The 60,561-nt window shown below is 40.1% G+C and overlaps 3 protein-coding genes across 3 annotated transcripts; all 3 read left to right on the top strand.

Moving 5' to 3' along the window:
• The first annotated feature begins 20,944 nt into the window (after positions 1 to 20,944).
• On the top strand, positions 20,945 to 36,894 carry prpf6 (PRP6 pre-mRNA processing factor 6 homolog (S. cerevisiae)). The gene is made up of 21 exons (XM_084917464.1): positions 20,945 to 21,179; positions 21,648 to 21,810; positions 21,955 to 22,073; positions 22,194 to 22,272; positions 24,072 to 24,248; positions 24,786 to 24,914; positions 25,043 to 25,137; positions 25,237 to 25,393; positions 25,653 to 25,815; positions 26,551 to 26,669; positions 26,778 to 26,996; positions 28,363 to 28,485; positions 28,589 to 28,710; positions 28,878 to 29,016; positions 29,151 to 29,270; positions 30,095 to 30,271; positions 30,423 to 30,556; positions 30,868 to 30,959; positions 32,052 to 32,166; positions 32,318 to 32,444; positions 32,897 to 36,894. The coding sequence occupies exons 1-21, from the start codon at positions 20,992 to 20,994 to the stop codon at positions 33,047 to 33,049; spliced, it is 2,910 nt and encodes a 969-aa protein (XP_084773590.1). The 5' UTR covers positions 20,945 to 20,991; the 3' UTR covers positions 33,050 to 36,894.
• Positions 36,895 to 37,429: 535 nt separating this feature from the next.
• LOC146364472 (uncharacterized) lies at positions 37,430 to 40,181 on the top strand. The gene is made up of 5 exons (XM_084917699.1): positions 37,430 to 37,917; positions 38,169 to 38,303; positions 38,598 to 38,654; positions 38,840 to 38,980; positions 39,092 to 40,181. Exons 1-5 carry the CDS (start codon positions 37,915 to 37,917, stop codon positions 39,224 to 39,226), a joined length of 471 nt encoding a protein of 156 aa, XP_084773825.1. The 5' UTR covers positions 37,430 to 37,914; the 3' UTR covers positions 39,227 to 40,181.
• Positions 40,182 to 40,950: 769 nt separating this feature from the next.
• aar2 (AAR2 splicing factor) lies at positions 40,951 to 44,611 on the top strand. The gene is made up of 3 exons (XM_084918176.1): positions 40,951 to 42,018; positions 42,100 to 42,329; positions 43,546 to 44,611. The coding sequence occupies exons 1-3, from the start codon at positions 41,256 to 41,258 to the stop codon at positions 43,711 to 43,713; spliced, it is 1,161 nt and encodes a 386-aa protein (XP_084774302.1). The 5' UTR covers positions 40,951 to 41,255; the 3' UTR covers positions 43,714 to 44,611.
• The last annotated feature ends 15,950 nt before the right edge of the window (positions 44,612 to 60,561 follow it).

The following is a 60,561-nucleotide window of genomic DNA, read 5'->3' as shown; positions in this document are numbered from 1 at the left end:
ATTGTCACTGTAACTTTCTTTGCCTAAATTTAACCTGATTGTTTTGGGACTGCTCGAATATTGATATTACCTGTTATATTAAACATGTTTCCTCATACCAATTTTGTTAAACGTTTAAATGTAGTTCAAATATAGTGTGAAGAAGTGCTGAAAGACTTTACAATAGATATGTTATTTTTCATCCGTTCGTTCTTTCCCTGCCATTATCAGCACACTTCTTCTAACCATCAGTAAATCTGTCACTGTCCGCACTCCTCCCAAGGGATCTGTGTCTAAAACCAAACCAGATCTTTTGCTTGTTAGGCAAATGTGCAAATCACTACATTAGAGCCACTCAAATCAGAGAAGACATTATGGATCTTTATTTGCCTTCACAATAGTACGCTGATGAATGAAGTGTTTCATTTAGTTTATTTGTGTGTCTGTGTGTGTGCAAAAACTGGTCCTCTGCATTGAGTGGAAAGAACAGAAGAAATTTTAAGTACATGTTTTTGCTACCATCTATGTGAGCAGAAGGTCTCAAACCACAAATCAAGAAGCAGAAATGTGGAGAGATCCTCTGGCAGCAAAACCTAAAAACAGCCATCCCCCTGTAGACATCCACGTCAGCTGCTATTTGCCCGTCAAACAACCGAGCTTCACTTCAAAGCGGAGAATATGGGAGAAAGTTGTGAACGTGTCTTTGTCAATATAATCTCACAGCATATCCGACTAATTGATTCTGCCGGCATTCAGATACATGCAGATTGCTCTGCACCAGTGCTTTTTGTGTGTGTGTAGAACAGTCGAGAGATATGTCCCTGAAAGACTCCATCAGTCTGCGGAAGAAGATGGGGGCCCTCCCTAAAGCTCAAGCACTGCACTGGATCATCAAAGGGTGAACAACAAGGAACAAAGGACTAGCTGGTCCATCAGGGCTTCACCAAAATACATGCTGATTGGGAGTGAGCCTGCCAGACACGCCAACACACACATGCACAGATTTACTGTATACATAATGTTAATACACACATACACACACATGGACACACACACACATTTGCATTCACTCCCTCACACTCACAGAGTCAGAGCTTAATTTAGAAGTGTGTTCTCTATGCCTGTAAGGACATTTTGTCATGTAAAAAAATTGAGCGGTTGAACCCTTGCATCTTTAATTCAGAGGGTGGTCTGTGTGCTGAATAATGAATAGAACGGGTCCAACAGAGATCAAGAGAGAGACAAACTTGCTAAGAACCACAGGGTCTCAGGTGACAGCAACACAGCAGCTAAAGTATGAGCAACTCTTGCGGGGGAGGGAGGAGAGGTATGTCAGTGCAGATAAAGAACAGAAAAACAGCAAAGGGACATGAAAAGTGTTATTGTTTGTAGTCATTCATTACTTTTTATAATTCATTCTTCAGTCGGCAGCAGGAGCACAAGCTGAGAGTTTTGTTAAAGCATTTTTAGTGAGATAAGCAGTATCAGTGAAAGGTTAGAGTGATGGTGACTAAGAGAGTGTTTGCCTCCATGCATTTTATAATACAATATTCAGTATAACTGATATATGAAACCATTAATATTTCTCTGATAATGCTGTACCAGCATTATCAACCCTAACTCCATGCCATTTGTTTTCTTTGGGTTATTTTGCTTTGGACAGTGCAAAACTAGCAAAATCTAAACGTAAACACATCCACACATGCCATTTAAAAATGCACTTTTTGAAAAGTAGACAGAGCTTTCCAACAACATAAACAACAGCAGCAAGCAGTATGCTTGTACTGGTAACAACCAGATTGCAGCTGCTGATGAAAAAGGAGTGTCTTGGACTTGTGTTAGAGCTCCCTTCAAAAAGAGAGGGAGAAAGAGAGCCCTTCTTCGAGAAGCACAGAGAAGCTATTGATAGTGGAGTGTGGCATCAGCCTCACCAAAGCTGGTGTCATGGTGAGCGGCTGTCCCTGAGTTGGCAGTGAAGAATAATAGTGCCAAATACAACAGTAAAATGGATAGAGAAGGGCAGCCAAGGGAAGACCAGATAAACCTTGGGTGCATCTAAATGGCTCAGAAACAGAAAAGATTCAAAGAGGTTGGATATCAGTAAAACAGAAGAGTCATCTTCTCTCTACACTTAATGTGATCTGAAAGGGGGGATGCTTTTTTTTCTGGTGAAAGTGAAAGCAATCTAATGAATTCCCATAGGAAGCTATTTACTCCACTGAGATGAGTGCAGATGATAGAGAGGAATCCACTTTATAGTGTTAAGTTGTGGCCCTGAGCTGCTTTCCTAATCAAAGACTTGGGAGAGTATTTGACAATTCTGTGTGCATATTGAGGAGAGGCCTCCTTTGAAAGTGTTGCGTCCCCTTTCTAGATTTATTCCGGATGTGGACCAAAAGATGACAGACACATTTGAGAGATATATTCCCTTTACCACTCCCTGATCACTACCTCTTTTCGCCTGCTCCACACCCAATACATGTATGCACGTATACATTTGCTCATATGCAGAAGGAGGAAGGGATGGAACACAATTCAGATGCCACAAACTCCTTCACAGTAGCCACACCCATGCAAATGTGCACAGTGTAACCATGTTGCTGTCTCTTTAATGACCTTCTTGAACTCTGCTGTTTGAATTGACTCTGCTGACCACGTGGGGGTCATGACCTCATTCCACACCACTGCAAAGGTCTTTGAAGTCTTACAGAGGAGCTTTATTCTTGTTTGTCTTATGTTTACGTTAAATACTGTATATGAAGCAAATCAAGAATGTCATCCTTGTGGCTGAATGTCAATGATGCCATTAATGTGTCCATGGGTTAAATACGATGATTTTTAAGGTACTGTGTACAGATTTTTACTAATTACAGTTTTTCTCCATCGCTTTGGTGCAGTTCTCACATCAGGAACTTCATTCTCACTAACTCTTAATTAACACATTTCCCCACTCACATTAGCCTTTCTATTTGGTCTGTCTACACTGTACACTGCTATTGTGTCTCTCACTTTCCTTAACACTCTGCAGCATTGCTGGAGAGTATTTTCAAATTACTTCAAATTACTTACTTCAAACATTTTACTTTTTTCACTGACAGTGACAGACCTACAAGAACCTCATCTTCAGCTGAAAGCTAATATAAACACATGTTCTCAGAAAAGGTTAATTGGAAACAAATAGAAATACATACTCTTGTGTCACAGGTTGATGTCATAGCACTGTTAATTACACACAAGCATATACTATACATATATACTCACTTGCTACTTTATTAGTTACACCTTGCAAGCCTCAAGGTGGAGCGTCATTTGCCTTCAGAAATACTTCAAGTCTTTGTGACATAGATTCATCAATGTGCTTAGAAATTTTGCTCCATGTTTAGATGATAGCATTGCACAGCTGCAGAAGATTTGCCAGCTGCTCATCCAAATTTCTCCTTCCTCTAAACTGTTTTACTGGACTAAGATCTGATGACTGTGGAGGCCACTGGAGTTCAGTGTTTTTCAATCTTTTATTGTCTAATTTTGGGGAATCGGTGCAAAATGTAGCCTCAGTTTCCCGTTCTTAGCTGACAGGTGTTGCACCTAGCACAGTCTTCTGTTGCTGTTGTGCTTTCAGAGATGCTCTTCTACATAACTTGTTTGTAATGAGTGGTTATGTAAGTTACTTCTCCTTTTCTATCAGCTCAAAGTAATCTGCCCATTCTCTTCTGACATCAACAAGGTATTTTCACCCTAAGAACTGCTGGTCACTGAATGTTTTCTCATTTTAGATAATTCCATGTAAACCCTGGAGATGGTTGTGGAGGAAAATCCCAGTACATCAACAATGTCTGAAATACCCACACCAGCCCGTCTGACATCAACAACCATGCCACATTCAATCATCTTTCTGTGCTTAAATAATGAATTGTAGAATAAATTCTGCATTTGTAAATTCATTTTTGAATTCCAATTTAATAAACTGCATTTCAAAATCCATTTCCCTTTCCTGTTCGCTCAGGGATTAGCTGCTGGATTAGCTCTTCGATTAACAACTTCCTTGCGGCTATTCAAATTAGCCACACCAAGGAGCTCTCTGATTGGTTGGACAGATACAGGCTGTCTGCCTGGATTTTTCTAGCTCATAGCTTCGCCCTGCCAAGAAGCGTGTGTGCTTGTACATAGGCCGTTCAGCCTCAGGATTTACACTCGGCTCGACGCAGATATGTGAAGAATGAAGGGACCCTGCAGCGAAACGGAGAGGCCAACCTCTGACTGAGTGCCTGTTTTCGCAGTCTGACCACCTGTTGAAGGTAACGTGCTAACATGGCTAACGCTAGCATCACCGCACGTAGCCCCGTTATTTTAAGGTGATCTTAGTTTATGAAAACTTTACGTCGCAGCTGTACGAGCTAGCTACGTGTTTTGTAAGCTGCTGTGCTCTTCACACATAAAGCTGGAAGCAGCTCAGACTATTAGAACCAGCACTGAGGCCATACAGTGTTAGAGCAATGGCTGCAACCTACAGCCTTTAAACTAGCGATTAAAATGCTGACAGTAAACTCGTCAGTCTAGATGTTACCACATTACTCTGTGGTACTTAGACTTAAAACAACTGAGACAGGCTGATTAAAATAACAGCTATCAGTCCTCTCATTCCTTATATCAAGACTGGAGATCGCACTACTGATTTCAGTTCATTTAATATGTGAGTGCACAGATTCATTCTCAACTGGACATAAACGATGATCAAAGGTTGTATATATGATGAAGTCAAATCCCAGCCTCTAACACAGTGCGCTGAATCTTAGCTTTGAATGTCCAGTATATTCTAATCAGTGCAATTTAAGCATTCACTGAACCTACAGTATCTACACCTGTGTGGTAAAGACACAGATAATGAAATTTAATTATTAATACAATATACATCATGAGAAACAAAAGCTGAAATTGATTCAGTTTAGTACTTTTCTCTGTATGCTCTGTGATTATAAAGGCCTTAAATTCTGTGATATATATACTGTAAATGATTTTCACAGAGGTCTTAAAGTAGTTAAATCTCTGCTGATAGTCTGGTTGTTTATATTTTCACGTTTTTGTGTCTGTAGGGCTGTTTGATGACGATTTGGACTCCTCTGGGAGATGAGGACACACCCACATCTGTTCCATACTGCAGCCGTTGATGGTGTTACAGCTCTGAGGCAGCTTTGGGGCCTCAGACACACACACTGGAAAACCAGCACCTGGACTCCATGCAGGAGAGACGGCCTCATCCTCTACTTTACTTCCTAATCTCTTTCTCCTTTAACACACAATTAAAATCACTCCAAAAGAGTGTAAACTTACTGAGGAAGTCTCTAACTTGTACGCATTTGTACTTTTACTTGTTTTCTGAGTTATATTTAAGAAGAGTAAAGTTATTCACATAAAGTTTTTATTCTTCTGTATTTATTCTTTTGTATCATGTGCCACAGTCATACTGAACTTGTCTAATGTCAATTCACTGTTTGAGTTTGGTCTTAAACTCCAGAGAATACCACCTGGTTCAACAATCTTTTTATCTTATTATTTGCAAAACGGTTTTCTTCCGAGAGATGCTCCTGAGGCTGAAATTGAGCCCAGAGAAACAACAACAAAGTTTAGTTCCTCTGGATCAAAACACTTAACTGAGAAGAATTAAGTCAAAATGTAATATCCTCATATGATGACACATCACACATGACCCAGCATTGTTCTAAGAATGCAAACTCTCTTATTGGAAGTTTCCACAGCTGCCAGAAAGGGACAGATTTCTGGCTGGTCTTAATGAGAGGATGTAACACCCATGATAAGTGCTGAGGTGTGTCCTTGTCAGGAATTAGCCATCCTCAGCTTTCAGGTAAGGAAAAGTGGAACCAGAAGATATTCAAATGCATTTCTCCACAGCTGCTGATTCTACAAAAAAACAAAGTTTGTTAAAAACATTTGCAGGTGAATCACCACTGATTTATCACTGACATCCATTTACTCAAAAATTACTGGCAAGTGGATAACTAGAATATATAGTTTATAATTTCAACAATGTACTGTAAAAAATGGAACTTTATATGACAAATGTGGTGTGGTGCTTGTGAAATTTTTAACAAGGACCCTACAAAACTTTACAGTACTCATGCTGCCAAACTTCTGATGGCTAGGTGTGCAGTTCCTGCTTTAAATGCATTCACTTTTAAGACTAAGAAATCTAAGTGATAAGAGGCCAGAAATGTTTGAACTCGCTTATGAACCTAAATCACTGAGGCCATCTCTCCTACATGGAGTCCAGGTGCTGGTTTTCCAGTGTGTGTGTCTGAGGCCCCAAAGCTGCCTCAGAGCTGTAACACCATCAACGGCTGCAGTATGGAACAGATGTGGGTGTGTCCTCATCTCCCAGAGGAGTCCAAATCGTCATCAAACAGCCCTACAGACACAAAAACGTGAAAATATAAACAACCAGACTATCAGCAGAGGTTTAACTACTTTAAGACCTCTGTGAAAATCATTTACAGTATATATATCACAGAATTTAAGGCCTTTATAATCACAGAGCATACAGAGAAAAGTACTAAACTGAATCAATTTCAGCTTTTGTTTCTCATGATGTATATTGTATTAATAACTAGAAAGTGAATTTTCTGAAGAAACTGCAGTGTGAATGCTTGAATCTGAATGTATGCACTGAAATGAATTAATTGCTGAATTTTAAGTTAAAAATATTGAATGAGATAAAAAGAAACAGAATTTAATCTGAAAACAAAAGTGCTGAACTGCTAAAAGCTGACATCCACACAGAAGAAGTTGGAAAATAGCTGAAAATGTTTTAATTGTAAATTAGAAAAACCTAAGACATGAGAAAAGAAAATTTAGAGTCAGAAAACATCTTAATGAATATTAAAAGTTAATATTCTTTGAATCACTGAATGACTAAACTGTGATCCCTCCACTTGGATCCACACAGTTTAAAAAGTTTGCATTTCTGAGCTTTCAAAGACACGGTGTTGGAAAGAGAACAACGATGGCGACGTTTTGAGGGTAAAATGATGGCTGTAGAGCAAACACTGTGGACACAGCAGCAGTTGAAAGAGAAGTGTTTAAGATGAATCTTGGCAGAGTGAGAGAGAGCTCCTTAAGCAGGCAGGTGTGAGCCTGGTTGCTATAGTGACTGCACCCAATGGCTCCATACACGCACACAGACATGCGCCTCACTTCTGCTGCTTAAAATGAACAGAAACGTCAGCCTGAAACAAATCATTCCCAAATGAAAAGTACAAGTCGTATTGACAAAATTCTTTCACCGTGAGCGGCAGCAATGTCCAGTCTACTGAATTCTCAGTTTTCATGCCTGTGGAGTTTATTATATGGACGTGGTGACAGTGTAAAGACAGCCTGTACTTCTGATTTTCAAACGAGCTTTCTGAGCCATTTTAACATTAGAGTCTATGGAAGAGTTGGAGGGAGGAGGCTGTGCATTGGTGACAATTATGAAAGAACCATAACACCTATTACAATAATAAACACATTGGATGAAAGAGGACAGCGATGGTTACGTTTTGAGGGTAAAATCATACTGGTAGAGCAAACGCTGCGGACACAGCAGCAGTTTTAAGAAAAGATTTTAAGATTAATTCCCCCTCTCCTCTCACTCTAGCAGTTGAGCTGTCTCACTCTAGCGCCAACATTCCGTCCCATACACACCCATTATAAACTCTGAAACGGCTGAAAAAAGGAAGAAACTTAAACTGGAACTGAAGAAAAAGTATAATAGATATTGAAAAGATAAATACAAGTTGAATAGTTGAATGTCTTGTCTTCGTTTTAAACTTTGAATGGAGGCTCTATGTCAATGTATGTGGAAGTAGATACAGTTTAAAGAGGAGTAAGTTGAATGAGAATTTGAAGGGTCTCTCCATTGAAATAAATGGGAATTTTTTGTTGAATAAAGTTGAATAATTTTAAAAATATAAATGTTAAAAATGAGAAAAATACAAGCAGTCATGTCCAAAAGAAGAGGAATCTAACGGTGTTTGAATGGTTTTTCTAAGTAAGGTTTTGAAGGAGATAGAGTACAAAAAACGTACGGAATAGATAAAATAAAATAAAGATTAGAAGAACAATACTGTGAATGCTTTTCAAGCATTCACACTAATTAAATTTCATTATCTGTGTCTTTACCACACATTTGCCACACAGGTGTAGATACTGTAGGTTCAGTGAATGCTTAAATTGCACTGATTAGAATATACTGGACATTCAAAGCTAAGATTCAGCGCACTGTGTTAGAGGCTGGGATTTGACTTCATCATATATACAACCTTTGATCATCGTTTATGTCCAGTTGAGAATGAATCTGTGCACTCACATATTAAATGAACTGAAATCAGTAGTGTGATCTCCAGTCTTGATATAAGGAATGAGAGAACTGATAGCTGTTATTTTAATCAGCCTGTCTCAGTTGTTTTAAGTCTAAGTACCACAGAGTAATGTGGTAACATCTAGACTGACGAGTTTACTGTCAGCATTTTAATCGCTAGTTTAAAGGCTGTAGGTTGCAGCCATTGCTCTAACACTGTATGGCCTCAGTGCTGGTTCTAATAGTCTGAGCTGCTTCCAGCTTTATTTGTGAAGAGCACAGCAGCTTACAAAACACGTAGCTAGCTCGTACAGCTGCGACGTAAAGTTTTCATAAACTAAGATCACCTTATGGCAAAGTTACAGTCTCAATGTTAGTCTTTATTTTTTCTCAGTGTCTTCTTGAGGGACAGTATGTGTATATGTGTACGTGATATTAAATGAATGTTTAAGTGCAGGTTATTGTGCAGACTCAGCACAGAGCATCAAAGAGTTGATTTGTAGTGTGTCACATCAGTGTGGTGGCAGCTGTCCTGGCAGCCATTTTTGGAATTCCATAAGATACTATGATTCATATCAGTATGTCACACATAAACACATTGTATTGAATGACACAAAAACAGAATCTTATGAGAATTATAAGATTCTGCTAACATTCTGTCCACATTTGATAACCTGCTTAGTGATGTGAAATCATCATCAATGTGTGTGGGCAAAACAGAAGCAACTTTGGATTTCTAACTACAAATCCATTCTCTCTTGTTTCTTTTTGTCTTTATCCCACTCTAAAAGTTGGATGTTACAGTGAGACCAAATTCACAACCCAATAGAAACAGATCCAGGTACATTTACTGCAATATTCAAACTGAATACAGGCTGCTGGCCATTGACATGTAGTATCCTTTTGACTTGAAGTCACCTGGAACTGTAGCTGTGCTGTAAACAAACAATGAAGCACAGTTTGACCAGAATAAGAACTAGAATCTTTAACACACTAAGATAATAAAATACACAAGCTATTTGGCTGGTAACTGGCAATAAGCCAGAGGACTAATGGCCCAGAAGGCCCAAATGAAACTAGTAATGTCCAGACATCTAGCCTATATTACTTAATATTCATTAACCTATTTAAAAAGCACTTTTGCTCTGTTTCAGGTAAAGTGTAAATCTGCACCTCTGATTTGTGTGATTACATTTTCTCTTTGTCTTTTTCTGTTGCAGCAGCCAAAGTCTGATTTATTAATGACAAACCAGTGGTAGAAGCATCATAACATCAAGAAAACTGGACAGTTAAAGGATTTTTCTTTTTACATAAAAAAGAAAAAAAAAATGTTTGATGATCTGAAATGTTTAAGTGTGACAAACATACAAATAAATAGGAAAATGCTTTTTCACACCATTGTCATATAAAAGACTTACTTCCTTCATTCTGTTCATTGACCCCATTGTGGACCACTAAAATTTTGTACACTATGTAGTATATACCTTATTTACTTTATTTATTAAATTTTGGGTTTGTTTTGTTTTTTTGCACTACATTAGACAACATCAAAATAGCGTTGGCATTTTTGTTATTTGTGTTTTGTAATCTTTATAAAAACCTAGAAAAAAACACCTCTTAATCTTTGGTATATGGCGAGGCGCTGTGGACATCCAAGTTTGTGATTGTGTAGATTTTTCAAATCAATACCATGGTTGCATCTACTGAAAATCTCTGTGAAGCTTAAATCTCAGTGACCTTGACTTCAAGGTCAGAGGTAAACTTTTCTGAAAATCGGAGGAGTTTCACATTTATAACACAGGTATGTCTACCAGGAGGCTGAAGGGTAGCACTATATATTTATAAACAATCAAAAACAACAATTTATTTCCAATTTGTATGGAATTTATTTCTGTAAACATGGTGTTTTAGGTCGGATTAAAGGACTGATGTGATGGTAAGGTGTCCGCTGCTCTGCTTTGAATATTGGTAGGCTTTTTTTTTTTTTTTTAATTTCACAAGAATTGCTAGTTCCCCTAGAGTTTTGGCCACCCCAGCAATCAGAAGATTCCCTATGAGCAAGCATTTAGCGACAGTGGGAAGGAAAACTCCCTTTAAAAAGGAAGAAACCTTCGACAGAACCAGGCTCAGGAAGGGACAGTCATCTGCCGCGACTGGTTGGGATGGGGGGAGTGAAAATTTAAAAAAAAAAAAAAAAAAAAGCCAAAGTGATAATTATTGGAGCAGCTTAATTAATATTTCCAGTGTAATTTGCTGTTAATATCCTTTTCCAACCCCAGTTTGTGTTTTTATCACTTTTGTCCAGGGTGGAAGATGCCATGCTGGATATTGACTCTGTGTGGCTTTTCAATGTTGATACTTGGGAACCTGTTGGAGAGGCCAGGGTTGAAAAAGGGATGCCGTAGAACCTGAGAGGGTGTTATCCGCTGGTGTGCATCCAAGGCCAACATCTCTTTAATTAGGCTGACAAATAAGCGTTGGCCATCTTCTGGTCCTCGTCTAAACATCATTATTTGTTCGAGGTCATCCAGACGTTTAAGTTTTATGTATCTTGTCTCCAAAGATTCGTATCCTGTCTCGTACTGAAATTGTTGGGCAGTCTTAAATGTCCAGCGTTGTTGGTTGTAGTTGTAGTTGTCTTTTGTGAAATAGTCTTCAGTGTACACGCCAGGATCGAGAACATGATCTGGTGGCTGACCCTGAGTCTCTATGATGAATTTCGAAACATCATAATATTTTTTTCCAGGGTAGAGTGGCACCCCTGTAACAAGCTCAACAGCCACCAGCCCCAGAGACCACATGTCACATGCTTCGTTATAAGGAAGGCCAAGCATAACCTCAGGTGCACTATAACCAACTGTCCCCACACGGTCACCAGGCATCACTGCAGACGCAGGACATGCGAGGCCAAAGTCTATAAGTCTGACTTTGACTGGAGACTCATAGCGATTTACAACCATGATGTTTCCAGGTTTGAGGTCAGCGTGCACTATTCCCAACGAACCCAGGTGGGACAGAGCATTTGTGAGTTGACCTAAAATTGGCCTGACTTCGCTTATGGGGAGACGCCGGTTATTCGGGTCCCGTATGTAGTCCCACAGGCATTGATCTAGGAGTTCAAATTTCAGGCAAACCCGCTCTCTGTCAAGGAAAAAGCCGTTCCATTGAACAATGTTGGCGGCATCTGGATCCAACCTTCGCAGCTGCTCCAGGATGAAAATTTCCTTTTTTGCCTGTTGCAGAATATCAGGGCGGCTCTTGTTCACCTTAATAGCCACAGCTTGGTTGGTTTTGGTATCGCGGCATTTGGCTACAATACCAAAGCCCCCTTCTCCGAGGAAAGCCTCTACCTTGTAGTGGTTTCCCAAAATGCTCCCTTCAACTATTTCAAGCTCATCTGAGCTGAAGGATGGGCTGGCTGACGTGTGGACGAATACTTGCTGAGAAAATTCAACCGAGTTTTGAAAACTGCAGTTTCTCTGATCTCTTGCATTTCAAGTTTGAAGGGTGCTGAAAGACCACAGGGTTTTGTGGTCTTTCAGCACTCATGTCAATGCAAGGGGAACTCTTAGGGTTGAAAAAGGGATGCCGGAGAACCTCCGACGGTGTTATGCGCTGGTTTGCATCCAAGGCCAACATCTGTTTAATTAAGCTTACAAACAAACGTTGGCCATTTTCAGGTCCTCTTCTAAACATCATTACTTGTTCGAGGTCATCGAGACGCGTCAGTTTTATGTATCTTGTCTCCAGGGACTCATGTCCTGTCTCGTACTGAAATTGTTGGTCAGTCTTAAATGTCCAGCGCTGTTGGTTGTCGTTGTCTTCAATGAAATAGTCTTCAGTGTACACGCCAGAGTCTAGAACATGATCTGGTGGCTGACCCTGAGTCTCTATGATGAATTTCAAAACATCATAGTCTTCATTTCCAGGGTAGAGTGGCACCCCTGTACCAAGCTCCACAGCTACCAGCCCCAGAGACCACATGTCACTTGCTTCATTGTAAGGAAGGCCAAGCATAACTTCAGGTGCACTATAACCAACCGTCCCCACACGGTCACCAGGCATCACTGCAGACGCAGGACATGCGAGGCCAAAGTCTATAAGTTTGACTTTGATGGGAGACTCATGGCGGTTTACAACCATGATGTTTCCAGGTTTGAGGTCAGCGTGCACTATTCCCACAGAACCCAGGTGGGACAGAGCATTTGTGAGCTGACCTAAAATTGGCCTGACTTCGCTTATGGGGAGACCCTGGTTTTTCCGGTCCCCTATATAGTCCCACAGGCATTGATCAAGGAGTTCGAACTTTAAGCAAACCCGCTCCCCGTGGCATCTGGATCCAACCTTCTCAGCTGCTCCAGGATGAAAATTTCCAGTTTTGCCTGTTGCAGAATATCAGGGTCGCTCTTGTTGACTTTAATAGCCACAGCTCGGTTGGTCATGGTATCAAGACATTTGGCTACAATACCAAAGCCCCCTTCTCCAAGGAAAGCCTCTACCTTGTTGTGGTTTCCCAAAATGCTCCCTTTAACTATTTCAAGCTCATTTGAGCAGAAGGATGGGTTAGCTGACATGGTGAAATGTGTCGGCTTGGTCAGTGAATTGCTAAGTAACGCGAAATTCTCTCAAAACTCTCCAAAAGGGTTTGCTTACTGTCAGGTCAAGGTCCGTTGAGCAGCAAAGTTTAACAGAGCAAAGCTCCTACTTAAGGGTTTTTTCTCTCAGCAAGATGATGACATCACAAGGGATCAAAGGCATTCTACTTTGGATCAATGGCATTCTATTTTTTCAGTTGAAACACTGAAAAAAAAATAGTGTTTCAACAGGGTAGGCTGGCGCCCTGTGGGAGGCAGAGGTGATAGGGTAAGGATGCAGAGGATAAGAAAAGATCTTATCTGTCAGCTCACCAGCGAGCAGCCGCAGAATCACATGTGCAGCTTGGCAGGGGATGGAGAGTGAAGACAAAATCAACAATGACTTAAAATAACGGGGCTATGTGCGGTGATGCTAGCGTTAGCCATGTTAGCACGTTACCTTCAACAGGTGGTCAGACTGCGAAAACAGGCACTCAGTCAGAGGTTGGCCTCTCCGTTTCGCTGCAGGGTCCCTTCATTCTTCACATATCTGCGTCGAGCCGAGTGTAAATCCTGAGGCTGAACGGCCTATGTACAAGCACACACGCTTCTTGGCAGGGCGAAGCTATGAGCTAGAAAAATCCAGGCAGACAGCCTGTATCTGTCCAACCAATCAGAGAGCTCCTTACATCCCACAGTGTGGCTAATTTGAATAGCCGCAAGGAAGTTGTTAATCGAAGAGCTAATCCAGCAGCTAATCCCTGAGCGAACAGGAAAGGGAAATGGATTTTGAAATGCAGTTTATTAAAGTGCAAATGGAAAAAGGTTTTTGAAATGCAGTTTATTAAATTGCAAATGGAAAAAGGTTTTTGAAATGCAGTTTATTAAAGAGCAAATGGAAAAAGGATTTTGAAATGCAGTTTATTAAAGAGCAAATGGAAAAAGGATTTTGAAATGCAGTTTATTAAAGAGCAAATGGAAAAAGGATTTTGAAATGCAGTTTATTAAAGAGCAAATGGAAAAAGGTTTTTGAAATGCAGTTTATTAAAGAGCAAATGGAAAAAGGATTTTGAAATGCAGTTTATTAAAGAGCAAATGGAAAAAGGATTTTGAAATGCAGTTTATTAAAGAGCAAATGGAAAAAGGATTTTGAAATGCAGTTTATTAAAGTGCAAATGGAAAAAGGTTTTTGAAATGCAGTTTATTAAAGAGCAAATGGAAAAAGGATTTTGAAATGCAGTTTATTAAATTGGAATTCAAAAATGAATTTACAAATGCAGAATTTATTCTACAATTCATTATTTAAGCACAGAATTCTTTATTTCGATGCGCGTGGCTCTTGTGGTCCTCCATAGTGAAAAAGGTTGATTGTTGGAGTGTGTTTTGCTCAGGTGAGTCTGTGTTATGAAAAATCTGTTTCGAGAATGCATTAAGAGTGGTGAGAATGACTTTTCTGCTGTGAGAACTGAGCCAAATTGATTGAGAAAAACTATAATGTAGAGTTACATTTTTTCACAAACAAAATGAAATGTGAAGGATTTTTTTGAAACTTCAAAAAACTGATGAAATGGAAAAAAGCAAAATGATACTCGTGAAACATTATGCATCAGAAAACAGACAAAGAAAATAGACACAGTCTGAGAACATAGAACCAACTAAGGTATAGTCCAGTAAAGTCATGCTACATACATTCAGCGACCACTTTATTAGGTACCCCTTTTCCCCTACACTTCACAGTGATCCATCCATCCATCTTCATCCACTTTATCCGGGCCGGGTCACGGGGGCAGCAGCCTAAGCAGAGAAGCCCAGACCTCCCTCTCCCCTTCTTCACAGTGATCCAAATATCTAATCAGCCTTTCACATCAGCAGCAACTCAGTGCATTTCAGCATGTAGACATGGTCAGGACAGGCTGCTGAAGTTCAACCCAAGCATCAGAATAAGGATGAAAGATGATTGAACGTGGCATGGTTGTGGATGTCAGACGGGCTGATGTGAGTATTTCAGACATTGTTGATCTACTGAGATTTTACTGCACAACCATCTCCAGGGTTTACATGGAATGGTCTGAAACGGGAAAAATACCCAGTGAGCAGCAGTTCTCAGGGTGAAAATACCTTGTTGATGTCAGACGAGAATAGCCAGATTGCTTTGAGATGATAGGAGAACAACAGTAACTCAAAAAATTACTAATTACAAACAAGCTATGCAGAAGAGCATCTCTGAAAGCACAACACATCTGTCTGTAAAAAGCAGGTGGGCTACAGCAACAGAAGACCACACTGGGGGCCACAGCTGTCAGCTAAGAACAGGAAACCAAGGCACAATTTGGCACTGACTCCCCAAAATTAGACATTAAAAGACTGACTCCACAGTAACCAGATCTCAGTCCAGTAGGGCATCCTTGGGATGTGCTTGAAAAGGAAATTTGGATGAGCAGTTGTGAAACAAGACTAAAAGTTTGTATTTCTATTTGTTGCAAGTAAACCTCTTCCAGTGCATTACTGTGTTTCCTCATGTAAGGGTTTTTATTTGTTGATCACCAAGTTGAACTCAGTGACTGACTTTCCATGTTTTTACATATGTGCAAAAAGGTTTTTATTGTTTTAGTGTCTTTTGCACAAGTGAATCTGTGTTGGAAAAAATGCTTGTCTTGAGCAGTGCCTTAAGAGTGGTGAGAATGATGTTTGTGATATAAGAATTACACCAAATTTATCAAGAAAAACTTAAACACCAAATGGTTTTATAATTTTATCAAAATCTTACTGCTTTTGGTAAGAGTACTGTGAGAACTATGGCCTTAATGTAGAGTAAAAGGCATTCTGACACAAAATGAAATGTGAAAGGTTCATCTGATACTTTCCAAAATGTTATTTCATTGAAAAGCAAGATGATAAATGTGAAACTATCTTCTTTTTATTTTTCCTCTGGCCAGTCTTTTAATGGGTTACCATAGCTGATCAACAACCTCCATCTCCCCCTATCTCCAGCATCTTCTGCTGTCACACCAACCTTTTTTCATTACATCCATGAATCTTCTCTGTGGTCTGCCCCTTTTCTTCCTTCCTGGCAGCTTCATCTTCATGCTTTGTCCAATATATCCACTATCACTCTACTGCACGTGTCCAGGCTGTCAGGCTTACCTCGCTGACTTTGTCTCCAAACCTAAAACTGAGGAGTCCCTCTCATTTCTAATCCTGGCCATCCTGGTAACTCACAGTGAAATCTTAACATCATCAGCTCTGCCATCTCCAGCTCTTTTTCCTGACACTGCCTCCAAACTGTAAATCATAGCATGTCTCACTATTGTCTTGTAAATCATCCCTTTCACTCGCTGCCACCTCTGACCCTATATGCTTGAGAAAACAGACAGTGATGAAACATGTAAACTTAGAACATTACAAATTAATACATAATACATTAAACCCCCACTACATATAAGAACAGAATATGCTTGTGTGTAATTAGCAATGCCATGATGTGCACCTGTGATACAAGACTGAGGCAATATGTTTCCATTAGCTTTAAACTGGGGGACAGTTTCACTACTACCACTGACAGTGTGTGAGTGGCCTCAGTGTTCTGCAGAGAAGTAAGAGACATGTAGGTCTGACTGACAAAAGTAAAGTTGTGAGATTGAGATAGGAAGTGCATCGACACAATAACAAAATGTGTTTAGCTGTATGTGTAGACACGATGAGAAAAGCTAATGTGGGCGGAGAAATGTGTTCCTAAGGTGAGAACTACACCAATTCAGAATAGTTATATATTAATAATATGTAAAAAGGATATTGGTAACAAATCCAATATCATAGAGCAGTAATTTCTCCCGTTTCTGTTAATGTAGCATGGCTCGATCCACTGCTATTATTTTCAAATATATGAGTACACATAAATATAGTTTAATATTTTTTTAATTGAACCACAATGGATAGAGAAGAGAAGCATATGAGAATAATTACATTTTAATCCTTTTTCCTGTCACCCACATGTACTTGTAGTGGCTGGTTTCAGGGCAGTAAACCAATCCCCCAGTCTCATTGTATTATCTTGCACACTATGTCTGTTATTGTGCTCACAAGGGAACAGGTGCGTGTGTTTTTTTGGGGAAGGATTTTTTGAGCAGATGACTGAAAGGCAATACAAAGTTGGATTTTGTGACATTAAATGATGAGACAAGAAAATAACATTAAAGTGTCTAATAACTCTCTCCTCTCTGTCTCTCTCCCTCTCTCTCCACATATATATATATATATATATATATATGTATATATATATATATGAAGACCCTTTTGTGTTTGGTCCCCTGAGACCTCCATGATCAGAGAGAATCTATATTTCTTCTCCTCTCCTCTCAAGAAATTCAGCAGCAGAGAAAACAGAAGGCATCATGAACCGATTCACCGTGTCTAAATAACCCCGCCGTCTTGAGCAGACAACAGGCAACGTGGCAGGAGAACAGCTTCACTCAATAATCTCGTTTATCTATTCACCCATCAGGGAAACAAATCAGTTGTACTTTGGATTGTCTTAGCTGTCAAATGTAATGCAAAAAATATGAGAAACCTCTTATCAAACCACAGTGAGGGTAATTCACACGCTTCCATTCTTCTCCCACACTGAGCAAAAACTAAATGCCTACAAGGAGACATGTAACATGGCATGTGTGCATGGGCCAAACAAGCCTCCTCCCACAGACTCGTGGTGATCCTATTACTGCTTAAAGAGAGGAGTGGAGGGGGTCTTTTTCTTTACACAGCAATTAGCCTAATGCAGCATTAACTTTGACCTGCAATGTGCATTTGCCACGACTGCCTGAACTGTCAATGCATTAGTATTCACATCACAAAAACCACCACCATTTTTCCCTCCTTTTTACAGTGTCGCAGATCCTGCCTTAGACTCATTATTGGACTATCCTCATCCAAAGCCTTGTTTTACTCAGTGGATCAATGAAATTCTATTTGAACATCTGTTGGCCAAAACAGCTGTAGATAGCCACTCCAAAAGGAAAGCCCTAATAGGAATTTACTGTTGTCCTTCCACAAGGACACTTCTCTTTGTTTCAGAATAATAAACAACCACTAATCAGCTCTAAATAAATCATTTATCCTCCCAGGACTTTCTTCTACGTATGAAATGAGGCATTGTTAAGGTAGACTGCTTTCAGCTAAGACACAGTTATTCAGTTTAGTATGTCTGCACACTGAAAAATGGTTTTGTCTGTGTCCTATTTTTTCCCTTTGTCCACAATGTATTGTAAAATATAATGAGCTAATATTAACTCACAATGAATCCCAGCAAAATAAATGATGTGTGTCTTTGTGAGTGTAGGTGTGTGCTTGTAGGTGATGCATTAAGCATATCAATAAACCTGTCATCTTGACATATTCCCTCCTGTGCTTTCTTCCTCCAAACAGCAGCCTTCGTTCAATTAGTGGACCGTAAACATGCTGCTTTTGGCTGAGATGTTGCATCTTTGTAATTCTTGGTATCTTCCTATTAACTGCTGTGGACCCATTCTTTTGCATTCACATGACACTGTAGACATCTGGTGTAGCACAGGTTGAGGCAGAAAGTCCACTGGTTTCTCCATCCTGAGTTCTGTGCACTGAAAAAATAGATTAAACTCAGTTATGCATCCATGCAAACTGGCCCACACGTAAATGAATAAACATGCAAGAATGCACACATTACTGTATGCTTGCATGGAAATACACCCATTAAAATATTCACAATTACTCTCTTTGTAATTTCACTTGTTTAGAGCACATTTTATTCTTCCAATTACACTTTTGTTTGTCAAGCATCAGTGTATCACCAGATCACAAATTAAAGTATTTATTATGAAATTAGAGATATTATTTTGTGAATCTCTATAACACAAAATGCATTTTCTTGCTAATTGAAGTGATTAGTCTTTGTTAAAACAACAAAAAAAGCCATTAAATTATTGTCCTTCAGCACTGCTTGGTTCTAAAAAAAAGGCTTTCTATAACAATGACTAGGCAAAAAAAAGGCTTGTCAGTCAGGAAGTTGTCTTTTTCATGCAGATGAGTTGTAGAGGTCAAATGAGTCCCTTTTAGACTTCTGTGTCATGATGCCAAGTTGTCTATGATGCAGGTAAAGTAGAAAAAAAATAGTTTTTTTGTCATTTTTTTAAACTTTATTAATGCGAGACACAGCTTCCAACTCACAGTTGCATTTACAGGAAGCATTGCCAAATGTTTTATGGCTGCACATCAAAGGAAATGATGATAGCATGATCTCTGGCGAGACCGCCGTTACTCAGTCAGTCTTCCCAGCCCCGGAGCAGATATCCGCTATCTTCTGCTTCCACTGCCATCACAATTGCAGATTTGAATGTGTTCGTGTCTGCATGTGAGGTGGTTTGTGGATTCCTGCTAGGTGCTTTATGCTTATGGAAACACACTTTTGTTACCAATATATAAATCAAATTATTGGAGACACCTTTTCTATTCATTTAGGTATAGTAACCATTACTCATGTAGCAGAGAATAATGAATCAATTATTGTGCAAATTAATCTTGGTACTACACGTGTGCTTGGATCAGGCTCTGAGAAATTCTCACTCTTAATATAGGCCAATACTTTAAAGACAATTTATCATTAATGAGACTGAAGTGGATTATGGCTCAGGACTATGAGAGACTGCAGATATATGATGTGAGGTTTTCTCTACCACCTTTCCCTGTCAATTCAGGCTTGACATAATTCTGATTTCTATGTGTGACTATAAAAATCCTCCGGTTGAAATCAAACAATCATTGAAATAATCAGGGAAAAATAAAATAGGCCATACAATAGCTGGATGAAATAAAGGCTTGCGTTACGCTCCGTGTTTAAATTAGTCCTGCATGAGCTATATATCGGCTAATGTGCCTGACAGTCCATTTTCATCATAGCATCTTCTCCCGGGAGTAATATAATGTCTGCCCTTCAGGCGATGTAAATGAAGAAAAATGTAAAAGCCTGAGCCGAGGCTCAGACTGTGCATCAGTGAAGTTAAATGTGATTGAAGCGCAGTGTTGTAGCCTATAGACTAATTTCATCTTATGGGAGGAAACCCAGAAATGCCATATTAATATGTAATTACCACTATTACAGTTTCCTGTCTCAAGTTTGAATATCCACATTATATAGAGGATAATGGATATTTTTTCCCTCATAATGTTAAATAGGTTGGGACTTTAATATGCTAACACATGTCTAAGTTAGTGTATGCATGTAAGTATTCCATTTTGAAAATGCCATTACTGCTATTTTGCCACTGTGTGTTTCAGTTAGGGTGTTTCTGTGCCATGTGTCCCATCAGGTGGTCAGGTTCAGGTGGTCCATTTATGACATATTGTTATGGGAAAACAAAACCATAAAATAAATGAATGAAATAATTTGAGAAGTTTATTTCGGTATTTGATTATTAGGGAACTGCCAGGATGTTTGTACCATTAGGGTTAAGTAGAATGAAGTACAAATATCTCAGAATAAAACAATATGTAGCTTTTTGGTGTTTTCACACAAAAGTCAGATGATAGTTTATGCAACACCATCCATCCATCCACTTATTCTAACAGGCTTGTCTTTGCACTGTTGGAGGAAGGCATGGAGACACAGGGAGAGCATGCAAACTCCTCAGAGAAAAGCTCCAGACTGAATTTGAACCCACGACCTTCTTGCTGTGAAGCAACAGTCGGGCCCTTGAGTTCAATGAGTTTCCACAGCGGCATTATTTTTCAGGATGTGGTGCCCTCTTGTGACTTTTGTGCAAATTTCAATCTGCTGAAAACATAAGTAAAGAAATAAATTCATCCACATAGTCTCACAGCAAGTTGCATTCAAAACAATAAATATTAACCGAATAGTTAATGTATAACAGTTTTGCTATAACTAAACTAAAATAGTATTGAATACAATGTAAAATAAAGATAGTAATAATAATATTTAATAATCCGCCAGTCCTGTGGGGGCGCTGCCAGGCGTTTCTAGACCTTAGGCCTCTTTTTCCTCGGAGCGGAAGTTCGACTGTTGTTTATCCGGCTCTGCATCGTCTCGTCGTGTGGGCAACGATGGCTAGCACTGGTGCAAAACAAGCGCCTAAAATTGTCTCCAAAACTTCTGCGGGAGGCACCGGGGCGGCGGGGGCTAGTGGTGGGCCCCCGATAATGCCCCTCGCCTCTCCGCTCATGGGAAAAAAGAAAAAGCCGTTTCTAGGGATGCCTGCTCCGCTCGGTTACGTTCCCGGTCTCGGCAGAGGGTGAGCTAACTTAAAGCTACATGCTGCTAGCCAGATTGACCCGTTTTTTTCAATCGTACTAACCCAAGTTAATAATGAGTAAAATTTTAGTACAAGGTAGTTTTACAATACATAAATTAATTGGTTAATCTATATATAGAATTTATACGTGAATAAAGTGCATATCGTTTCCCTTACCATGTTTTTAAATAGTTTAGTGGTTTTATGATTTAATTGCTTTACTAAACGTGAACTGTTAAATTGAAATTTAATTCAAATAGAGTTAAATGTCAATATATGCTCTTCCTAAATCCATAGTCATCTAATATGTAATCTGTTTTAGACAAGCGAGCAAAATTTAAGTTAAAAAGTCATAGTGATCAAAATAGTGTTATAAGCATGGAAACATATGTCACTGTGTTATAGAGAAGAGTAAAGATCTCGCTGTGTTTATTTATGTCACATTTAAATGAATGCTTTTCCCTCCAGTGCCACCGGTTTCACCACCCGATCTGATATCGGTCCTGCTCGTGATGCTAATGATCCAGTGGATGACCGGCATGCACCCCCTGGAAAGAGGACGGTCGGGGACCAAATGAAAAAGAACCAGGATGATGATGATGAAGATCTGAATGACACCAACTATGATGAGGTATCTGTGATTTGTTGTAGATAAAGGTGTTTTTTTCTGAGAGTTTAAATGATCAAGTCAAAATTTTAAAGCCGATTTCTTTTATTATGAGCAGTTAATTTGATAATCTTGTCATACTTTGTTGTTTTGTTGTTTCTCTTGTAGTTTAATGGTTATGCAGGTAGCTTGTTCTCAAGTGGGCCCTATGAGAAAGATGATGAGGAAGCCGATGCTATATATGCAGCGCTGGACAAGAGGATGGATGAAAGACGCAAAGAAAGAAGGTTACAAAAAATAAGAGTCTATTGTTTAATTTTTATCAATGCACAGTGTATTTGTTTTCAAATATAATATGGATTTTATATTGCAGGAGTCTTTTGTTCATGGTTGTCGTTGTATTTTAGGGAGCTGAGAGAAAAGGAGGAAATTGAGAAATACCGTATGGAGCGACCAAAAATTCAGCAGCAGTTCTCAGATTTAAAGGTAAGAGATTGACCCTAATATTCCAAACCTCTCTTCTGCATCATTTATGGATTTAAAAAATCTAATGTTGTCTTCTTTTTGCACTAAAAGCATCTTAAATGCATTTTGGTTTTATTGGCTTTATTATCATATCTACAGAAGAAAAGGATTAATATTATCCAATGCAATTCTTTGGTTAAATCAGAATCAGAAGGCTTTTTTTAATCCCTGAGGAAATTATGTGATCAGAGTTTCTCCAAGATTGTAAGAACAGCAGCTAACTAAAATAAATTAAATATTTCAATATATTGCAAAGTTATGCAATATAATGAAATAGCTCTAATATACAAAAATGGCTTTAATTATAAATGTCCCAGTATATTACACAAATGAAATATATACAGTTGACATTGTGGTGCCCCTCTTGTCATACTGTGCTTTTTTGTTTTCTCTGTAGAGGATGTGCAAATAGTAAGCGTGTGCAGGCAGTACAGCATACACTGTGCTTTAAATGGAAGATTTGTACAATGAGATAGCCACAGGCAGGATCGGTTATAGTCTCTAGATTCATGATTTTTAAGAAATGAATTCCCAGGCTAAGATCTTTCTGTGAAATAAGCTTAGTAGCCTAGTAGTGAAAAGTGCCTTGCATGTTTGTCTCTGAAACAGTGTTCCCTTTTCTTCTTGTTTTACTGAGGAAATAAAATACTGATTAAAATAGAGGTGCTATTTTAATCAGTACAGATATTTGCAGATTCTGTGCAGTAAATCACATTTAGCTTAGGTACTCAGGTATTATCAAATAGAGCAGGGCGATATGACCAAAAATATTTATCACGATATACATTTGAAAATTTGCGATAACGATATAACTGACGATATAATTGATGTGAGACAAAATACTTTACAACTCCACAACTTTATTAGTGTAAAAAAATCCAACGTATTTTCACTTAAACAAGCAGCTGTTTTTTATGTGCATTAAAGTTATATAAAATTTAACAGTGCAAATGCAAATTCCTTGCTGACAGTTTAACCAAAAGGCATTTCCAGAGGAAACTGGCCGACATATCCTCAGCATAACCATGTATAATAGACACAAACCTTAAAAAGAGGTTATACACACACAATACGGTAATATTATGTTGAAGCACAGTAACGTATCACTCCGCGAGGCTCCTGCCTACGATAGCCGTAATGCTCCGACAATCCATCAAGTGGTGCGGGTTCGTAGCTTAGCAAAGTCGTACTAAAACATTTGACAGATTTTCGAGCACCGTGTACGACATAAAATCGTTTCGAGGTCAGTAAACACAACCAGAGTTCATACATAAGGCACACGGGATTATAAGGGGCACTGTCGATTTTCAGAAAAATCAAAGGATTGATTTTAAGTGTGCCGTATTTTCCAAAAAACACGGTAATAACGACAGCCCGCTAGCATGCGCTACCAAAAATAGTGCTTTGTTGTGTATCTGACGGACGAAAGATAAACCAGTTCCACACCACTGAAGTTGCAGCATTTTTACAAACCAATTCTGGTTCATCTGTTTCATTCAACGATCCGCTTTCGCCCTTCTCATTCTCCGTCGCCGCCATGCTTTTTCCGCCATGTGCGTATGAAAACAAAGGCACTGCGCATGTGCGTTTTACCCATATTCTATCGCGATATTTCACTTTCTTATTGTTGCCCAACATTATACCGGTATTACCGTGAACGGTATGATATGGCCCAGCCCTATTATCAAACTATTGTAAATGAAAGCAATGCTCACATCCCATTCTTTTCTCCAACATCTTTCTCTACCATTTCTCTACAGAGGAAGCTTGCAGAGGTGTCAGAGGAGGAATGGCTGAGCATTCCTGAAGTGGGAGATGCCAGAAACAAGCGCCAGAGGAATCCCCGCTATGAGAAGCTCACCCCTGTCCCCGACAGCTTCTTCTCCAAACACTTGCAGAGTGGAGAGAACCACACCTCTGTTGACCCGTTGCAAGGGGTCAGTATACTGTGTATACAAATAGAAATAATTTTTGTAACTCATATTTACTTCCAAGTGCACTTCACTAAACTTCAGGGTGTAGTTTCACTATGGCCCAGCAGGAGTCAGGATATCTCCTTGGAAAAAAAGTTACTCTCCAGTTACAGCAGTTTGCTCAGTTTTTGTCTGTTTAACAGACTGGACACCTGTTGCTACAGTAATTGGTCACACGAACTTTGTTGGCATTTAAAATACATTTGAAAGGGACACTTCATTGACCTGTGCATGCAGGTAGACGTCCATGAATTGAAAATGGAGACACGGCGTGCTGATTTAAAAAGTTGAGTTTTTTAAGAGGTATAGCCTCTTAACAGAGAAAAAGTCATTGCTTGACTTTAAATTAAAAGATTGAAGTAATTTGTGTCATCTTGCATTGGTTAGAAAAGTGTTACATGATTCAGGCTTTTGTTTCAAGAGCTGTTTAAACGTGCCATGACAGACTTCGCACAGACTGTGTTGCTCCTCTCTGTTGACATTGTTTCCTATGTCTACTAGCTGGGAGGTCTGAACACACCTTATCCAGGAAGCATGACACCTGGTCTGATGACACCAGGGACCGGAGAACTGGATATGAGGAAAATTGGTCAGGCCAGAAACACACTCATGGATATGAGGCTCAGTCAGGTAAATGATGCATCACCTAGCGCAACTTTCACTTTTACTTTCTTCTAGGATTCATGCTGCTGCCATTATACTGATAGAAACAACTTAACTATTCTCTATCCCTTTGTCTACATGTTTTCTGTATTCAGGTGTCTGACTCAGTGAGTGGACAAACAGTGGTGGATCCCAAGGGTTACTTGACAGATCTTAACTCTATGATCCCCACTTATGGAGGAGACATCAGGTAGAGAGACACTGACAGCATCAGATTGCTATATTTGTGTAAAAGAAGTTGCTGTGTGTATATGTGTTTAATCGCTTATTTGTGGCTCTGCTTGTTCAGTGACATCAAGAAGGCTCGTCTGCTGCTGAAATCAGTGAGGGAAACAAATCCCCATCACCCACCTGCCTGGATTGCTTCTGCCAGGCTGGAGGAGGTGACTGGGAAGTTGCAGGTGGCCAGAAACCTGATCATGAAAGGCACAGAGATGTGTCCGAAGGTAAAGGAAGTTAAACAGTACAATAAAACTATTAAATGACAAAGAACACAAGGATGCTGATGTTTTCTGGATATTTTGCTCAAATTAACCCTATAATCTCTAAGATTGCATTTCTTAGAATATGGTATTAGTATAGCGCTAGTATTATAATGTAACAGCTGCTTAAATTTAAGACGTAACATTACTTCTTGAATAAGTTGCAAATGGGGACAATGGTTTGTGCTTTCCTGTTTAAATAAGTATTTTCCCTTTGGATTAGAGTGAGGATGTGTGGCTGGAGGCTGCCAGGCTCCAGCCTGGTGACACAGCTAAAGCCGTGGTAGCCCAGGCTGTCCGTCACCTTCCACAGTCTGTGCGCATCTATATCAGAGCTGCAGAGCTGGAGACAGACGTCAGGGCTAAGAAACGAGTCCTCAGAAAGGGTAAGGTTGTCATTTATCCCCTCCAATATTTAACAAAAAGCTTTTTTGTGTGCTTGTGTTTATTTATTCACAGATTACCAGAAATTCGTCTTCCTGTTATGATATGAGCCGAGGTTCATGCGCCTTCCCAGCAATGCATATCAGAATGAACCATTTCTGCCAAAAGAAAGAAACTTAATTTCTGCAGGGCCAAAACTCAAGACCAGTCTCAATCTGTTTATCTTCTTATAAAATCACCCGCACAGATCTGCTCACTTTCTTTACTCATAAGGTTGCAACAAAAGATTTTATCACAGTTACATTTGGCAGCTGTGTTTCTGGCTTCTTGTCAAAGCGAGACACCCTATTTAACCATGGTGTCAATGCTCTAACTTACGCATGCACGCACGCACACAAACGCTTATTAACACTTCCCAGCAGCATACCCCACTGACAGAGATGGATCAGCGTTTCCTCTGAGGAAGAGCTTACTCCGCCTCTACATGTTCAGTTGCCTCTGCTCTACTTTTCTCAGTTACATACAAAGCACACTCCCATCCCAGCTGACACTGTTGCTATTACAGAAAATATGTTATTTATTTTTGTTGTCTGTGCTTGTGTGTTCTCTGAGCTCTATAGGATCTTTGTTAAATAGTTTTTGTGTTCTTGTTTTTATGAATTCTTGCATTGAAGTTATTCAAAATAAGAAGCATCAGCAAAATAACTTAGTACTTATTTAACTGTTCCCTGTCATAGCGCTGGAAAATGTATCCAAGTCAGTTCGACTGTGGAAGACAGCTGTTGAACTGGAGGAACCAGAGGATGCCAGGATCATGCTCAGCAGAGCTGTGGAGTGTTGCCCTACAAGTGTGGAGGTACTTCACCAACATGAACATTTGGAAATTGGACTGAATGTCTCAGAGTGCAGCACAATATATGAACATATGCAATGAACTTTATAACTAACTCTCTGTCCTCTCTAGCTTTGGCTGGCACTGGCCCGGTTAGAGACGTATGAGAACGCTCGTCGTGTCCTGAACAAAGCTCGAGAGAATATCCCCACTGATCGCCACATCTGGATCACTGCTGCGAAGCTGGAGGAGGCCAATGGGAACACTCAGATGGTCGAAAAGATCATTGACCGAGCCATCACTTCTCTGCGTGCCAATGGTGTGGAGATCAACAGAGAACAGTGGATACAGGTTTGTTTCTGGGGCTTTCTGTTTTCTTTGAAATGACTGAGAAGATAAAGGGAGACCAAATTGCTCGTTATTTTTATTCATAAATGAGTGGCTCCCACTTTGAACTGTGATGTGCTTTAAACCTGCATTCGATCTGAAGGCCAACAGACGGTGGTAGCTGAGGACTCAAAAAGTCACAAAAAGTCAAAATGGAAAAAATGGCTTTCTTAGCATTTAAATTTTCAATATGATTTAATGGGATCAGTCACTCATTTCAGGACATACAGGACATACATAAGAGGATATGCTCATTGGCTAACAACTTGTGATTGACCAGGCAACAGCCAATAAACAAGCCATTTCACAGGCATGCTCATTCGTCTTTGTCACATCCCATTTTTTAACCAAGATGGCAACAGTAAGATCACTACAACACACAAAAAACACTAGCACAAAAGTGAGTCATGCCTGAATGAGGGAATCACTTTAACTTAGTGAGGAAGCCAACAGTGTGACGTATCCTGTTTCTGAAAAGGCCCAAAGATTCACGCTGAACAGCCTGCTGCACTTAAACTTGAAGCGAGGATCTGTTTTGGGAGATTTCATATGAACTTGCTATTGCGAATTGTTCATTGGTTGTTGTTGGACTTATTCTTTTAGAGACTTTGCTGTGGAGTTAAGTTTGCAAGTCTTACAAAGACAAACTACTGATTTATTTTACATTTACATGACTAGAGTCCCCTAAAGGCTCCAGAGAATTGCCTGTTTACACATTACCTGTCTCACTGTTGTGAAGAGAAAACGGCTTTTAGCCAGAATATGCAGAACACTTATCCAAACAACTTTGAAGTCAACCCTGCACTTCCTTGGCTCCCCAGCAATCCACTTGCCAAGTGTGGGACATGTTAAATGATTGGCTTGTGAGAACAGCAAACAACTCACACAAGATCCTCAAAGAGATGCCAGTAATGTTTCATCTGGATGCAAAACAACACAGCACTGTGTCTAATGTTTTGTTTAGTGCAGTACACAGCTGTTTTGCAGTAATTGGCTTTAACTGAAATTCCTCTTTTGCATAGTTGTTTTATTTGTTTGTTTTTTCTTCTTTTTGCCAGTGGCATTTTTTTCTTGTCACCGCAAATATTTGCTTATTAATGTCTGTCAGCTTTAATATTATTATTATTTTATAAATCTGCAGGTGTTCTGATGTCAGTTTTAAAATTTCTTTCTAATTAATATTAGAATTATTTTTGTGTTAATCACTTTATCATTTCATTTGAATGGCTTACCTAGAATTGATACCAGCAGTTCATCCAGTAATTTTTGCACCCTTCTTCTTCTTCTCCCAAAGTGTCTATCCTTCTAAATGCTTGTTCATACCCTGCAGGACGCAGAGGAGTGTGACAAGGCAGGTAGTGTGGCTACCTGCCAGGCCGTGATAAGGGCTGTCATAGGGATTGGAATTGAGGAGGAGGACCGCAAACACACCTGGATGGAAGATGCCGAGAGTGTAAGTATAGAGAGATTAGTTTGGGTTTTTTAAAATAAGTTTTTTACATACTTGCTGTTGTAGTTAAATTTAACAATGAGATGGTTGTGTGTTTGTGCCTCAGTGTGTGGCCCATGGGGCGCTGGAGTGTGCCAGAGCCATCTATGCCCATGCTCTCCAAGTATTCCCAAGTAAAAAAAGTGTCTGGCTTAGAGCTGCCTACTTTGAGAAGAACCATGGCACCAGGTGACAATCTTTAATTTCCAAATGCAAACATTAGCAGTCAGAAGGTGACAGTTGCTGTTTTGCATCACTATACTTATTTATTCTTTTTTGCTCCTGTGCTTTATGACCTGCTGCTTCGTCGTCGCCGCCGCATCAATTATTCTTTCATGGCACATTTAATTTCTCAGAGAGTCCTTGGAGGCTTTACTTCAGAGGGCTGTGGCTCACTGCCCCAAAGCAGAGGTATTGTGGCTAATGGGTGCCAAGTCCAAGTGGCTTGCTGAGGATGTGCCCGCAGCCAGAAGCATCCTTGCTCTGGCCTTCCAGGTAATTAAAAAGCATTCACTTCTCAATGCAGCATGTCAAATATTAGAGTAATCTATGTATACCTATGTCTAACTCTGTTATCCTGTGTCTTCTGCTTCTCCTCACCCTCTGTTCTCCTCTGTCTGTTTTCCTAGGCTAACCCAAACAGTGAAGAGATCTGGCTTGCTGCTGTCAAACTGGAGTCGGAGAATAATGAGTATGAAAGAGCCCGTCGACTGCTAGCCAAGGCCCGCAGCAGTGCACCAACAGCCAGGGTAAGTGTATCTGTGTGAATTTCAGAGTAGGGAACTATTGTAAAGGTTACTTCGTAGAAAGGATAAAAGTTAATACTTGGTTTTCTGTTTGAGCTTTTAATACTTGGTTGAATTATAGAATTGCCTAAAAAGCTATTAAAGGAAACTGAATATTTTTATAAGAAGATTAATGAAATCAAGTTGTTCAGGTTATCTCATGTCACTTGCACTGAGTATGACTGCGTTTGCATTGAATCAATCCTGTCCTTTCACTTTGACTGGCCTTTTATGAACTGTACTACATTGTGTTTTTCATGTAGTGTTATTAATTTTTGAACTCTGACACATTTTGGATGAGTGATTCAAGTGTTAGTTTATTTTTCTGTTTTGAAACCACTGCTCTCTACATAATGGTGCAATTTCCTTGAGGTTGTTTCTGGGAACACTGTCAGGTTCAGGCTTGCAGGTTTTCCACAGATTATGCCGTTCAGTACCACATAGGCTGACAGATGTTGTCAGCCAAACTTTTAAACCACCACTCTGTCTGTCAAGTGACCTGGCAACACTCCCCTTTATCTTTGTTGTATGCTGACAGATGTGAGTAAGAGAATCTGCCCTAATGTTTGCTGTACTGCTTGTCCTATCAGATAACACAAAGTTTTAGTGTTAACCACTTAAGCATTTAGGCAAAAACCTAGCAAGTTGGCATTTGATAAAACTGATGCAAGTACTGGGGTTCAGTATAAGCATTTTCCTTGTTTTACATTATTCTGTTTCAGGTGTATTACAATGCATTTGCAAATATAAAACTTCATAGGTCTCATTTGTATTTGTAATCTCTACAGGTGTTTATGAAGTCAGTGAAATTGGAGTGGGTGTTGGGAAACATAGAAGCTGCCCAGGAGTTGTGCACCGAGGCCCTGAAGCACTACGAGGACTTCCCTAAGCTTTGGATGATGCGAGGCCAAATCGAGGAGCAGTGTGAAAATATGGATAAAGCTAGAGAGGCCTATAACCAAGGGGTGAGGATGGGGTTATGTTTGGGGCATGGGTTTGTTTTAGTATTGGATTGACCACAAATGCAAAGGAAGGAAGTGTTTTATTTTTTGATGAAAATGAGTGTGTCATTAAAAACCAGAGTATGGGTTAAGGATTTTTTTTTCATTGGTACAGTTAAAGAAGTGTCCCCACTCTGTGCCACTGTGGTTGTTGCTGTCACATTTGGAAGAGAGAGTGGGACAGCTGACCAGAGCCAGAGCAATCCTCGAGAAGGCGCGGCTCAAGAATCCCCAGACTGCTGAGCTGTGGTAAGAAAATACACGACAACAAGGAACTAGGAAGAGTTTTAGTTTGGAAAAGGTCACCTGCGCACCAGTGTATTTTAGCATATGCATGTTTTTTTTTCTCTCCTATCCATGAAAACCTGTAAAAAGTTACAGCTGGAAAACATTATATTTGTGCCTCCAAACTAGAAGCAGGCTTAATTTGCTTTTGCAAAACCACATCATCCGAAACTGGCATTGCTGGCACATCAAGAACATATATAACACCAACACCATTTATTGTCATAAATTCTGAAATAAAGGCATCTAAAAGTACATATGATCTTATTAATCAGGCTGGAGTCAGTCAGATTGGAGTACAGGGCTGGACTGAAGAACATTGCCAACACGCTGATGGCCAAAGCCCTGCAGGAGTGCCCAAATTCAGGTGTGTATAAAATGCTGCTATAGATGGAAAAGCTTTGTTTTTCTGAACCTGTATTAGTGCAAAAAAAACCCAACATCAATGTATTTTCACTTAAACAAGCAGCTGTTTTTTATGTGCATTAAAGTTATATAAAATTTAACAGTGCAAATGCAAATTCCTTGCTGACAGTTTAACCAAAAGGCATTTCCAGTGGAAATTGGCCGACATATCCTCAGCATAACCATGTATAATAGCCACAAAACTTAAAAAGAGGTTATACACACACAATACGGTAATATTATGTTGAAGCACAGTAACATATCACTCCGCGAGGCTCCTGCCTACGATAGCCGTAATGCTCCGACAATCCATCAAGTGGTGCGGGTTCGTAGCTTAGCAAAGTCGTACTAAAATATTTGACAGATTTTCGAGCACCGTGTACATAAAATCGTTTCGGGGTCAGTAAACACAACCAGAATTCATACATAAGGCACACGGGATTATAAGGGGCACTGTCGACTTTCAGAAAAATCAAAGGATTGATTTTAAGTGTGCCGTATTTCCAAAAAACACGGTAATAACGACAGCCCGCTAGCATGCGCTACCAAAAATAGTGCTTTGTTATGTATCTGACGGACGAAAGCTCAACCAGTTAAACACCACTGAAGTTTGAGCATTTTTACAAACCAATTCTGGTTCATCCGTTTCATTCAACGATCCGCTTTTGCCCATCTCATTCTCCGTCGCCACCATGCTTTTTCCGCCATGTGCGTATGAAAACAAAGGCACTGCGCATGTGCGTTTTACCCATATTCTATCACAATATTTCATTTTCTTATCGTTGCCCAACATTATACCGGTATTACCGTGAACGGTATGATATGGCCCAGCCCTACGCACAACCCAGTTTGATTTGAAGTAGGCTGTGCCAGATTGGAGTCTTTGGCGGGCCGAATCTGGCCCCTGGGTATTTAGTTTGTGATCCCTGCTTTAGATGGTTTGTTTTCCTCTGTGCCCTTCACGTTTATGCAGACTTAACTTTCGTTCATTGCACTGGCACTATTGGACTTTAATGCACAAATTTCAATCCCCTTTTATTTTCTTCCTTCAAAGGTATCCTGTGGGCTGAGGCAGTGTTTTTGGAGGCCAGGCCCCAGAGGAAGACAAAGAGTGTGGATGCTTTGAAGAAGTGTGAACATGATCCACACGTCTTGCTCGCTGTAGCCAAGTATGACTTGAACTTTTCACTCCCTTTAGTAATAGCTATTACTTTTTGTGATAACCTACAATATAAAAAGGTGTATTTTGTTGGTGTTTTACATTCAGCAGACCTTTCTGTATGAAACTCTTAACATTTTGAGATGTTCTGCATATGTCAGGTTGTTCTGGAGTGAGCGCAAGATCACCAAGTCTAGAGAGTGGTTCCTCAGGACCGTAAAGATTGAGCCAGATCTGGGGGATGCTTGGGCTTTCTTCTACAAGTTTGAGCTGCAGCATGGCACAGAGGTAAGGATCTGGTGTCTAGACTTGTGCTATTTTGTTCATGCATTAATAAGTTGATTAAATCATTTGAAATTTGATTCAAACCTGCTGCCTGGCTGGGGGCTTTCTGTGTGGAGTTTTCTAGTTCTTCATTGATTGCATTGGTGCAGTTTTACTCCAGGCGTTGGTTGTGAATCAATTGTTTGTTATTACTTAGTGTTATTGTATGAAGTGAATATGTCAGCAGCTATAAAATTAAAATTTTCAGCTTTATGTTCAGTCGTTAAAATGTGCTGTAAAACATGAAATCATACATGATAAACATGTAATTAGTTTTTCCAGCTCCATGATTTATGGTATACATTCTTGCTTTTTTTTTTTCTTTCTTCACAAAGTTGGTAGTCACTTACTTGTTTGTGTGGCCGGTCCATGTGTTGTGCTGTGATTGTATAACATTACTGCTCTGTATGCTTCAGGAGCAGCAGGAAGAGGTGCGAAAACGCTGTGAGAATGCAGAGCCCCGTCATGGAGAGCTGTGGTGTGCCGAGTCCAAACATGTACTAAACTGGCAGAAGAAGACAGGAGAGATCTTAGCACAGGTAGCCAGCAAGATCAAGAACACATTCTGAGAGTGGGGAAATTTGGACTGAAAACACCTGGAGGACTCTGGCAGTCACCAGTATAGCAGTGAGCAGCTATTGACATGCTTATTCTGTACCAGGACTTGCCCATCTCTGGCAGATTTCAAGTATTTACACACGCCCTTACATTTTTTTGTTGTTGTATGTGTCAGGAGAAAGTAATGATTTGACATCAAAGTGACAAAATCTGTGGATGTTTTTAATTTTTTTTTAAAAAAAATCAAAGTGACTGATGGTTACCCTCTTCATCCTGATATGCAGTAAGGAGATCTTTGGCTGCGATGTGAGATTTTTGTGGATACGTTTTTGATCTGTCTGTGTGTATGGGGTTTCAAGGTGTGGCCTCAGCTATTGTTGTGATTTGGCTTCTTTGTTAAAATCCTTGTCTTATACTCTTCTAAAAGTGCTAGAAGAGTACCCTTAGGTGTCCTCTCGGATTTCACAGCATTTTTCTGTTATTATTTAAACCTCCTGAGTCATGCTCTGCTTGATGTTGACGATCAGAGGTGGTGTGTTTTGTTTTGTTTTGTTAAAACATTGAATTTTGTTTTGCTTCAGGTCCCACACGCCTTCTGGCAAATAATACATTGTTTTCCCTTTGCAACTCTGCTGTGAAGATGCAACCGATGAATCATCTAGTAAGCAGCTGTCGCATGTGCATTGAATAATTAAAGAGAAAAACACCCATTCTAGTGATTCATTCATTCATTCCTAAATCCACCTTTTTAGCATATTACTGAGTATAAAAGGTTACTTTCAGGTTTATTAAATAAATGATTATGTCATAGTAAATCTGCCGTTCTCTTCTCTTTGGTTTAGAGTCATGCAGAGTGTCTCCCATCTTCTTTACTATTAATCCCTGCTGCATTACCACAGAATTCTTCCAAAGGTCTGCCTAGTTCAGCTAACAACCTGACTAACTTTACCGATATCGATCAAATATCACAGTCTGCACTCCCATTGGTCAGTGTTGGTATTCTGCTTGTTAGGCAGAAGAAGGGCAACAAAAGATAAACAGGGCAGGCTATAATAGCTTTGTGGAGTTGGAGTTGGGTAACATTCAGCTCTGTGTACAAGTAGGAAGATGGCAGTTTTTTGTTACTGAAAATGTAACAAAAGCTACAGTTATATAATCAATATGGACTTAAAGGACAGACTTATAAGCTTTAATTCAAGGGGTGTCCAATACCACTGATGAGTTAGAGCTGGTCCAGTGTTTTTACAGTGTTCCGTTTTTATTTATTATTTTGTTTTGTGAGCTGCTTCTATTTTTTTTTTCTTCACAAGTTAATGCGGTAAAAGGTCGTGAGATGTTTCCAAGTGACGTGTTTGGAAAGCAGCTGTCATCACAACGTGCCATCAAAAGAGCTCTTAAGTACAAGTGTAACAGACCAAATATCAGCTGCAAAACAAGAAAAAACAGCTCCTTCAGCGTGATAGCGAGTGCATTAGAGAGGCCAAATCATTTAGACAGGAAAAAAACCAAACCAAGGCACTTTGCAACATAACAAAGTCCACATTTCCATGGATGACAACACCGGTGGATGATCCTGGGATCCTTTCCATTGTAAATGGAGCCTGACTGATATTTAGGACGATACTGATATTTGGTTATTTTAAAAATATGATATTGCGATATATTTGTCGATATCTTTTTTTTTTTTTTAAGAAGACATAAAATAAACATAAACATTTGTTACGTGTACTTTTTTTTATCCCCTGCCTGAAGCTGCACGGATCAGCTGCTTGTTGCGTTTGGTGGGTTGCGAATAGGGAAGTTGCAGAGTGCCCTCTGGTGGACAACTTATGCAATATCAACACCCACAACGTGGTTGAAGGACGTTTCTCTCTTCTATGTCATTTATGAGCTGTTACAAATGCAGATACCAATAGACTGGCATACAACTAAGTCAGTCGGGCTCTAATTATAAGGATACAGAGGGTTAACGACAAGGTACAAACCATACCTGAAAGTAAAAGGAAAGATTAGACTTTGCCAGAGCAGTTTGGAAACACCATTCTTTAAACAAATAAAACTGACATCAACCTTTACCGGAATGATGGGACAAAAAAAGATTGGCACAGCCATCCATTGGCTCATAACTCAAGCATACAGCATCTAATAAAAAAATGGACTGGAGACAGTATGATGCACAGACACGCATGCTTTCCAGTTTCACTAGTCACTAGTGTTGTGATGACACAAGGCAGAAAGAATCATGAAAAACTTAAATGTTGGGCTAAACACCACAAAGTAGGAAACTCATTCCACGTTAATTTATTAAATTACATTCTAGCTGCTGAAAATAAGTGACTGTGAAAGATGGTTGTGATTTTTCAACAGTTCATGCAATATTTTTGTTTAACTCAAAGCTGAGAGTCTGTACTTAACGTCCATATTCACTCTGTAATAGGGGTGGGTTTTAATAATCGATTTATCGATTAAAATCGATTCTGGCTTGGATAACGTGATATCGATTCATTAAAATCCTGAATCGATTTTTTTATATAAATGTATTTTGCCCAAAATTCAAGAATCTCAGGTGAAACGTCACAAAATTTTGACAACCACCAAACATTTAAAACAGTAAATGAGAGCAGGTACACGGCTTCTGCACAAAGACGTAAACTCAAAGCGCGGACCCGCGGATCAGAATCAGTGAGATGTCGCCTTTCTCACCGGACGGCACGGACACGGTCGGGGCTGAAAGCCGACAGCTCGCTGATTCTGATGTTTCGGCGGGTCCACGCTTTGTGTTTACGCCCTTTTTGCGCTGATTCTAAAGCTGTTAGTTTTATCTCTCTCCAAACAATATTGACCAAACCAGCAGCAAAAGAAGATCCAAACTACGCTTCACAAAAACATCGTCATGGACTCCCTCTGACTTTTGCTGTTTTGCTTCCACCACAATAAAATCACACTTCATGCACAGCTCTCTCTCTCTCTCTCTTTCTCAGTGTACTTCAAGAACAGTTTCCCGTCTATCCACGAAATCTGTTTTCTGCATTATTCGCTTGCTTGTTACGCACAAGTCTACCGTTATTTACAGCGCTGTCGGCCACTGTTTTTTTTTCCTTTTACTTACTTCCGAAAAGAAAACCTAATTTCTGCCGTTCAATAGGCTTCTGAACAAATTTAAACTTTTTAAAATTATACAAAATGCAAAACGCTGTGTCTCTAATAAAACCGCTGTAACTTCAGAGATAATGTTCATATGTTGATTAATGGTTTTCTTTTGTTTTTGATGTACTGCAGAATATTTTTATAAAATCCCAGGCCAGGAAAATCACCTTCATGTTTTTCTGTGTTTTATCTTCAGCTACTTTGACACAAAGGTATCTGCTGTGATGCTCACACCTTTGATAAAGTCTGGAAAGTGTCAGCTTCCTTTTTATAGATACAAAAATATGTAAATGTACTGATCTGAATTATAACATTTCTGACTGTCTGAGGCAAAATTTCCCAGATTCGAATCGAATCGAATTGAATTGAATCGAATCGTGGATCGAATCGATTCGGGACCCTGTGAATCGGAATCGAATCGAATCTATTCTAGAAATCAGTGACGATACCCAGCCCTACTCTGTAACACTTGAATTTGTTTTTGTGAAATCTTTAAATGAGAAAATGTGTTCTCTGGTGTGTTGACAAGCACTTATTTTGCTTTCATGCTGCTTGATCTGTTCATCTTTCTTTAGCTGCCTGTGACCAGCCATTAACCAGCACACTGTCAGCTGGATTTGGCACACATGAGAATTCTGTTAAGGAATTATATTTATAGCTCACATTGAAGGTGGTAAAAATGTACTATTAAATCAAAAATTATGCTTTATTGTTTTGATTTGTGTCTAGAATCTGAGTTCAGTCTATGTGGTTGTTACAATTGTGAAATAAATGCATATTTCAGGCATTTTATACAAGAACTATCTAAAAAGGGCAGTTTCACATTTACAGAATGTTTGAACTGAACACATTAAGGTGTTTTTATCTGTAGCTGTGTTTGTTAAACACTTTACATTTTTGTGGAATTATATGTTTTGTGTCTTCTCCAGATTTGGCTATATCTGTTTAGAAACACATGACAGTGTATATAAACTCTTTCTCAAGGATTATATCATGTAGCCATGATTTTTGTCCTTTCTACATATCTTTTCTGAAATGTGTTTAAAAATACTTTGCAGGCATCCAATAAACAGACAATAAAGTTTATTGCAGAATTCACTGTTTCTCCCAAACAAGTTGGTTTCTAAGACTTTTTTTCTTGTGCTGTAAGTCAAATGTCAACTCAAACTCTGACTGCACACTTTGTTTGTGAGATGTGATTTCCCACACTTTCACTCCAAGAGTGACATTCATCCTCCCGAGCAGTTCCCATGCAGGGTCATAGTTTTGACTGCTCTCTCTGGTATTTCATTCCATTTTTATGTTGTAGGCTGCCTTTTTTTTTCTTTTGCTATCACAACAAGCTTTTAAAAAGTTTAAATCGGCGCTTTGGATAAATGCTGCGTCGTGTCTTTCCAACGAAACCGAAAGGATGGAGGCAAATGATTGATTGCAGAAGTTGTCCTTGACTTGATCGGACTGGAGTTTGGTGAAATCCTAAGCCCGGCGTCAGCAATCCATGACGGGGAAGGAAATAGGAGCAGTCAGTTTGGTAATATTGGAAGCCACGGAGCGCCACATCGGAAGTCTACCCGTCGCCGCATTAACGTCTCCGCCACAGGTAGTGCAAAAGTACTGAAGGGGAGCCAAAGAAAAAAAAAAGTGAAAGTTTGGAGCTCACCATGAGCGAAGACGGTCACGACTAGAGATGGGTTTGCTCGTCTGAAGATCCCGCAGAAAAACATGATAAATGGTAAGCGCAGTTTGAACATCTGGTGCGTACTTACGCAGTAAATGAGCTGCTGCTGATGAAGCGTGCACACCGACGTATATTAATGTGGTTATTTCGACTTTGGTCGAGATGTCAGGTGGCGCAGACAGCTGGAAACTGACAGATGCTTTTAACGCACTGTGCGCCTCAGCGGGAGCCAAATTGAGCGATGATTCGTGGCCTGTTTTCCTTGGTTGCGTGTGAAGAGTTGTAACACTGCTCTCTTTTCATAGTGTCTGACTGGAACTCTGCTCCGTAGTGTCCTGGTGGCTGTCTTGTTGGCCTACTCCTGTGGGAAAAGTAGATGTAACTATAAAGAAATACTGGGCTCCTACAGAGAAGTCATCTCCGTTGAACTACAGAATCTGGTATGATTGCAAAGTTTATCATAAGACTGTGGGATTAATTAACTGTGGTAGATTTTTAAAAATGATTGTGTTTTAAGTATTGTATTGGCAGACATCCCCACTAACTAAACTACCATTAAATGCAAGTTCACTGCTATCAGTTACAGCTGTGATAAAGCTTGTGAGTTAATAATATGTGCTAGGCTGCCCTCCAGTGTTTGCTCTTCAAGTTAAGCTCTTTCTTCCCTCTCTCTTTTGCATCACAAGCCAAATAAATGTCTTAAATAACTCAACACTGGGCTTTTTCTTTTGCAGAATCTGACTGTTTCAGCGAATAAATTTAAAGAGAGAGACCCTTGTCCCTCAGGAAAGGTAAATGGCACTACATTATATGCACTTTCAGCACCATGGACAGGGTAAAAATGAGAACCTGCGTGGCACATGTTGTACATTTACGTTTGGGTAAATACAGAAGTTTTCAACCTTTGACTGACATGCTAGATGGACTATTCCACCTTTTTAATTTTCTACACGTTTGGGCTGTTATCTCATGGCAGGCGCGTCGCATCCTGGTTTCCATCTATGGTATGACACAGCAGATGCGGTGTCAGGGGAGTGGCAAAAATCAATCTGACCTGGAGAAGCCAGTTGAGAGCATGGGGCAGCTAATTGTGCAAAACTGCCGTCCCCAGTATTTGGTAAGATGACTTTAATGTGTTCTTCTGAGCCCCAGCACCACCACCACCACCGCACAGTGAGAAAACAAGCCAAACCGCTCTTGTGCTATTTTCTTTTTCTATTTTTTTCAGGGAAATAAAGCCTCTTGTTCAGCTGTCCAGAAAATACGAGGAAAGAAGAGAAAAAGGATGAGGTTAATCCGAGTTATCAAGGCACTGATCACTTGCTGGCAAAAACTTCAAAGTGTCTCTGTGCTTTCAAAGTAGGAAATGTATCTCCCTGGTTCCTATAGGCCTGTGCTACTTTCTCATGAAGACATAAGGTGAATTTACAGGTGTGTTCCTTGCTACAGATAGCGAATATTACATGTGACCAATCAGTGACTGTGTTTAGACAGCTATTTTTCAAAAGCAAAGTCATGAATGTTTACTGTTGTCAAGTTCTCAGTGTCTTGTGTATTAAAAGCTACACCAGCATCTGCATGTCAACATTGCTACATTTTATGGAATAGCTTTATATAGTAAGCAAAGATAAGCTAAAGATCGACGCGTTCAGATACTTTTAGAACATTTTAAAAGTTTCTCCTGTTGTACAAACTCTTATGTTTTGTGTTTGCAAGCCACATGTCATCATACCCAAAATGTTCTTATGTCGGTTATATAGTTGAGTATATGCCACATAATAAAATTTGTACATGTTTGATTTATACTATTATGAAGTGAGCCTATGCGGTTATTGTAATAATGATATTAATTAATTAATTATTATTATTAGGGGTGCTATAGGTGTATCAGCTACAATAGACTTTTGTTGCAAGATATTATATAACCATCCTTTTTTCATTATTTTGATTAAGGAATGAATGTTAGTGTTACAAAATGCCATTCAATAAATATTGCACAATGTCTTTATTGTAAAGAATGGAAACATATAGAAGCTTGTTTCTGTCAATCAAGATTTTTTTTATTTTAATTAAATTTTTTTTTGTTAGTCAAAATTTTCAGGTGATGTCTTGAAATTTTCTACTCATGAGAAATCACTCAATTTTAAAACATTTAGTCAGTAACTTGACGTTTTGTGAAAAAAGTTCTAACTTAGCTTCTAACTTTTTTTTTCTGAGTGACGGAAAAAAGCTTCCATAAAGAGGACACAAGAAAAAGCTAAATGTGAATAAAGCAGATATTAATACATGCTGGCTAAATCATTATATTTTAAATAAAGTCTAGCAAAAAAAAAAACCAACCAATCTGCTATTTATTTATTAGTGATCTGCTCTTAGCCACTTTGTAGTTTGCAGTTGTGATGGACAAGCTGATAGATGAGGTCAGGCAGGAGTCTCTGTGTACTGTGATGTTTGTAAACGACATTGTGATCTGTAGTGAGAGTAGTGAGAAGGGGGATGAGAGCCTGGAGAGGTGGAGGTGTGCACTGAAGAGGAATGAAAGTCAGAAGAAGCAAGACAGAATACATGTGTGTGACTGAGAGGGGGCAAAGGTGAGGATGCAAGGAGCAGAGGTAATGAAGGCAGACAAAAATATAGGAGGTGGAGCTGGCAGAGTTGAAAATGTTACGATTTTCATTTGTGGTGACAAGGATGGACAAGATTAGAAATGAGTCTACTGGAGGGCCAGCTTACGTTGAGTGGATTGGAGACAAAGTTAGAAAGACAAGGCTGAGATGGACATGCGCGGATACAAGAAGGAAGAGGAAGAAAAGAGCAAGACCACAGAGATTCGTGGATGTAGCGAAGGGGAGCATGCCAAGGTTTGGTGAGATCTCTGGCGACACCTACAGGCAGCAAGCAAAAGACGAAGTTCAAATATAGATAATATACAATAACTATACACATACACAAATCATATAATATATCTATATAATTATTCTATTATACATAAACGATTTATAACATTTTAAATGTATTAATTAATGTATTTAAATTAAAAGTAGACGGACACAAATGTGTTTCATGGTACTGTTTCCGTCCGGAGCAAGAAATTTGTGGCACAACTTCCACCATACGAACGACTCGAAACGTCAACAGCTGGATGTATGAAGTGTGGCTGTGAGAAAGGCTATTACACCGAAGTTACTAACACAGTGTAGCTTTAAATTTTTTGCCATGTTTTCAGTCATCGAGAATCGCATCAATTGAAAGCATTAGCGTCAAAGCAGCAGCGGCTCTCTGTTTTAGACCTTTTGAGGAAATCCGTTTGAGTGATCTGCATTTAACAGGTGAGAGCAGCGTTTAGTTATTTAATTCGTTAGTAGATTCACGTTAAGTACCCCTTAAAAGACATGGCCAGCAGCAGCAGTGGTAGTGTGGACATGGATCCAGATGTTGCCCTGAGGCTTTTCGAGGAGGGAGCTACCCTCGTGCTGCTGGGTGTTCCTCAGGGTACAGAGCTCGGAATCGACTGCAAGAGTTGGCAAGTGGGTCCTCGTTTCCGGGGTGTTAAAATGATCCCCCCTGGTCTGCACTTCCTCCACTACTGCTCGTCAGGCTATGGAGGACAAATTGGCCCGAAGACAGGCCTCTTCCTCTCTCTCAAACCCAGAGAGATCATACTGGCCAACTGGGACGCCAAGGAAGAAGATCTGGACTTCTCAGCCTCCAAGAATGAAGAGGAGTTGAGTCGGATTCGTGCCAGCTTGCGCGAGCTGGATCCTTACCTGGGCCCCTATCCCTATGAGGTGATGAGGAAGTGGGTGTCCCTCACTGACCGTATCAGTGAGGAAATGGCCAAAAACTTGCAGCCTCTCTCAGGTCGAGTATGTGCATTCAGTGACGTGATTCCCGAGCTTCAGTTCACACACACCAAAGACAGGGCGGAGCAGCCGAGGAATGACACGGCCTGTCAGAGCATGAAAGAGGGGCTTGACAGGCTCCCCAAGATGAAACAAAGGGAGGGTACGGAGTTGCGCTTCTCTGTCATCCCTAAGAAGACCTACCCTCCCGGGGCTACCCCGGCTGAGATCACCAAGTGCAGCATGGACCTGAGCTACGCTCTGGAGACGGTGCTGGAGAAGAACCACATGCAGGAGGCTCTTAACGTGCTAGGTATGTATCACATTTGTTAAAAATGGGTTACTCTTGATTCATTATGCAAGAAAAAGTACTGACATTTAGCCCCTCTCTCAGGTGAGCTGCAGTTTGCCTTTGTGTGTTTTCTCTTTGGAAATGTGTACGAGGGCTTCGAGCACTGGAAGTGCCTCCTCGCTCTGCTGTGCCGCTCAGAGGAGTCCATTCTGAAGCGCAAGGACCTCTACCTGGGGCTCATCGCCGTGCTCTACCACCAGCTTGGAGAAATACCTCCTGATTTTTTTGTTGACATTGTATCTCAAAACAACTTCCTTACCTCCACGCTGCAGGTACATGCACAAATCAGACTATAGTGTTTGTCACTTGAGGCTTCTTTATATCTAACTAAATAATATATATTCATCTCACTGGTGCAAAATTGATTTTAGATGTCAACCAAGATGTTGTGATATTAAAAAGTTGAAAAAATGTGTTCTTGCAAACTAATCTTAAGTAATTTAGGGTCCATTAACCAGTATCACACTTTTCAACCAACAAGCCAGAAGATCAGCCTTTTACTTGCTCCTTGTGTGACTTTATTGGCCCACAAAAATGACAGTTCAATTTCAAGATTATACTATAGGAACATATCATTATTTATTAGTAGATTCAAGCTGTATTCAGACTACATTGTGATCTGTGGACAGAATTAGTATTGAGTACATCAGAGGGACAGCTCAGGTTTGAGAGGTTGGAGAGGGAAGGCTGAGATGGTTTGGACATATGCAGAGGAGGGATAGTGGCCAGATTGTACAAAAGAAGCTGAATATGGAGATTCATGGATGTAGTGAAGGAAGATATGCAGAGAGTTTGTGTGACAGAGGAGGATGCTAGGGATAGGCGGAGATGGAGGCAGATTATCCACTGTGGTGACCCCTAAATGACGCAGCTAAAAGAAGAAGATTATTAGGAAAAAAGCTGTAAATAAAGGTTTAAAATAAATGTAGTGGAATAAATAAACAAATGGAAGTCAAAGCAGCTAAAAACAGTCGATCATTTCGTCAGCTCTGTTCAGGGGTAAATCGGTCAGTGGAAACACCGTCACTGGTCCAAATGGGTCAGCAGCTGGGCTATCAACTTTCCCAGTAGAGTTTTCTGCTGGCCTTGGGCCATTGGCCTGTTGGTTATGTTGAACCCTGCATTTGTACTACTTAAACCCCAGCGGGGATTAAACCTGGGCTTGCTCCACACTTTGCATGCTCTTCTGGTTAAATGTAAAAAAAAAAAATTATAAAGATAATAATTCGTATGCAATGAGAAAGGGATGTTTAAATTGCCAGTGTGTTGAATACCTTTCACAACACTATTTTTATATGGCTGGTATCTGAGGACAGTTTATAATTCGATCCGTACAACATATGTTCATAATCCTGAATGATCTCCACGACACACAGAAATGGTTGCAAACAGAAAATGGACCACAGTATCAAAGCATCACCTGAATTTTTACAGATCACATTTACAGTTACCAGTTTATAAAATTGTTTGATTAATTGTTCTTCACAGGATTTTTTCCAGTTTGCCATTGGGCCTGGTGTAGATGCCAACCTGCGTAAGAGAGCAGAGAAATTCAAAGCCCACCTGACCAAGAAGTTCAGATGGGATTTCGATTCAGACTTGGACGACTGTGAACCTGTTGTGGTGGAGCTGCCTGAAGGTGTTACAGTCGACTGAAACTACTCAATGGACTCTGCTCACCGAGAAAAAGGAACACAGAAGGAGATCCACAAAGTATCTTATGCTACAGTCACACTAGGGAAAACAGTGGGTGGAGACGACGGCATGACCAAACATTTTTGCAACTGACTGATCTCATTGGCTTTCAAATAGTTGCTTTGAAGATGGCGACCAAGTCTGTGATCACTTGCAGACAGCTGCTATCTTTAAAGTGGATTTGGTGATGGTGATAAAATGGCAATACACTGAAATTCACATTATGTACTTACATTCAGAGTCCAGCTAGGACCTGATAGTTTTGAAGCATAATTTCAGACATTTCTATGCGAATGGTGACACAGCTGCTGCAGGACGATGATTCAGCTGCAGAGTCACATAAGCATTCGGCAGCCTCACATTTAAATTAGCAGCTGGCAAACAGTTGCAGAGAGATGCAGTGAAGTCTGGTTCAGCAGAGACTGACTCAGAAGGATTGTGTTGTGTTGAATCTGTGTGTGTTTATAAATTAGACAGCATACTTTCTCCAGTCTGTCTGAGAGTGATTGCAGACAGAACCTATTCAGTCATTCAGAGGCTGAGCGTGTTGTTGGTCACTGCGACTACTTCCAGCTGTTTGCTACCATCATTGTCTTTCTCCTAGTTACAAGGAATCCTCATAATGTTAGTTTGTGTAGCTCTATTAGTTCTTTTGCAGAGTGCATTGAAATGATCGTGTGTGAGCTGCACTACACCTGTGAGGAAAAAAGCATACTCACAAGATTTACCAGGTTTTCTGAAAGGGTTGGAGCTCATAAAGTAATGCTTTTCTTGTTAAAGTACTGCTTTGTTAAATTTTGTTTTTATTATATTTCTTTACTGTAATCAATTTAATAAAAACAGCACTTCTGAAACAAAATATCCACCTGTGTCTGGTGGTTTCTGTCACTGTTGTTTGTCATTAATGAAGCTTTCAATACTTGCTACCATGTCTTTTCTCTTTCTCCTCCACTAGATGGCGCACATAGGCTTATTTACAGCTTTAAAGCTGCTCTATAACACCATATTTGCAGATCGTCAGTTCCACAATCGATAAAAGCTGCTGTTTTTGGTGGGAAGGACTTGTAAGAAGAATTTCATACAATTTAGTAGCTTTGATAAGTTTTTTTTCTCTTAAAGAAGAGCAAAGAGAAGATAAAAGGTGCTGCTATCATCATGACATGGATGACTGGGATAAGAGCTTTTTTTGTTAATCGACCTTTTCTTCTTCCACCATCACTCTTAACACTTATCTTCAAATATCTATATAAGATTATCTAGAGCGGTGTGGAAAAACACCAAAGGAGGAATGTAATTGTATACATATGCAGTTACAACTCCTATACAGTTTACCCATACCTTTCAGCTCCATCCCTTCAGTTACAACGGTGGATATCACAGACTGTGCTCTCCTGTTGGTTCATTGATCTGTTCACTCGTTAATCTTGCTCTTGCACTTCTTGAACCCTTTTCTCTTCAGCTGGACCTCTCTTACTTGACATGCCCTGGCTCCATGAACCAATCTATAGCTATAAAGCTGTTTTGAAAAGGACAAAAGTCATCTAATGCAATTATGGGAATCAATAGAGTCTGAGCCCGTTGCTGGAAATCTAAATGCCAATACAAGAAATCCATTCTCTTCCAGGAAGACAGCTGGTATTGTGAAAGTGATGGTAATAGTGGGCTTTACACTGAAAACTCCCCTTTGAAGATTTACGCAACCCTTTAAAGAAGATCAGTTCGTGTTTGTGGTCCGCTGTGAGACCACTGGGGCCCTGTGCTGGTTGTTATTTTCCTTTTTAAATGCAATTAAATGGCGAGTATGGCTTGGAGAGCATGGCGGAAACTTATCAGCACAACATGGAAGGAAAATGTATGACAGTGATTGGTAAATGCATTTTCCTCTCCGGAGATGAAATACTGTACATTGTTGATGAAAACAGTCACAGAAATGACTCCACTGGGATGGCCTTGGCATTCCAGCCCCTCTATTAGTGCTGGAATTACAGTGTATAGGAATTCAGCGGACAACTCACTAAGGGTCCAGTTTTTCCGTGCCACATGCACCCCTTCACCCTCAGTGAAGGCTCTCCTTCTGTGTTTCCTGGTATGGCAACCATTTTCCTTCTAATCTCTCTTATTTGTTTTGTTTGGTGTGGCCACCCCGGGGGAGCGAGGCACATAGAGAAGCAGACTGCACTGACTGTGCAGAGCTTCAAAAGCCAGGCCCTGTCAGTCATGGTGGAGCTTTCTCGCCATCAGATGTGAGCTGGCCATTTCCATGGGGCTCACAGGCCGCTCACTCTGCCAGTGTAAACACAGGCCCCTCTGTTTCTTTTTCAGTCACTCGCCCACTCGCCTTTCTCTTTTCAAGACAGAAAGAAGGATAGCGCTTAGTGTGTGCGACGTCTTGACAGTCGGTGGGCTGGATGTGATGAATTCATTGTGGATTAAACAAATCAGGTGTTTGATCATGCGCGTACTGAACTGCTAAATTACTAACTCTTACTTCGGACATTTGGGATAAACAGTTACGTTTTACCATCCCCTGTGGTGTAAAGTCAGAGATTAACTAGGAAATGTAAAAAATATCAGGATCCACAGATTTGCTGCTAAATGGCAAATGATTTTCTTTATATCTTTGTTGATTTATTTATTTTTAATTTCAGGTGGTGATTTCCTTTGTTCTCCCTCCCTGTGTGTACACACAGTGATGTCTGCATGTTTCCAGGACTATTCTGAGCTATAGCAGAAGGCATAATCTGGATAAAAACTAGTTAAAAAGTAGGATTTCAGTCATTGTTTGCGTCCCAAAGTTATATGTAGGGATACATATAGATCCAGAAGTGGAAAGGGTGTTTGCTCTGCATCAAACCTGGTTTTGCTGATATAAAAATGCAAGCAAATATTCCAGATGAAGGCAAAATGACCTGCTCTCATAAACCAAAACTGGTGTCAGAAAAAGTTTGATGGTGTGTGCATCTGTGGAATGGATTTTATTCCCTGTTCATACACACATCAGTTTTCAGAAGCTACTTTTTCTCATTTTTTTGTTGTTGTCTTGATGTTTGGCATTTACTAAATTGGGAAGTATATGCTGATGACCAGGCACTGCAATAATCCCTCTCTGCTGCAGTGCTAGCGGGAATTCACATGTCTGACTCGCATGACCCAAATGTGATTCAGGCACGTGTACATTTTCCCAGGGTGCATATATGAGTGTGCGGTCTGGGCGCGTGCACATTTTGAACCCAGACTTATTGACGGCGGAGTGGTAGGGGTGTTAAAAGAAAGGATGAACGAGGTTAAAAAAATCTCTCCTGGAAATTTCATACACATCAGGGGAGAGAGAGTGAGTGTGAGTCTATGAACAATATGTTCTGCTATAGTGATCTGGTGAAGCGATTAAAGGCAGGAGCTAAAAAGAAGACACTAGACCTTTGAGGCCTAGTCGGCAGTCATCTGTGTGTCTTTCTGATCAAGTACAGCATAAGGACACAGCAGCTGGCCAATAAATTTCACAGACTAAGCAACTAAATGTGTTGAGGTGAAAAAAGCACCGGCCGTGATTAACACATAGAGATGCTCCAGGACAACAGAGGCCTAGATCACCTTCACTTACATGTTTCAGTTTTGTCACAGAGCTTATAAAAGTGTCTACACCTGTGCTGTATGTCATCCCTGAGAGCTTAAATAAACATCAGATGATCATTGAGAATCAAACGCGGGTTAAACAAACCAAGACCTTTCTGGTTCCTATCCCCCGTTCACAGTCCATCAGCTATCTTTCACTCTACCCCACCTGCTCTTCAGATGACTGAATCTGACTTCCATTTTTAGTGAGCTCGTGTTGTCTTTGGCCATGGCACTCAGAGCACGAACTCTGGCCGACATCGTCACAGCAAAAAGGATTTGAATACCCCTGCACCCCAAATACACACAGATGCACACACTCTTCCAGCTGCTCACTTTCTGTTAGGGGGCTCTGAGGTGATAGCAGACCCCTCCTGGTAGCCAAACACTCAAGAGAGAACTCCCCCAAAAGGCTGCAGCATGGAGGCAAACACATAAACAGACTGGACCTTTGAGATTGGTCTCTGAAGTGAATGAAAACTTTCTTTACTCATAGCTTTCCTGTCAGTCCTGCTTTATTCATTGCTATTTTGTTAAACTTTAAAATTCCCTTTTTTATTCTTTACGCACAATGTAGCTTGCCATCACCAGTGTGTGAATGTGTGTGTGAATGGGTGGATGACTGGATGTGTAAAGCGCTTTGGGATTCTTAGGGACTAGTAAAGCGCTATACAAATACAGGCCATTTACCATTTACCATTTACACACAAGCAAACACTGTGTTGCTTCCAACATTTCATTTCCTGTTTGATTTGTACTTATTTACATTGCTTTGGATTAACCTCTGCTAGTTATTTTTGATTGTTTGTTTTCTTATGAAACAAAAGTCTTGTAGATACTGTTGTGGTCAGAAGTTTACAACCACTCATCATGGGCATGAATGTCACTTTGAACTGTTCTCTTGATGAGAATTGGATTAACAAGTTTGAATTATATATAGCATATATATAGCCAAGCATATATATATATATGCTTGGCTACAAGTTGAACAGCCACAAGGGGCAGTACTCTCCATGGAGAAGGAGAAGGAGAAGGAGGCTAGAGGCTAAGATCAAGGTAGCACGGAGGGAGGTTAGCCAACTATCGGAGTTGCAGAAAGGCGCGATGAGGAAGGTGCCTAAGAAGTACAGGAAGCTGTCCATACCTGAGGTCTTGGAAACTGCCAAGCAACGACTCACAGCCTTGGCCAGCCGCTTGAGGAGGTACACCAGAGAGATAGAAGGCAGGAGAATAAACCAGCTGTTCTCCACGGAACCAGCCAAGGTGTACTCTCAGTGGCAGGTGAACAATATGAGAACAGCACCAGCAAGGCTGGAGACGGAGCAATACTGGAAGAGCATATGGGAGAAGGACGCAACCCATAACGGCAATGCTCAGTGGCTAGTGGATCTGAGGGCAGACCACAGCAACCCCACCAGGGTCCCCACCATCACAGTGGCAGATATCCAAGAAAGGGTCTCCTTTATGAAGAGTTGGACAGCACCAGGCCCTGACATGGTTCACGCCTACTGGCTGAAGAAGCTGACTGCACTCCACGAGCGCCTGGCAGCACAAATGAACCAGCTGCTAGTTGACGAGAGACACCCGGAATGGCTAACCGAAGGCCGGACAGTCCTGATCCTCAAGGACCCCCAGAAGGGACCGGTCCCCTACAACTACCGACCAATAACCTGCCTCAGCACTACGTGGAAGCTCCTGTCAGGCATCATAGCGGCTAAGATGAACAGGCACATGGGTCAATACATGAGCGGGGCACAGAAAGGGATGGGCAAGAATACCAGAGGCGCAAAACACCAGCTACTGGCAGACCAAGCAGTCAGCCGAGACTGCAAGGCCAGACTGACCAACCTGTGCACTGCCTGGATTGATTACAAGAAGGCCTATGACTCAATGCCCCACACCTGGATCCTGGAATGCCTAGAACTATATAAGATCAACAGGACCCTGAGAGCCTTCATCAGGAACTCAATGGGGATGTGGCGGACAACACTGGAGGCCAACTTCAAGCCCATAGCACAAGTCACCATCAAGTGCGGAATCTACCAAGGAGATGCTCTGTCCCCACTGCTGTTCTGCATAGGCCTCAACCCCCTATATATAGATATATAGATATAGATATATATATTTGAGTCTATGACTGTACTTTTGACCTTGTCTGGATTAGAAAAAAATCCAGAATTAATTCAAACCTTTGTACCCAATTCTTTTTTAAAAAATTTATTAAAGATCTATGCTGTACAGTTATTCCACCCTGGAAAAAGAACAGTTCAAAGCCCCAAACTGCCATGATGATGAGTATGTGTAACTTCTGACTACAACTGCACATATGCTCCTTTATTAATTGTGCTTTAGCTCATTTTAAATGTGCACGATTTATTTTGTGACACAGGCAGCATTTAAAAAGCCACAGAAAAATCCCAGCCTCCCCTGTTTTATTCCCACATCTCTTTAATACAACAGTAAATCGTGATCTTCCTGTCTCCTTTATGTACTTTTTACCCTTCCCACTATTTCCTACCGTATTCCACTTCCCCCATACCTCTGCTTCTCTGCGTCTAGGCCTGAGTTGAGTTATTGGACCATCATCCACCGTAGCTGAGCAGAGAGAGGTCAGTTCTCTTCGGCTATCAGTATTTTGTAGCTTGCTGTACCAATGTCAGCTTCCCCAAATTCCCTCATAATCATTAGCAGACCTTAAGGAAACATCACTTCTCATCAGGGTGTTTATTAAGTAAATAACTCTTAATTACCATATTCTTTAAACTCTTTCCATCTAGCCTTCCAGCTCTAACTCCCCTGTGTCCCTGGCCAGAATCCTAGACTCATCCAAGCCCACCATCCCTAATCTGAGTGCTAGCTGTCTCCTTTCCTATCCTACTGCTGTCACCACTGCTATTAAGTCTGTCTAATTGAAGAGGCTTCTGTCAGTGTGTGTATGTGCATGCGAGTATGGGTCCGTATTGTGGCCAGGCTCACTGGAGCCAGGTGGCCACGTGTTTGGCTCATAGGAGGCCATTTTTCTATTGATGTTAAACCATAGACTATAAACTCAGCCATGTGGTGAACATAGAGCAAGATTGTATTTGATGCCAAGGACTTGGCAACTGATGCGTAGGAAGACATAATCAGGAATGCAAATTTGGCCAATTATTTTTGAAATTTGGTGGATATGGCCAAAGTGGTTTGAGATTTTTCCAATACTTTAATGAAACTGCAAGCAAGAGAAGATGACTCTGGACGAGACGCTAATAGATAAACAATACTGAGCTGCACATGAGAATTCACTGGGTCTTGATTAAGCTGAAATGAGAGTGTCGGTACTTTATAACAAGCAAAACAGACACAACCTCCAGTGTTAAATCATCTAGATTTGAAAAAAAAGAAAAGAATTCTCCAGCTATCCAAAAACATGTTAGGTGTGGTATATTTGTGGTATGTCAGCTTAGGATAATTAAGGGACTTGAGTTACTCAACCCAAATCACAAACAACTTGCAGAAGCTGTTATTTTGTTGTGATGTCACTTAAAGCTGCAGCACAGCTTTCTGTCATAAACATATTTAGCAAACTTCTCCCTCTTCGCTGTATCAAATCAGCCACATTTTTTCACCAACTCTCTTCACTCTTGTTATGTTTACCTCTCTAAACCCAAGATGTCTGGCAAGTAAACAGATACTGGCTCTTGTCATGGTCTGAACGAGGTCCACGTTTAGGCCCTTCTTCTTGTCCAGATTAGCGAGGAACCATAGCTGCTTAAGTCAGGAGTGACTGCCCACAGAATGCCTGCACAAAGACTACTGTAGTGTAGTAACAGGAGAGAGACCACTGCTGCAATATAAATATTACTGAATAAAAGCCAAGAACATGAGAGCATAATTGTGATTTGTTATTGTATATTAGTCAATCCATTGGTTAACATGCTATATCCATGCAAATAAATAAGTAAAATCAAGTCTTTGATCTCAGCTGTGTTCTTTAGCTGACCGGGACCTCCATTTCTTTTTAAGTTGGAGAACCCACAGTTGAGATTGCATTCTCCTGCAGTCCTCCTCCTCCGTGGGAGACACTAATGCATCTACATACTGAAAAACATTTTCAAAACTGAAAGGGAGTATCCATCTCTCAGTTCAGACTCACAGGGTCCTGTTCATGTATGTTACTGAAGGAAGAAGAAGCTCCCTCGGCCTTATGCAGTCCTTGCCCCATCCTGAGGTCTGCAGAGTGAAGATTTATGCTTTATGGTTAATGATATTCTACTCCCACAGCTTCCAGCCTGCATCCCTCCCTGCAAACCCCCCAACACCAGGGCTGCTGGGATTCATGTGTAGACAAACAAAGACCCTCACTCGGACGGAAACATGTGCAGTGATCTGGTCGCATTTAATGGTCAAAGAGGGGAATGGAAGCAATATTTTTACACGGAAGATTGGTTCCCAGTGTATGCTGTGCACAAAGGCATCCAGCCTGAGCTTAAATGATTCTAGTATTGTGCTCAAAAGTTCAAAAGAGTGTGTTGTCAAGCACACTTGCTTAACAACACACTCAAGAGTTTTACTTAAAGTTGGCAAAGCTGAAGACATGCATATGTTACTCTAGACTTGTTTGCCATATTGAATATGATACAACCACCAGTAGATAGGAAAAAATGTGTATTCCCTGACTTGTTAGCAATGTTTCTGGAGGTTGCTAGCTCTCATTTGCTAGCCGATTGCCGCGGGTGCTTATAATTATTCATGTTTGCCTTCAAATACTTGCTAAATACTAGATGATTGGTAGTAAGCCAACATGTCTCAAAGGACACAGCTTTTACTATGGGCTCAAAATGTGGTCATAAATATTTTGTACTTGTAAATCGGTTTTGTACTTGTAAAAAAGATTTGTATGTGTAAAAAAAATTTGTGTGTGTGTAAAAAAGATTTGTATATGTAAAAAAGATTTGTGTGTGTAAAAAAGATTTGTGCATGTGTAAAAAAGATTTGTGTGTGTGTAAAAAAGATTTGTATGTGTAAAAAAAATTTGTGCGTGCGTAAAAAAGATTTGTATGTGTAAAAAAGATTTGTGCGTGCGTAAAAAAGATTTGTATGTGTAAAAAAAATTTGTGCGTGTGTAAAAAAGATTTGTGTGTGGACTTAGCCAAAAAAAAACCCTGCAAGTTACAAGTACGAATTTTGACCCTATTTTTCTTCCTTTCATCTGATTGGTGAATGTCATGTCAATCACAAATGTAACAATCCAATCAGAGAACAGATGGGTTTGGCTGTCGGAGGGGCGCTTTTTTTGAACTGCAGGTCTTTGAAGGGAATAAATGCCCTTTTACATGCCAACCCAGTGTTTTCCTTCATCACCATGAAGGAAAACAGTCTGTGGTCGTCCGAGTTTGGTGATTTTTGTGTCACAGGACTACGTGTTTAATACAGGGACTTCCACAGCCTTTTCAACAGCGCTGCAGACCGCAGGGGGGGGGGCAGTGTTTTGGAAATGACAGTCTTCATTACAAAGCTTTCTTCGTTATGAATTAGCATACATGTTTTTATTGAACATTTGAAGAACTAGCAAAAAAACCCCAGAAACTTTTGTAGAGAACATAAAGTCAGAGATAAAAACGACAAGGAGCAGGTGCATCTAGTACAGGTAGAGCTGCTGCAAAAACCCACAGAGCCCAGCAGCCAGCAACAAATTCTGGATCCTTTGCTTTTAGTTAGCAATTAGCATTAGCAGCACATCCTGCGTCAATGTGAAAGGACTTTTATGCTGCGCACTGTGACTCACAGCAATGGTCCCGGGTCAGCCCTAACTTTGTGTTAAACTAATCCTAAAGTAATAATGGTATTTCTAACCACTGATATAGCACAACTTTATCCTTTCAACAGCTGCTGAAAGTAAGGGGACCTAACTGCTATCGGATATTTATATAGAGATTACCCTTCAAGGACCTGCAGTTCAAAAAAGCGCCCCTCCGACAGCCAAACACATCTGTTCTCTGATTGGATTGTTTAATTTGTGATTGACATGACATTGATCAATCAGCTTAAAGGAAGAAAAATAGGGTCAAAATTCGTACTTGTAACTTGCAGGGTTTTTTTTTTTGGCTAAGTCCACACACAAATCTTTTTTACACACGCACAAATCTTTTTTACGCATACAAATCTTTTTTACACATACAAATCTTTTTTACGCACGCACAAATTTCTTTTACACATACAAATCTTTTTTACACACGCACAATTTTTTTTTACACATACAAATCTTTTTTACAAGTACAAAACCGATTTATAAGTACAAAATATTTATGACCACATTTTGAGCCCATATTTTACTTTGAAGGCAAACAGTCATTTTCACAGTTTGGTAAATGGTAAATGGACCAATTCTTATATAGCGCTTTTCTATTCTCCCAGAGTACTTAAAGCACACCCATTCTCATAAGCACTTTCTCTGTACTTAGTGCTTTCTAACTACATTCACACACATTCATACTCCGATGGATGCATCGGAGAGCAACTTGGGGTTAGTATCTTGCCCAAGGATACTTGACATGCAGACTAGTGGAGTCAAGGATCAAACCACCAACCTTCCGATCAGTAGGTGACCTGCTCTACCTCCTGAGCTACAGCTACAGTTTCAGGACAACTCGGAGAGTAGTTGGACAGTGTTTCTGAGAAAAGTATGCCACTTTGTGCAAACTACAGACAACAACAGAAAAATATTAGAGACCAAAACAATTACAGTTTTTGCCAACATTTTCCCATAGCAACAGGTGGTTTCAAGTCAATTGCAGACCAATTTCTAGGCCTGTGTCCCTCATTTGACCTATGACACCATGATGTCATAGGTCCAAAATGGTGGACACATTAACATCACATGGTTAGCAGTCACATGTCTGCAAAACCTTGATACTACACAGTGGTTCAAAGCAGTCTATGGTGTTCAGACAACTGTTTTGAGAAGAAGGATAACAGGTTGTCTTCTTCTGTGTTCACCCATACACACACACACACACACACACACACACACACACACACACACGATTTAGCATTGGTTCTTTATGTCTAAATAAAGGCTTTTTTTTTTAAAGAATGTTTTTTTACGGGTCTGTGTGTTGGCATTTATTTGTTTCTTTCTCTTTCTGGTTTAATCTGAAAGGCAGTGTTTCACACTTCTTTTGGCAGCCCTGTCAGTCTCCTGAAAGAAATGGAACGATTGGCAAATCAGTGGCCGTCACACCCAACCAATTTGGAGTCCAGCATTTCACAGAGTGATTTCACACGCCCAGGAGTGACCTTTGTCTCCGGCAAGGACACGTGAGCACAATATGAATGGTTTTGTTTGAGTTCTAGTATTATGAAGGAAAGATGTTAACTTTTTACGAGTAACTGCAGCTGGGCAACATATACGCACCATAAAAAACAATGAAAATGCTTCTCTTTTCTGGGATGCACTGGTGATGTATACTTTAGGGGCTTTCTTAGCTAATCTAACAGAAATCCTGACCAGTTCATTTGGGAATTGTTTAAGTCAAAGCCATACCCGGTTTCAGCTGAAGTGCTGCCATGCTAAGTGGGAACAATCAGCCATAAGTTAGATGTCTGGGGTCACCAGTGCACAGTTTCTTGCCTTAATAACCAATAGCCTGAGAAAAGTCAAATGTTGGAGGTTTGCACGTTGGGGGTTCTTAATCCAAACCACAAAAATGTACTTACATGTGCATGCATGCACTTTGTGTCTCTTTCTCCCACATGCACTAAATGCACATACACGTACCCGGACGTGTTTGACCGGCACATGCTCTATGATTGCTGCAGCATATAACCTTCATACTCTGTCTGCTAAAGAATGGAGATTTGTTCATTTTTCAGATTCCTGGATGTGTTAATAAATTCATGCCATCACAACCACTGGAACCCTTTGTTTATTTTCATTAAGCAAAATCATCTTCAGGGCAGGAAGAGTGTAAAATGCTTTAAAATACTGAGCTCATTACATCATGAAGAGTAAGAGATGATAAGAGCTACAAGCAGGGGAAGATGTATTTTATTCTCAGAGTATGAGTTATTAAATTACAGATTCAAGGCTTTGGTAACTCTCAATTATTAAGAAGGAGGAACAATTCATTCAAATAAACTAGAAGAAAGTTCATTAGTACTACATTCCTTGAATGAAAACTCTGATAACCTGTTAGGTATGAAGATATTTAATATAATTTATGGGTCTGGGGTGATGGGATCAGGGTTAGGGTGAAGGACAAAGTCATGAAGATTGTGGATTTACCACATTCACACACTGAGAGTTTTTTTGATGGCTTTCTCTATTTTGATAAACTGTTAGTGATGCAAAGGACAACTACAATTGCATTATATTACAACTGCAAGCAGTACATGGCCATACTACCACCTGCTCTACTCTGCATGAAGTTGAATAATAGTAAAGGCTTTAAAAATACCTCCAAGGACAAAGACATCTCTGAATTGTTATCCATGCTAACCAGCTAGGCTCATCTTAGTGCCATTTTGTACCTCAAAAGTCCATAGTCACTGTAGCGACCAGTCTGGTTCAGAGAAGAAGAGCATCCTTTCATTATTTTGTTATTCTAACCAACAAATGAAATAATGAATGCAACAATGACTGATGCTCTTAGCTTGGAGAGCTGAATTAATGAAGAAGCCTGCTGGTTAGAGTCAGTTAAACTAGCACGGGCCGTTGCATTCCTGCTATTCTTAATGGTATAGTGTGGAAAATCTCACTGTAGATAGCAGATTGCAGTCAATTGAATTCAGTTTTCTTACCCCACCCAGTTCAAGTGTATTATTCTAGCTGCAGCGCCTGCTGTTGGAAGGACATTTTTTTGTGTCAAGATTATTTAAATCATTGTCTCTCTGCAAATCCTTGCCTCTGGAAAGATACTATACCAAACCCATCACTTTGTCTCTTTCTGTCATGTTTTTACCTCTTTGGTGAAGGGAAGCCCTTCTCAGGTGACAAAACATAGGCATGATCCATCATATCTTCAGTCTGAAGGTGCACGTGTGAATTAAAATTTGTCTCCACTGTACATGAACACCTACAAGTTCTCGTGTCTGCCCTGGTGTACTACGTATGTAGATTAGTTGGAATGGTGATTCACATCTTGGCGACTATAATCAAGACATGGCAGCTTCCACAAACTGACACCTGCTCCTGTGTATTTTTATGGGATTAATTCTAAATTTATGAGACTCCATGAATTTATTGGAAGATGTAATTACACACTAGCTAATATACTATTATGCGTATAATAGTCTTATAAAAATTTTTAAATAACCTCAAAAAATGACTCACTGTGCCTTTTAGAGTTTTTTTGCCTTAGAACTGGTACTTACAAACATGGTTGCTCCAAAGTTCACAAGGTGTAGAAATTTAAGACACCTCGGATAAGAGACAAAAAAAGAAAGAAAGACCAGTTTAGAGTCTGTAATGACCATCGTATGATACTGCAAATACTGATGATTATGAAGTTGGATTTATGAACCTAGTTGTGGCTCAACTCCTCACAGCTTCTATAGTGATTGGAGTGCCTTTTTAAAAATATGTGTAAATTATGGCACGGCACATCAAAATGAAAATGTCTTCAATGCCCAGAGCTATTTAAAAGAAACGACCGCATAGCCTTCTAGAGAAAGGTACTTTTCAGCTATTTTACAACCATTTTACAATCAAAATGTTTTGTGACTTTGCCAAAAAAAAAGAGTTAAAGCTGTACCTGATTTAAATCTGGCTATTACAAAGCCTTTTATTTCCAACAACTCCTGTAACAAAATATTAAGTTTTCATCGAGATACCAAACATCTTGTTTCCACATTACCGTTTCCACAATAAAAACCTTTGATTCTTAATAATTATTTTCATGTTGTAATACCTGGCTTATCAAACCTTTATGGGCTAGACCTTTCCTTTTAATCTACAGTGAATGTCTTTGTTTTAAAAGTGATTGGTTGTGTCACATACTGATTTTTGCTGAAATTAATTTAATAATTGGCTGGGTGCTTATCAACCATGGCTTGCTGACTGCATAAATAGGGAACAGACTCCCCTTATCACATATCACCAGAATCAATTTCATATGCACACATTAGGCCTTATATTAAAAATCAAAACATTTAAAGTACGTAATATATTTTCCCTCCAGCAATGCACCAAGTCCGGACTTGGTCCCTCTTGCAGTCAGATGAAGAATTCCATTCTTTATTAAAATATGAGATTTGTTTGGCTGGTACTGTGTCATACAAAGGATTAAGTTGCGAGACAAAGGGGTCTGTTTAAACTTCACCGTGAAATATAGCTCTTCTTTAAACTAACATGATCCAGCGTGCAAGCTAAATCCATGCATTTCATTAGGGATTTATTGACACTGATCCACCAATCGAGCATAATTGCATTCCAGACTGTAATGTAGCAACAGTCCCTCTGCACTTCGTCAAATCCAAGGGTGGGACTTGCAGGCGCCCCTGAAAGTAATGTATGCATGCATGCTCAGGATTTTTTAAGGGCACAGTGAAGCGCCATACAGGATGGTATGTAGAGTAGAGGCACTGGTAGCAGCTGCTTTGTGTTTGGTATGTGCTCTATCCATTACAATTGCATGTATAGCCTCTGACATGTCATTAAAGCATTCTTCAGGAGTGACAACATGGGGTCAGGAGATGTGACAGCAGATATCACTGTCTGAGCAATTTGTATAATGTCATACTGAACAAATATGCAAAGACAGCATCAGATAGAATCACAATTTTATGATGCTATCAAAGTTGTTTACTAGCTAATATGAATGGTACTTAGCCTTCTTGATGTGTCCTACAGGCCTGTCTTGTAAGGGTGGTTAAAGGGCACTTCTAGGCTTTGAGCTTGTAAAAATAGCTCAACAAAATAGGAATCAAAGATGGAATGAACCCAGTGAAAATACTTGTGATATTGATAGTTCAACAGCTACCATTTAACTTGATTCTAATTAAGACCAAACATTTTAATCTGAATGAAAGCCAAAAAACGTCAGTGCCTATGAGGGATCGTTTCTGCAGGCCACAAACTGAGGAAACTGGAGAAGGGTGTGATTATAAGTGGGAAGGAAGGGTGAATTTAAGAGAAACACATAAGTTATTCCCCCAAGAACACATGCACCCTAATAAGTTTTGAATGCCATCCTAAATTTTATTATAAGGAAACTTAAATATCCCATAGCCTCAAAAGACAAAGGACCCCTAACACACACACACACACACACACACACACACACACACACACACACACACACACACACACACACACACACACACACACACACACAGCAGCAGCAGCAGCAGCATGTGATTGGACCTCCAGCTTTCAGAACTCTGTGTGCTTCCCCTTCTTTCTGACCCTGTGCCAGAGGCTGTGAAATGAGATTATTATGTGTGAAATGATAAGCCCTCTCACTTCTTCCTATAATCCAGACAGGACAAATCAGGGTTAAAGACAGAGGCTAGACAGTGTTGAGCGATAGCTGCAGGCTGGTGCTGCGCCACAGGGGAGTACAGTGCTGGACTAACTTCTTCCACATCATTGCAACTTTCTTTTGTGTCCTGCGGCTTGAGGGAGAACAGTTTATACAGATAGAAGGCGAGATAGAGACGACGGCGGCGTAACTGCCTCCTTCAGCGTGTGCTCTTTTCATAAATGATCCCAGGTTGAACAAACATCCAGCTGGGTGCGAAGCACGGTCCTCACCCCTTAACCTACAATTCCTCCCACTCGCACCCCTGAGCAGCATCTGTCTGGCTCTGCTGTGATAGCATTCCCTGCATACCTGTGCTCTCAACTGACGGGAGCACATGCACAGGTCACAGGGCCACAATGGGGAGCGGATGTATGCGTATTAACTCAAATCTCCAGCGACAACCCAATTTTGCCATTATTGCAGATTAATCTTTCCCAGACTGCGACGGTATGGGACTATAAATGTACGTTAGACTGCTGAGTGGAGAAAGGCGGATTAGGTGATGGTGAAGGTGGGCATTTGAGTGAGAGGTTTCAACCCTGGGCGACTGTGACCTCTGGCCTCCTGATGTGAACTAGAGAACAGCCTCCTCTAATGGAGTAATTACCGTGAACAATAACGCACAATTGGTTACAGTTGGATTAGCTTGAGCTCATCTAATAAGGCATGCAATGCACCAAGTGGGTCAGTGAAGCGCTCAGTTTAGGGGATGATACACATTCTTTAATGAAAGGCATTGCTCTCTTCCCAGTTCACTGGCCGTTTGATGGTGATATACAGTATAGATAATGATAGAGGTATGAAGTTTCTGGAAGGGCAGAGCAGTGATGAATGACTAAATGAATACAAAAAGACTTTTTACTACTGGATTTGCTCCATGTTAAGGTTTAAAATGTATTAATTTATCAATTTTAGTCATTCTTCAGTTGTTAGTTGGATATATTTAACATTTCTCTTTTCACACATTGAACTTACACGAGGGTATGCGTCTGCAAACCCTTAAAGTATTTTTTTTCTTTGAGTGCAATCCCTCATGTAGTTGATTAAAGGAATTCAGTAATGCCCATTTCAGGCCTACAGTGTATTTCATTGTTACAGTCCCAATAGAAAACACATTATTACGCATATTTGCTTGTGATGAAATGCAATCCCTGGCACAGAGGCCCCAAAACTGTTTAGTATTTCATTTTATTCAGTTTACACATTAAATTTCCATCAGTGTGGTTTATGAATGCAGTCCAGTTTCCATGAAATCTTGGGCAATGTTTGGTTCTGCACAGTGATTTATTACCCGAATAGAGTAAATGTTTAATTATGAATATGTTTGATTTATAGTTTAACACACACCTTTTGAATAAATTCAAAATCAGCATAAAAATCAGCAAATAAAAGCCATATTGCAACATTATGACCAGAAGACTTCATGCATATACCTGCTAATAAACTCTGCAGTCTGAGTGTGTTTACCACATGCTTATTGGCTTAACATGCAGATGTACCAGTTTCACACATTATAAAATGCTACTTGTGTACAGTTATGGTCAGAAGTTTACACACACTCATCCTGGGCATGAACTTCATGGTAATTTTGGGCTTTTGAGCTTGGCAACAATGCCAAATAAATTCAAACTTTTGGACCCAATTCTTGTTTTTTTAATATCATTAAGGATGTATGCAGTACAATCATTTCACC

The sequence above is a fragment of the Perissodus microlepis genome, chromosome 20 (genome assembly GCF_051167445.1).
Source record: "Perissodus microlepis isolate ML-2025 ecotype Zambia chromosome 20, ASM5116744v1, whole genome shotgun sequence".
Taxonomy (NCBI): domain Eukaryota; kingdom Metazoa; phylum Chordata; class Actinopteri; order Cichliformes; family Cichlidae; genus Perissodus; species Perissodus microlepis.
This window is presented reverse-complemented; position numbering and strand designations above follow the sequence as displayed.

Coding starts and splice junctions, on each gene's coding strand:
- prpf6 (XM_084917464.1), top strand. CDS start 20,992: ATGGCTAGCACTGGTGCAAAACAAGCGCCTAAAATTGTCTCCAAAACT. Junction 22,074..22,193: donor GAAAGACGCAAAGAAAGAAG/GTTACAAAAAAT, acceptor GTTGTATTTTAG/GGAGCTGAGAGAAAAGGAGG. Junction 26,997..28,362: donor ACAGAGAACAGTGGATACAG/GTTTGTTTCTGG, acceptor CATACCCTGCAG/GACGCAGAGGAGTGTGACAA.
- aar2 (XM_084918176.1), top strand. CDS start 41,256: ATGGCCAGCAGCAGCAGTGGTAGTGTGGACATGGATCCAGATGTTGCC. Junction 42,019..42,099: donor GGAGGCTCTTAACGTGCTAG/GTATGTATCACA, acceptor CCCCTCTCTCAG/GTGAGCTGCAGTTTGCCTTT. Junction 42,330..43,545: donor TCCTTACCTCCACGCTGCAG/GTACATGCACAA, acceptor TGTTCTTCACAG/GATTTTTTCCAGTTTGCCAT.
- LOC146364472 (XM_084917699.1), top strand. Junction 38,304..38,597: donor CCGTTGAACTACAGAATCTG/GTATGATTGCAA, acceptor TTTCTTTTGCAG/AATCTGACTGTTTCAGCGAA. Junction 38,981..39,091: donor ACTGCCGTCCCCAGTATTTG/GTAAGATGACTT, acceptor TATTTTTTTCAG/GGAAATAAAGCCTCTTGTTC.